This window comes from Anomalospiza imberbis, chromosome 6, assembly GCF_031753505.1.
Source record: "Anomalospiza imberbis isolate Cuckoo-Finch-1a 21T00152 chromosome 6, ASM3175350v1, whole genome shotgun sequence".
In the NCBI taxonomy this organism is placed as follows: domain Eukaryota; kingdom Metazoa; phylum Chordata; class Aves; order Passeriformes; family Viduidae; genus Anomalospiza; species Anomalospiza imberbis.
In genome coordinates this window covers 53553790-53625878 of record NC_089686.1, presented here as the reverse complement: position 1 = coordinate 53625878, position 72089 = coordinate 53553790, and the positions used below count along the sequence as shown (strand labels likewise).

The window sequence follows — 72089 nt, the reverse complement described above, 5'->3', positions numbered from 1 at the left end:
ATCCTTAAGATCCAGACTTGCCTCCTTAAGTGAACAGTTTATCTACATTTCTAAGGCTAGGAATTTAAAAATCCTGTTCATATCTCATGATGGGCACTTACAACAGTTTTCTGTGAATTTAATGTAGACATAAACATATATATATATATTTATATTTAAATGTCCTCATCATTCCTATGGCAGGACAAACTAACTCTCTAGATATGTCTTTCTCCAGGAATTAAAGTTATATTAGGTACCATAGGTAAGTTCCTAACATTCTCTAGACAAAAAAGTTAGACTGAATCTCTTCCACTCCAAAGAACACGAATTTTACTATCTAGGATTCCTGTTTAACTTGCATAGCCCTTTGAATATCCTTACCAGTTACAAAGAACATTTTCATATTTCTCTTATCTAGTTATATTGGCACACACAAAATAATATATTCAGCACACATCAGACTTGACAAGAAAAAATACTTGAATGTTTCAGGTTTTTCAGGATTATTCAATGGATTTTGGATATAATTTGTGTCAATCAAAGGAGGACCTTCCTAGCTTTGGAAGTTGAGAAAACAACCTTCCAAAGCCTGAAGAAATATATATTTTTAAAATTTGAGATCTGAAAGGAAAAGGGTGGGTGGTCTGAGCCCTTCAGAAGGTCTCTGATCCTCTGACCCATTAGACCATTAGTTCACCTAACCCAACCAATAGCTATTGGAGTCTAAGAGTATAAAGAAAAGTGGCAATAAAAATAAATTACTAAACAAAAGGAATAAAAATAAGCAGTTCAAGTTTTTTTTTTTCTCCTATGAAATCTGAAAAGTTTATATGTTGCTCCATTCTATCTATTCACTCGAGATACCTACTTGATCTTGCCAAGAAAAAGTAAGATTAAACTACCATGGGTGCCCAACTACAGAAACAGGGTACATTACTGACATTAAGTCTTGTGCTGCTCCTCAGTTTGATGTTTAGCCACTGCTCCCTGCTCAGACCAAGGGGTTTTGCATACAGAAGCAGCAATTCCTACTTAATAATCATTGAACTTGGCAAACACCAAGACTGTTGCAACAGAGCAGAAGTCACACATGGATGCCCTGGCTGGACTACAGGAGCTTCCCATATACATATCTCCCAGCTCCAGCCCCTCACTGAACAAATTGTAGCTCTCAGAATTTTGGCCAAGGGGCTCTAAGAAGTCAAGATCTCATGTAACTTGTTGCTTCCTTACAATTGAAAACATTGAAGAAAAGCCATACATCGCACTGGGTCTTACTTATCATCAGGTTTAGCCCCCTGTGATGGTTTTTCTTCCTTTATTTTTATTTCAAAGAGCACTCTCTAAACATCTCATAACAGCAAGCAGAGCCAGACAGCATGTGGAAAATGAGAATATCCTCCTGATACAAAAACCACTAGGCAGCACTTGCTCTCTATTTGAAAACCAGAAATCAGATGATTTTTCAGTGAAATAGCAAACATTCACAGTAGAGTCTTTCCTGGGGTTTTGAGGCTGGGGAAAGACTCCCAAGTCTGATTATAAATAAAGCATAGCTGCTAAGGAAAAAATATAATGGCTGAGGCATTGGACTAGAGATTCTGCCCATGTTTTCAGATGTTCTTCATGCTTTTGGGTAGCTCTCTTAATCTCTCTGCTAAACCCTTGGTTCCTCTGTGCAGAATGGATATCATAATTGTCTTTGTTTGCCTTCTAAGCACCCAGTGAGGGAATACGTCTTAATATGTTTTTCTAAAGCAATTTGCACAAGAAACTACTAAAAAGCACAGCCTGAGTATCGCACATTCTCATCAACACTGATTTCTCCCACTTAAAATTCCTCATTTTTAGTAGTTTGTGGCATTTTCCCAGTTGCTAGATAAGAGGCTGATCTCTGGGATCATTGGTGTGAGTAGCTGAATTAATGCCAATGCAGCCCATGAATAGGGAGCCTTCTGCAGAGTCTCCACAGAGATGGCACAACAGACTGTATGTGCCACCAGCTCAGCCACAGAAAAGATGCAGTAGAAACACCCAAGGATGGTGCTGGCTCTGGTGATGCCAGCAATGGGCTGCATTTCACCTACCATGGCACTAAGTACATTTCCAAATTGCCTTTAATTTATGGCCACAGCCACACAGTGGCTGTATTTAGAAGATGGAGACCTGAAATATGAGCCTCCAGCTGTTTTCTTCTCCCCTTTGGATCCAGCATAGATTCAAGCATGGATCCAAGCATGGATCCAGCATGGATCCAAGCACCATAGCATATTTCCCTGAGTGTAGCCATAGAACTCACCACATTTCCTAGGTTGCCTGGTCATTTCTTGGAGAGTTTCATTGCTGTAATTCTTTTTTACAGCTGGATACAGGCCTGGAAAAAAGCCCTGAGCTTTGTGCCAAGATAAAATATTACAAAAATATAAACTAAATGTTGTCTGCCCACTGAATCTATTCCAGTGGTCCTTTACTTAATAAAATGTGCTAAATTGGTGTCAGTGGGTGTTACCTCAGCAAAGAAGGCAGGACTAGGCTTACATAGTCAATAATTGCTTAAAACCTCATTCTTGATGAATAATAATCAGTGCTATGAGGACTGAGATTCCAAAGGTGTGGAAAAAATGTTATCACCTGAGTAAGAGAGTGTAATAAAGGTGTGAACAAAACTGGATTTTAGGACATAGAGAAGATTTGATAAACAGCCATATAGAAACATTCTGGATACAGTGGAAGCACACTTTGATAGGGGTAAAATCAAACTTGAGATGCAGTATTGCTAAATATTGCTAAGCACCAGTACTGCTGTTTCCCAAAGCAGACATTCTTAACAGTTCTCTTATCCAGTGATTCCTTTAGTGAAGTCTGAAGGTAACCAAGCATATCTAAGCATTTAACTGAAGCAACAAAGTCAACTGCACTGTCCACAAGCTTGAACAAAATATTCTGAAATAACATTCTGAACCCTGAGTCCAGGACAGGAGAAGTAGTGAATCCTAAGCCTGAAGTTGAGGTCAGTCCTTCTTCTTTTCCTCTCCAGATACAGCAGGGGGTTCCCTGCCCATCCTTTCCCTGGATAAGTGGCAGTCCCTACACTGACAAGGCACAGTCCATCCAATCTCTTCCCAGTCTGATTTCATGGCAAACTAGTGGAAAACTACATAGGGGATTCCATAAAAACAGAAATACTGAAAAATAAAATCTTCTCATGACTTTCCTCATTTGCAGTTGTTCATTTTTCCCTGTTCCCCTTGTGTAATTTTGAGGGCTGATAAAACTCTGCTTTTGTACCTACAGTAAATGGCTGTGATACTTACAGCAGTAGCAGGTTTTTATTAGCTGAGCTGACATCTGAAGTTAGGAGGAATTCACATTCCCTTTCTCTAAAGAGGAAGTTCTCATTCACCTACTTTTAAAAGACTTTTATTGCATCTTATAATAAATCTACTGAATACCTACACTGGGTTTATCTCTTTCTTGTAGCATGAAAAACTTACATAACACATTCAAAATCTAGAATCAGACATCCTTTTATTGTCTGTATGGAACACAGTCCCCCTTATTTCTCCATACTCAAGGCATCTAAAGCTGACCATGAAACCTTGCTGGAGATCAGTCCAGTCACAGATCACAGATTTCAACTGCTATTTTTAATTTTAGTATTTTAATATATTAAAATATTCCAAAGAGTAGATAACTGATGTATTATAACCCCTTTCATTTATGACCTTTTTTTTTAATCCCTGAAGATTAAATACATCAGATGCCAAAATCAATTAATCCAAATATTAAAGTCACAACATGATAGTTTGCTTTCCCTGTATTGCTATCTTCTTCAAATAAAACTGATCACACCTATCTTCCTGTGTTTGTAGACCAAAGAATAGTGTGTTGAGGCAGGCTTTGACTAATCCATCCCCTGGTCATTAGGAAGGACTGATTGTTTCTAAACATCCACAGAGATGGCACATTCTCTGTACCTGGAGGCTTGTTTGTCTTCAGCCTCAGTGATTACAAAAGTATTGCCCTCGGTTAACTCTGAAGCCTCTGTTAATAACTCTGACTACATCATAATTCACTTTATTCAACCTGGCCCCCTCCTTAGTTTAAGTTGTTCTCTGGGGTATTTCTAGTTCTGCTGTTGCTGGGTAAATAGCTGCAGTGAGGGGGAAAAATGGAGTTTCCATATTTAATTTCATGTCTTTGCTTCAAATTTGTGTACATATTCCATTTATGATGGGGTAGGAGGAATAGCTCAAGTGTTCAGCACCAGTTCAACAGTCGTGACAACTGCAAGAGATGAAATGTGCAGGCAGAGACTGATGTTCTCCACATCACAGGAGATGGAGAACATTCCTTTTCGACAAGGAATTTGAATTCAATATGGTATTTGAAATATTCATTGCTCTGTCATGGAAGACCAAAATGAGGGAGGTGGGAGGCTGAAGGGTGGTTCTGGTACTTTGCCCCACAGGTGTCTGCAGCCAAATTGGTACCCAACCATTCCTTTTTAAAATGGTGTTGTGTTCAGTTTTGTAAAAAACAGATAACACGCTAGAAATTATTGCTTTACGTGAACCCATACCTTGGGAAAATCATATAAGGTTATAACTAATAAACCAACAAAATGCTTGAAATTATTGCAGCAGAGTTCTGTGTGCTGCAAGAGACCAGTTCATGCTGGGTGAAAAGTAAACAGCAGCTCTTTTTTTTTTTTTGTTTTTAGGGGGAGTAAGAAATTGTCTTTAATTACCCAAAGGTGTTCCAGACAGCACTCCCAAAGGACACCTGTGTGTCAAATGCTCATCTCCAGTTGTGGAAATGTGGTCGTTGTACACACCAGCCAAGATGCTGAAAAACAGATTCAGGAAAAAAGCCCCAATCAAACAAAAAAACCTGCAAAATAAGAGAAGCATTTGGATTATTAGTTAACATCACTCTCAAAAGGTAAGCGTTACAGGATATGGTTATTTTTTTCCCCTTTCTATTTTAATTAAAAATAGCACAACCTGAGCACGTCTGTGTTTGGCTGTTTGGGAATTTGGTGGTCCTCCTTCTCTGGCCCCACATAAATTTGATTTGCCTGTAGCAGATCTGGGACAAATTTTGCTCTGATGTAATACTTCATGCCAGACAACTCAGTTTATGTCACATCCTTCCTTACTGCAAACTGGGAAACTCTAGAATCAAGGCACTGGGCAAGGCAGGTGGGTGAGGGCCAAGGTAGCCCAGGACAGCTCTGAGGCCAAGCATGGGACAGACAGAGACACCCTGGGCAGTGGCAGGCTGTGCACAGCCACATTCCCAGGCTCTGGAAAGCAAAACAAACACAGCCCAAATGCTGTGGAACAAACCTGGGCCCGAAAGTCCAGGCTGAATGAAACAGAGCTCAGTGCAAACACAGTCCAAAGGCAGTGGAAAGCAAACTTAGGCAAATAAACTCCAGGCTCTGTGAAACAGAGCACAGATAGACACACTCCAAGCACAAGTAGGAAAGCAAACAGAGACAAATATAGTCTAAACTTAATGAAGCAGATACATGAAACAGTAGCTGTCTCACTCTCCAAGCAAAATCTAAGTAACTTAGCCCAAAATCTCTAAGCTGGAGCATTTGTGGCTCTCTTACAGGCAAGCTAGAGTGCTAACCTTCCCTTCTCATATCCTTCATGCCTTCCACTCACATTCAGCTTGGGACGCTTATTCTCCATCCCTCAATGGCCCACAGTAACCGCTGTGGATCAAAAGCTTTTTAATTTTTGCATGCCTTCAGCAAAATGTGAAGACTTGCAGTGTTTCAAGGCAACACTCAAAGGGAGCAAGGACACCTTACTCAAATATATATATATATATATATATATATATATATATATATATATATATATATGTACAGTTTCTTTTGGACATTTATAATGCAGCTTCCAAGGGAATGAAACAGAGGAAACAGAGATTAGATAGCAATCAAGATATGTATTTTTAAAAATGAAAACCAGAGAAAAAGGGAAGCTAAGAGCATCAGAGACATTTCTTTACCTGAGGGAAATGTGACTAACATGAAAAAGATTCTGAAGTATTTCAGAAACTGAGAAAGTTTCCAATGGTTAATTTTTTTTTTTTTAAGAAGATAACATGGTTAGTGATGGAGAGGAGGTAAACACTTAGTAAATACTGGACTAAAAAAGGCTAAAGTACTTTTCTCACTTGACGATGGCAACTGAAAAGGAGGGTAAAAAACATCAATTACGATAAGTACTTTAAACCTGGCAGGCCATAGATTTTGTCCCAAACAGTCCAAAAGACCTGTCTGAAGAAAATCTCTGGCACATTTTTGATGACTCTTGGAAGACCAGAAAGATTCCCATGAAATACAAGAGCACTATGTTTAAAAAGGGCAGGCAGGATGACACAGGCAGCACCAGGTCAGTGAGCTGACCTCGGTCTTGGGTGAAAGAATGATTCACTTGCTGCAGGAGTCAACTAAGAGGGAAATAAAGAAAGGAAAGAGAATTCTTGTCATTCTGTGTGTTTAACAGAAAACAGGTTGTGTCAGACAAACCTGATTTCATTCTCAAAGTAGATTGCTATAATTCTGCAGATGTGATGTACAGTACAACACTGTGGTTAAAAATAATGCCACATGATGACAATAAAGTACATGTTAAAAGCATTAAGAGTGAGATGAGTGCTTTTTTTTTAAATCCATCAGTGGGGAATCACAATTGGCTTGATGGCATTTTAGGGATTCCCCTAAATCAAAGCTTTTCAGTGTTTTTATCAATGGTTTTAAAGAATTTTAACGTATGTTAGAACGAAAACAAAGCAAATGCAGCCATCTTATATCACCAGTAAAGGCTAATATAATAAAATGAAGGTCATTTGCACTGAAAAACTCCAGGGCAAGGGTTAATTGTGTTCTTTTGATCCATTAAAATATTACATCTCTATGATTCTATAGTAGGCTGAGGTGCAAACCAGTGACCTGTAATAAGGAAAGCAGGGAAGGAAAAGAGAATAAATGGCTGGGACATGAACCCCACTCATGTTCCTCTCTGGGCCAGCCCTCCCAGGAATCAGAGCCATTGGTAGAGAGGTCTAACATCCTGACTTAAGGCTCAGTAGCCCTTGCACGGTCGATACAAGTACTGTGCCAATAAAAACACCCATTGTTTTACATGCAACTCAATTACCAGCTTCATCTACCAGCTTCATCTGCTTTCAGGAGTGTCCTCCCATGCTCATTTTGCCAGTTTCCATTGGATTTAGAATGCTTTAGTTGCTCTGAAGTAGCAAAGTAAATGCAATCTATCCTAAGGGATCTATTCTGCCTTTCACCTACTAGAGCAAAAGAAATGCAAAGCCAAAGCAACTAAAAACCATTAATGTTCCCAAATAATGATGATGATGATAATAATGACAACAACAACAACATTTTAGTGCTCTCTATTATTTTCTAAGTTAGCTAGATACCATTTTCCTTATTCCAGGAAGTGTTTGAGCAGAAATTTGAAGGAAATTTTTTTCTACTTCAACTTTTATTACCTGCAGTCTCTTTTTTGAGTGCAGTTTCTGGCCACCCCTTCTTTTTTCTTTGCCAGTGCTCTGTTCATATTTTGCATTCAAGTTTGTGGCAAAGTAAAAAAAAAAAAAAAATTTTGTTCATTTAAAGTTGTAATTATAATGCAAGTCAAATGTTACTTGATAATGTGTGATAAGACAGGTCCTCAGCTGATACAAATTAGGACAGCATCACTCTTTCACTCTTGAGCTGTGTCATTTATATGTATTGAAGGATGGACCCATCAATGAAAATTAAAAGGCAGTGCTGCTTTTTTTATATTAATAATCAACTAGCTATGGTTTTCTCTTAAAATAATCATTAGCTGACACACAATTTTGTTTCCTCCAAATGAGCAAATACAATAGAAAAAGAAATCTGGTAGCTGGTAGCAGAGCTATTAACACATATATAAAACTCAAGGTTTGTTGACTGAGTATCTTTACATTCACTGATTAATCTTCCATTTTCATCTCCCTGCATAAATACATGATGGCTGAATGATCTAGATAATGGGAAATACATTTAATAATCTCTCATAAAAACTGTGGAAAACATATTTCCTTTCGTATAATCCAAAAGCCTGTGTTTTATTGAAAACAGAGAAAAAGAATTGCTAACTTCCTCCTTATGGAAAAAGGCATCTTAGACATTAATCTTCAAGTTATGGAAAAATCCATGCAATGGATGTACCAGTGACTTTTCCAGGTGTGTTCTTGCCTATGCAGTCAATTGTCATACACAAACAATAATCAACTGAGGCACATATTGCTCCCAGCCTTGTATTCGCAAAAAACAGCAATGAAGGAAAAAATTTCAAAGCTTCTCCATGCTCACTTGTCTCACACCTTTTGTGTTTGATCTTCGTTTCATAATTATGAACTATAATGGTAAATAATCCTTTTATGGACACATTGGAGTTTCATTAGAAAGGGAAGAATAATTGGAAGGATTACCTCTTACGTGTTACAAACAGACCTCAGGGCTCAAACTTATTAAGCAAAAATGCAGAATTTCACAAAAGCAGGTAAAAGATGAGCACTTTTATGGCCTTTCTTGCCATGGGGGCCACCTACCAAGTTTTATGCATCAAAACTCTAGAGCTTTCTGTTGAGACTATTTCATGAGGCCAAAATATGGAGACAGAGTCTCCTGTCCAGGATTAGGACACTGTCTAAGAGAAAAGTGGCCTATAATTCAGGGAATTCCCATCCAACATCTATTTATTATGAGCTGTGGGAACAGTCACCAGTGCAGGAGTGCAGGAGCAGGAACCTGCGTTGGCATTGACCGCCGACAATGCAGGACTCATTTTCACCATTAGTATGCCTTCTCTTGGCTTATCTAGTCCAGAAAATTAATCAGGCTTTTCTGCAAAGCAGAATGGCTTCAACAGAAGGGATAAAAACTGCTCCTTGCTCCAAGTAGGGTTTAGTGGTTAGGGGATCCTCAGGGCACTTCGGCCATATGAGCCTGAAATCCAGCAAAGAGAGCAGGGAATGGCCTGTTTATATTCTGGGGTTGTGAACACGGCATGAAGGGGTTTGGCAGTACTTTCTTGGCTATACTTTAAAAGAAAGGAATGATCTCCATGGTAGTTTCCAAGAAAATGACATAAGTACCTTATTCCCGGAAAGGTTTTAGGGAAATACCTCGCCGCAGCTCCCAGTCAAGCACTTAAACGCAGGAGAAGGAGCTGCAGAGTTGAAGTAATTTCCTGCTGACCAGTAAAGGAGTCTCTCTGCTCAGGGATCTCACCACCATGAGGCCCAGGCTGAGGCAGCTCACTTTCCTCACTTGCTTTACAAGGAGCAGGGACACCTAATTCAAAGTCCTGGATTACAGACTCAAAATTAGATGCATAAAATCTGCCTCAAAATAGAATCAAATAAATCAGAAAGCTCCAAAATCTGAAAGACCTGGCTCTGAGGAGGAAGGCACCCAGATACAAACAAGGGACTATATTCAGGAAATGCACCAGCAAAAGTGTAACTGAGTGCACAATTTGAGATGAGCAAAGGGTGCTGGATTTCGGAGAGCTCAGAAATGCAAAGAACACAGGCAGAAGTGTCAGAGCAAGTCTGTGCTCCATTCCCATGGGGCATATTATCACCATCTGGGAGATGATTGATATTTATTTGTCTAGCTTGTGCACACACACAGGCACTGCATTTTAGATGGAGTCTCTCAAGTTAAATAGCAAAATGAACAATAAGACAACCTGCTGACAACTCCAGTTCAGACTAGAAGAATTCGTCAGGAATCTCATAGTTTAGGAGTAACTCAAAACAGTTATTCCCCCATACATTTTCACTTCAGTGATAAAATGGTGTGTTCCTCTGTTTATAAACTAAACTTGGTAGGGATGTGGTGCACTTTCATTCTGAACACTCCAAGTGTATCAGGCAAAGAGAAAGGCTCCATACATTCTCCAGAAAAAGGAAGGGTCAGACTGAGCCCCTGTTTTGACCTTCATGTTTTTGGTCCCACTTAAACCAAATGAGTTTGTCCCACAAAATTTTGCAGCAGCTGTAAGGTTCTGTAGTTAGTTTATATAAGCTTTGCTGAGTTTATGCTTTGAGAGTGCTGAGTGGTTAGGGGGATACTGCATACTAAACCCTTGCCTCTTTAGGGAAAAAATGTATTAAGCTGTCATTTTTGTGTGCATAAATAGGAAATGTTGAATCAACTTCTGGCTTTCTAGACATCTAATTTGTTTTTCAGCTGTCCATTCTTTTTTCCTTCTTTTTTTTTTTTTTTTTTTGAAGTTCAAGAATTTTCTTGAGAACTTTGGACATTTGTAGGAAGCCACTGAACTGTCATTCTGCACATTTACTTGGGAGCAAATACAGATGGCACCCACATGGCACCCACATGTATAGAAACTGGGAGACACAAAGTTTTGTGGGAACCTACTCCTCTTCTGCTTGTCAAAAGCATGTAAAATGTTACTCATCAGAACTTGAACTGGAATTATTATATAAAATTATGTCTCTTTCCTGTTAACTTCTGCTTCCAAAAGTCACAAAACAAGAAACTATATAATCATGTTTTCTAATGCCTTGTTCATGTTTTTTTCCACTGCTGTCTTTAGACCTGTCTCAATCCTGAATTCCAGATGCTGACCAGGAGAGACATGTTGGAAAGTATCTGGACTTCTCTGAGAAATCCTAGTTCATCTCCATTAATAAATACTTTTAGACAACAGATTACCCTCCAGCAGCTCCAGTACCCAACAGAGATGGTGAGATGAGTTCTCTGCTGCTGACCACACTGAGGAGCCTTTTAAAGTACCACAAACATCTACTGAAATCCCACAATCAAAACCAGACACAAAGCTCTGTGCATCTCCCTGGTGTGCAGCAAATGACTAAGCAGGGCACGAGGCAATGCAGAGATATCTTGGTGGGCAAAATATTCCATTTTATGCTGGTGTAACTGCAACTTTTTTCAGCTGAGTTACACTTGAATAAAGCCAGGCTAATGCAGTGGTGAGGCAGATCTGATACTTTTACTGTGCTTTGTATCTATGATTACAGCCTAAAAGATCTGCTTCAAGTAAAAAAGATGTTTTGATTACGTATGTCAGCACAGGAAGCCACCATTTTTTTTCACATGGGTGGCAATTATTTGATTCTTGGAGGTTGCTGCTCTGCACCTATTCAAATGAATACACAGCATTTAAATATCAGCAGTGACTCACGGACCACTAACAACTACAGAATCCCAGATGATGAAAAGTTGAAACGTATTTTTACAGACCCTTTTTGTGGTTGGTATCTGTAATAATGCCAAATGATTTACCAGTGTCTCTTAAGAGTAAAACAGTAAAGACTCCCATCTGTTAGAGGGTTGATCCAGCTTGTTCTCAACTTTTTTGAGTCAGTTTATTATCATCTGGGAGTAGTTCTGCACCTAGTTGTTCTTCTTTTCCTTTTTTTCTTTTTCTTGTTTTGGGAAGATAGCACAAAAAAAAAAAAAAAAGTCTTAACTGGAATGGGGCCTAAATGCTTGTGGATTTTTTTTTTCATGTAGGAATACTTCTTTCAAGAATGGTTAGGTCCTCAGCAAAGCAAAGGCTTCAGACACTTTCTTCTTTTCCTAACCTAATTTTTTTCCCCTACAATTTTAACAGCTTGGGAAAACTATGAAAATTGGAAACCTGTATGTAGAAGTTTTAAACTAAATCAGAATCTAGCCTTTCTTGCCCAATCATTCACCTTCCACTTTTGTTTTCACAAGGCCATACAATTTTGGTTTTCCAAATGTACAAATCAAACAATTTTGTCAAATTCCACTAGGTAGCATGATTGATCCCCAAGAGGGCTTCATTTTAGCCTTGGAAAGCAGGAATCCACTTTCTCCACCACCAGCAGCCTCTGACAGGTAGGATTTTGGCCTGCACATGCTTCGCACCACCATCAGTAGGTTGTTTTTTCCTGAGACAAACTGCCCCAGCAGTTTAACCCAATATCACCAATGTCTGCAAAGTTGGGATTATTTTCACAGGAGTAGATCTGGGATAGAAAGTAGGTAAAGGAGAATGAAGAGATGAAAGAGTTGGGTAGGGAAGGCAAATGGGAGGATGTGAAAGAATTTTATGTGGTTGACAGAGGGCTCCCAGCAGTGAGAAAAAAATGAGAGATGAGTCAGGTCAACAGATTTTTGCACCAAAAAAAAAAAAAGTAATTTATATAGACGAAGTTTATTGAAATCTTCAATAATAGTTTGGAACAGCACCTGTGAGGAATTTCTGAATAAACATGTAAGTGTTTCTAAAAAAACATCAACCTGTTCATTCCTCTATTCTTTACCTCTGAATTCTTATCAGCCACACCCTTTCTCCACATTTGCCATTTTAAAGTTACAATGGGTTCAAACTAATGTCCTGCCCTGTTAGGCTGCTAAATATCCAACTGCAGAGAGCAAAGCCTTCTCTGCCTGAGCCTGAAAGCCAAGGCAGGTACATGGATGTCTCAGCCACAGCTCTGGTTCACAGCCAGCCAGCTGTTTTAACTGACAGAGAATCAAGCTATCGTTTCCCAAACCACAAACATACTACCTCTTATTCAGAATGAAATAAGAGACGTGTTTCCTTTTGACAGTTTGGGCAACAGGTGGGGAAAATTACAGTGTCACACTAAGCATTTTCCTTTGGGCTGTTACACAGTGTCTGTGCTCTTGCAGCTTTTGTGAACACTATCAACATAGAATTTCTCTTATTAACCATGAAGAAAACAAGCTTTACATGCAAAAACAGTAGCCTTGACTCTCATTGTGTGGAGCAATTGCACGTGCTATCTTAGTACCAATTCCAGATTTTACCCATTTTCCATTTTCCAGCTCCTGGGACACTTTGGAGATGGAAGACTTTAAAACACTGCAGAGTTTAGATGATGGAGAATATCATAGCCTGGCCTTAAAGCAAGTAGGCAGCAAACTGCATCCTGCTGACAGAAGAATATCCATGTGCAACTGGCATGAATGTCTGTCTTGTTCCAAAGTTTATTTCCTTTCTGTAAAAAAATTAAAAATTATTATATTTATCGCAAAAATCTGCAGCTTTAAGAAAACACCAGAAACCACAAATCTTCCTTGATATGGGCCAGGCAATACAGGGTGAGAATCTAGCCAATAAAATTATTCACTTAATCAAGTATTTTCTCATTATTAAAATGACGCTGTCTCATTGCTACTGCTCCATTTCCTTCTGTTCTCATCAAAATCTCACATCATATTTCCACAAGAAAATGCAAAGCATGAAAGTAGAGTGTAAAACATCACTTCTGCACCCAAAACAACCCTTAATTTCAAGACTTGAAACTTTCTTCCTCTGGCACGGAATTTGTTCATCTTCCCAGTGCTCAGCCTGTGCCCTTTTTCCCTGTCTGCTCCAAGTCTCAATCCTCACCCTTAATTGCTTGGTGCTAAAAAGCCCACTCAGTGCCTTGCAGAAGGTGTGTTTGGTAGGCTGCCAGGTCAGGTCTTTACCCTGCAGAGACTTTGGTGTTGGGGCCATATCTCCGTTTATGTTTGTGAATAATCCAACACATGTACAGCACTCCGGGTCTGATCCAGTATATCATAACATCACTGATGTGGGACCAGATGCTATATGAACAAATGGGAATCTGTTGCATTCATGTAGTGCCTTTTTTTTTCCAAGGAACTCAAAGCACTTTACAATCTTTAAGCCTCACCACATGCCTGTGGGGTACAGCAGGGTAAGTAGGCCTGTAGCATTCTTTACAGAGCTAAGTACATTTATTCAAATGTAGCTGAATAATAATAATGCAACCATGACCTCCCATGACACTTACGTTCCTCGGGAACAATGAAACTGTCAGCCACAAGGGTGAGACCCATGAGTCTGGGTGACAAAACTTTTTCGGCAGCTGGCCCACGGCTGCAGGCCTCACTTCCGTAATAGATTAGGATGACCACGAGCTCCCATGCAAAATGCAAAACTTTGCTTCTTCGCACTCGTTTTCCCACCCCATCAACAAATACCAAAACAACCTCGGTGGAAAGCAAGAACCCCTCTATAGGGTTTTGTGAGTCATGCTACAGATTCTAATAGAAAATTACTGCTCCACTAGTAGGTCTGCGTGCTTCAGGAATGACCCCATCTCAATAATTTATTCCTTTAATAGCTTCTGGATATCATTGATTGATTTAAATGAAGCATGATTAGATCCTTAAATTTGCTTTTACAGAATTACTTTTGCAGGGGTGAAGTAGTGACAAATAAAGAAATTAACCTTAATTTAATCAAAATAGGGTTTTATACACTGTTATGAACGTGTGTATACTGAAAAGTATTACACTTTTTTCCTGATTCAGTAATTTGGTTCCAATCCAACAAGGAAAGTAGAAGAGACGTTTAACAAAGGTAATTCTCTTCAGAAAAATGAAAACAAATGAAAGAAAATCTGCAGGAAATATTTGGAAGTTAAGACCCCAGACTCCTCTTCTGGGAGTAGAATGAACTTTGGAAATCTGTGAGTCAGAGGCACAATTATCTACATAAAAAAAAAAAAAACAACAAAAACAAAACAAAACAAAAAAACTATGCACTACTGATTAACCTTGGCACTTCAGACAGCAGTGTCACCTCTTGCATTGGAATGACATGCCACCACGTGACAAACTTCAAACTGGCCATTTCTCAGAGATGGCTGCTAAAATAAAAACTGCATTTAATGTACCTATGCCTGTGTAATGTGCAGCACCTTGCTTTCCAACTGGTTTACTGTCTTCCAGAAACAGCCCAGAATGTTAAACAGAGCAGAAAGTGTTACTTTAAATCACACAAATCTCTTTGTCACCCACTCTGGTTTTGCTAAGATGCCATTTTCCCCCCTTGTTTCTCAGACTCCTTCCTCTTTAGTGGGAGCTCCTCCATCCCCTTCAGTTCCCCCTGTGCAGCGAGTAAGGCTGGAGTTGCCACAGTCTCCTTAATGTCTAATCCTTTAACACTGGGAGAGCATTGTATTGCAGCCCTAATGCAAGGATGAATTCTGGAATGTGCAGCCTGGAGAGAGGCTTATAGAATAAGAAAGAAAGAAAAAGGGAAGAGGAAAAATGAATTGAGAAGAGAAAGAAGTCAAAACCACACATGGGACAGAAGGAAAAAAAGGGGATTAGGTGACAATATCCGACTGCACTGAAGGGTCAGGAGAATTAAGCTTCAGAGCAGCTTGCTCAATGTGTGCTGGGATAAAAAGACTCTGATATGAATGGAGGTGGTTCAAGTGCAGGCACATTGTGGAATGCAATAGGAGTCTGCTAGGGAACATTTAAGAGAGTTGTGCACCACTTTCATGTAGCAAATAATATATATTGTTTGCTGGGCAAAGATCTGAGCCTCCCTGTCACTTTTACAAGGTTGTTACAGAGGAACGAGAAACACAAGAATGGAATGAAATGGAATAGCTTTACACTAAATGAAATTATAAATCAAATAATCTGAGCATGTGCTTCTAAGATTTATTATTGCATATGATGTTTATATTGAATATAAACTTAAAGCAATAGATCCCTGTCCAAAGAAAATCAGTGCATTTGACATCAATGGAGTTAGATCTGCTTTTAACAAATACTTCAGAGCCTGATTTTTAATACCTAGTTGTACTGCATGTACAACTGAATGCATAACCTTTTCATCAGGCCAGCTTTGTGATCTTTCTAATCAATGTGGGTGTTGCATCTTGAAGGACACTGACTCATTATGATTTTCATATATGCTGAGAGTACTTCTACAGAGCTCAACAGTTTAACTGAAAATATTACAGATACTTAAAATTCCCATGCAGTTTATTTTCAATTTCCTATTCACTTCTTGCAGACAAAACCAACCTGCAGACAGCCTCAAAGCGACAGTATGGTTACTTTATGAAAACCAGCTCTCTACATCTTCTTACAAGACAGGCACTGGGAGTTAACATAGCTGGAATCTGAGAAAATGCCCTCTGTCCACCTGACATGCTTTTTTGCCCCAACATGGCTTCCTAATATTAGATGAAATAACAGCCTCATCTCAATCTGGCATGACTACCCGTCTATGAAGCAGAGAGAAAACTGAGAAACATGAGACATGGAAGAAACAAGTAATGAATAATAAAATAAAGTGATTTTTAACTATGCAAAGAGAATTCATTCAAGTCAACCATCCTCTGCTGCAGAGAGCTTCAGTAAAGCTGAAGGTGGCTGTGTATGTGATTCACATGCACTTTGCTTTGTTTTTAGAATAGAACAGAAAACACAACTCATTGCAAAAAAAAAAAAAAAAAAAAAAAAAAAAAAAAAAAAACCAAACCAAAAAAAACCCCAAAAAAACCCCAAAAAACAAAACACCAAGCCAACAAAATAAAACAAAAGAGAACAAAACAAAACAAAAGAAAACCCAATCCCAAAACACTCCACTCCTACACAAAAACTTGCTTGGATTGGAGTGATTAGGACGCGTTTCCTTCCTCCTCCCCAGTGGTAACACCTATGACCTGACCCAGGACTTGACCTGGAAGCTGAGAAAAGAAGAAAAAAGACAGGGCTTTCAGGGTTCACGACAGCATCTTTAGAAAGATATATGCCTGTACGTGGGCATTATGGAAGTACAGTGTCATTTATTCTCTGGGACACAGATGTGAAAGCACCGTTGATGTATATTTTCAACTAATACTTTCCTGTGGCAGAGGACAGGAATTGTTTCCTGTGAATTCAGCAGCAATATTTTTACCGACTTCAGTGAACTGGAGCTTTACTCCAAGGTTCTAAATACATCACAAGAGTTCACAGCCATATCAGCAATTCCTCCCCCATCATCCATATCCTTAAAAATACATATATGTCCTTTATTTCCTTCATCCTCTGAGTTATCTGGGTTTGTTGTTTGTCCCTTTTCAGTCCAAGGCAGCTGAGAGCCAGGCCCCAGAGCCTTGAAATCAAAACAACAGCAACACATTAGGCAGTCTGCTGTCTGCAGGGTATGTCTGACTAAGCTGGGAGTGATGTAGGAGCTGAAGAATCCGCTCTCTCGTGCAAGCAGGCACCGTGGCTGGGCAAGGTCTCAGTGCTGCTACACAATGTGTTCCCCTGATCTGTGTACACACACAGACACAGACTATCCTGCCCAAACAGAGCCAAAGCATTAATCTCAAATCATACAAAAAGCCCCAAGAGAAACAAAGGCATTGTTTTACATGTGTTTTTTAAAACATTTTTCTCACAAGCCCCTCCAAAAAAGATAGCTATCTTAAAGTTGGATTTTTGCATCACACATTCTTCTACCCACATCCCTTCTCCTGCATCTTTTTCCTTAATAACAAGAAGGGAGAAGAGAGGGAAGGAAACAAAAAGGCTCTCTTTAAAGAAAAAAAACCCAAAAAACCAACAGAAATCAAGGACAGTATTACTCATACTCATTCAGAATCATGCTATAGGTAGAGGTTGGGAGGGAAGAACAGAAATCACTTCCTGTCCTACCTTTGGGCTTCCTAGATTGGCCTAGCACAAAATGTTAGGCTTTACAGCTGCAGTGGAAGAGGAACTGTTCCTCCAAACATTCCAGAAGCTTATTCCTCAGAGAGGCTGAGCTGGTCAGCAGAGCTGGTCCAAGACACAAGGAGACTGTGAAGGGATGCAAGAGGTGTAAATCAATCTCTACAAGGGCAAGACCTCTGAAAGGAAATGTCTCTCCTCACCAGTCACCTGCTAGCAGGGTGCAGCTCCTTTCCACCCTGTGTTTCTGGTCTGTGTCTGGAACAAACAATCAAGCCTTAAATAACTTGACTTGCCATTGAACTTGACCCAAATGAAACGTGTAAGAGTTCAAATAAAGTTCATCTAGGATTTTGCTCTCATTTTTGGTATATCACAATGCCATATGGTGCCAAAGGTTGTGGCTCCATTAGAAGGCTAATCTTATATTGCTCTTATCAGTAGGAAAACACTATTGGAATGTCAAGACACAGCTCATCATTAGCTACCTGAGCCCATTCTGCTGGCAAGAGGCTGCCTGAGCAGTCCAAATCAGTTTTGACAATATTCAGACTGTTGTGTTCAAGTCTGAGCCAGAGAAAAATCACATATAGATCTTGTAAATAATTTTCACCAAAAAAGCCTTTCCCCCACCAGAAAAGACCCAATGTAAATTGCAATAACTTCAAATTATTTTGAGTTGCTACAAAACAAAACCTGGTTTCGCATGATCTTTCCCCAAGTGAATCACAACCCATCCCTCAGAATCAAGCTTGTTTATCTGAGAAATGAAAGCATTGGGAAATAGAAGAGAAGAGCTGGTCAAAAACTTGCCTGCTGTCAGGCAGAGGCGGGCAGTGTTTATTTTTGGTGCAGAACCATTGGTTGCTCTTGTCTGCAGCAGATGCTTCCTCTGCATTTTTCCGAAGCAGTTATCTGCAATTCAGGCCTCTTAATCACAGCTGGTAAGTAAAGAAGGCAGCGTGGTGCTCAGGCGGTTTGTGGTGCAACCACCAGCAAGCTGATTACATGTATTTTCTCTGCAGTGGAACCTATCTCTTCCTGTGACAATACTCAGGGTTTGGGGAGTTTTTTTGAGTGCATGAGAGTGCAACATGCACTTCCAGTACTTCAGATGAAATGAAGGCTATCATTTGACAAGAGAACGTGTCATCCTGACGGATGAGTGTTAAGCCTTATCTTGAAAATGATTCAGAGGTAGAAAAATCTATTTCCCTGAAATCTCAGAGGATGAAATTTAGGACAGAGCTTTAACTGCATACTGCTTTCCTATTGGTTCCCAAATGCCCCACAGGTATTCCAGCCACTGGCAGTGGTACCTGTGAGAATCACAAGTCTACACTCACTCCCCAAACAGCCCCTGCCCAGGGGAATGTCTGGATTCAGACCAGCTATTGTTTCCCTCACATTCAGCGCCACTGCTGAAGCATGAAGGAAACTCCCACCTTCATCCTCCCCTCCTCACCCTCCTTGCCCTCCCCCTTGCCCCACACACAGAGATGTCAAAAAGAAGCAGATCATATGAAAGTGGTGAGAAATGGGGTTTCTTCCTCCCACTTTGCACTGCCATCCATCTCCTGTCATGGAGAGCCAGGCCAGGGTTTCTCGCCTGAGAGCTGCTGGTCACCTGCCACAGCCTCTTATCTCTGCATGTTTTCCCACCTTTGAGCATCCAAGAGTTAGAGAAACAAAAGATGAAAGTTGTAGTTGATACATAATCTTGTATCAGCACCTCCTTCAGAGTACAGCACATTTTCCAAAGGTGTTGCTGGACTCAGCCTTTCAAACCTCTGACCACAAGTGAATCTGAAGATCAAGAGCCACTATCACAGGGCAGGAAAAAAGGAGTAATATTTGCTATCAATAAACCTGAAATTCCCAAAGAAAGTTCCTGGTATCTTAAGGATACCAGGTATCTTCCTGGTATCTTAAGGATACCAGGTATTCTTAAAAAAATACAGTTCCTGGTATTTTAGGGATCTTAAAAACAACACTGTTTTTTTGAAAGTGCTGGCCCAATCACTTATTTGTTATAATAACATTCCTTCTGAAGCATCTGTCACTTAATTGGAGTGCATCACCACATGACAACTGCACTCACATTAGAACAATTCAAATAAAAGTGATTTAGGGGGAGAATCCTAATCTGTGTGCTACAGAGCATCATGCAGACAGCCTTGAAAGGTAGCACATATCAGCCATTTCCCAGAGCCTGGCTTTCCTATAAGTTTCATAATCCCTTCACCAAGTGCTTTGTGGTAGAGCTATAAAGAAGAAAAGGCAGAAAGTTGTGTTAGACTAGCAAAACCTGGAAAAGTCAGTGTCTTTTAAACAAAAGAACCGATCAATGGGATATTTAGACAAGATAAAAGAAAATAACTTTGTACCATAAGGGTGGTCAGACACCAGAACCCAGAAAGACTGGCAACTCTCCACTCTTGGAGAGGTTAAAAACTCCACTAGTCCCTGGGCATCTTGCTGTGACTGGACCTGCTCTGAGAAGGAGGTGAGATAAGACAATCAGAGGTGTTTTCCCACAGCATCCTCTGTCCTTCTCAGACTCTGTCACTGAAGGTTTTCATTTGCTGTGGTGCACTGACTGCACGTGAAATGTTGTTCTAGTAACAAATGGTGAAGAAATGAATTAGTAATAAATTAATTAATGAATAATAATATGGACAATTAATAACTAATCTACTAATCTAGTTTATCATACAAATAGTTTATCATAACTAATATAACTACTTTATAATAACTAATCTAGTTTATCATACAAAATAAATAATAATTAATGTGTAATAAATTATTGGAGAATTTGCAAATTACTAGTTTGTTTTCAACTCTTGCAATCATACTACTCATGTGCTTGGAACCCTGCTACTCAGGTTTTACATGTTCCTAGAATCTACTGAGCTATCTGTTCATAAAATTCAATGTGAATTCTTTAGTCATTTTTATCTTTGTAACAGAGCAAGGTTTGTTTGGGGCTTGATGGGTTTTTTTTCCACAGCATAACCCAAAATGAACCCCAGATCAAAGCCATTTTTTTCCTTTCTGAATACTGTGCCCTTTGCTGCAGTGTCTCAGAGCCTTCCAGTGATGTATTACAGAATGTGATTAGCAACTGTCACATGTTGTTTGTTTCTCATCATCTCCACAGGGATAAACTTCATCTAAGTGTTTCACTGGTAGGAGTTTATGCTTGGTTTTGTTTTGAAATATGTGAGAATGGTCTGGCAAAGGAATATTGCCAGGTCATTTTCATGAAGCACAAGAATGATCCTGAACACTCTTCCATGTTGCTGTATCATAGGGAAATAAGGAGATAAGATACACACTATTTAATTAAAAAATTGAGGAAAAACTGCCATGGTGAGGTTTCACTGGCAGCTCACAAAGGAATCAAACCTATAATCCAATATGCCCAGAGGCATTGATACTGCAGTGTGTTGAGGATCTTTTGACTGATACTACTTATGCTCACCTCTTGCTGGCCCAAGAGGTGTCAAGGCCACTGCAGAGCAAATCAGGATCTCCTAGGATTTGACTGACTGGGAGAACAGGTTGGAGTCAACAGGTGGACTTGACTGGAAGATTTCACCATGAATAAAAGACCCCTCCCCAAAAAGGTAACCCCCCCAGAAAATATCATGAGCAAAACCTGCTGCACTCACTTTGCTTATTAGCACCATCCCAAAACAACAAGCAGCTCTCTCTGGACAAGAGATGTGGTGAAAATAACGCCATGGCTTCGTCTCACGGACAATTCAATTCAGCACGAGTTATGTGTGCTTATTAAATCTCAGACAACTCTTGGCAGAACAAATGAAAACATCAATTCAGGCATTTTCAGCACAATTTCAATGTATATTTTTCTCAGTCTTGGTATGTATCCCCTGTTGCCTCCCCACCATCCTCTCTGTGTAGCCGCAAGGGCCATTAATCCAGTTTTGAAGACAGCAATTTCTTTCACAACCCAGACAATTGCCTTGACATGTCTAAATAAATAGTGCTTTTATTTTTTTTAAAGAGGAATATTATATTCCACACTAGGTTAAATCTATCATTCACATTATTTACATGAAATTTATCACTTATAAACCCCCAAAATCCAGGACTACAAAAGATTGGGAGCTCTTCTTGTTTCACATATGGGAAAAACAGGAGCTGATGCCATAGGATAGTTCTTCAGTGTTAATGCAACAAGTCCCAACAGAAAATAACCAGGGCTTGCATACCTGAATGTCTCAGGTGCTTCTGTACAGTGTGACTGAAAGGAAAACTCTCCTGGCTCAGCTAGTTCCTTTAAAATGTAGGACAAAATCTAGTCACAGTAATCTGGAAGTTGCTCTGCTCTACTGAGGTAAATCTGAACCATGAAATCCATAGAGCTTTTATCAGCTTGTGCAGAGCAACTGGGCTTTGAGGCTCCAGCCTGGCACTGCAAGGCAGAAAAGATAATTCAGGGCAGGGTCAGTGTCAGGCCCAAGGTCTCCTGAACGATTTGAGTCATTGCCTAATGCAAATCTGTGAAATAAAATCAATAGGCCTGGATGAAGCTTTACATCTTTACATGGAACCCAGTTTCAAATGTAGAAATTCCGTTTTCAACCTCATATTTAATCAAACTGTGCACTCACCTTTCCTGCAGATTTAAAAGCAGATATCACTGATGAGAAAATCTGGTTTATGAGAGCAAATGTACATAATTTTTTGCCTGATAGTTGCAGCTCAGATATACATCCTCCTCACTTCACCTCATCCAACTCCCAGACTGCTTGGAAATTATGGGAAAACATCCTGATGTAGAAAAACTGACTCTGATGTACAGCTTGGTATGAGAACTAAATTATTCAAAGTACTAATAGTAGGATTAAAAGCCTACTGTCACAACACGAATATTAAAGCCTTCATCCTGTCATGATACAAAGATAAAATTAGGAGTACATGAGGGACTCATTTGTCATGAGGCAGCAACAGTTTGAAACAAACTCAGATTTTCTTTTTTCAATTGTATCAGAATTATTTTTTACCAGATGAGTAAGAAATCAGCATAATAATTTCATTCAGTATTTTGTGGTCCAAACTACACACTTACCTTAAACTTGAGTAGATCTGACTCCAAGCAATTTTTCTGACTTTATAAACAAATGGTTTTTATATAATTTAATTTTTGAATTTTTCTACAGTTCTCTGCATGGTCAACAAACTGTGTTTATACCCTAACAGGAATATTTGATGCTCTGTCAAAGCAAATCAATCTTTCCTCTCTTTAGATCCTAATGATGCCATCAATAAAAGCCCTCATCAGAAATGAATGTTCTGCACAAAATGCTATGCATAATGGTATGACCCCTCAGGATGCAGGGCATGTCATTTTGAATTTATTTAAACTCTGGGGGCCCTGCACAGAGCTAACTTTTGAGTCTTTGGAGTCTCCAGCAAAACAAGATCATAGTGCCCCACACAGAGGCAGAAAGAGAAGAGCTTGTACCTGCAGGAGCCTCTTCTTCACCCTGTTGTTGGATGGGGCTGCTTGTTTCAGCATTTCCTCCCCACAGCCCTGCCCTGAGGTGGCAGATCTCAGTTTTGGAGGTGAGCTGAACATCAGCTCCATCCCTCTCCCCTCGTACTGCCAAAACATGCAGAGCTGTGTTCCTCGTGTTCCCAAGCCTGAGACAACGTGTTCCATGCACACCACAGGGTATCAGGGCTTGTATTTCATAAATCACTTAAATCCCACTAGACTCCTTGCATTTTTCTATACTGATCACCAGGGAACAGAAGAGTTTGGATTTCCATGGATGCTTTTACACTTGAGGGAATCCAAAGTGCTTTAGCATGGATTAATTCACATCCTGGCACACATTAAACAGAATAATCTGCACAAATGCAGCAGTGACTCTCTTTTGACCTGAACTACATGTTGAAGCCTTAACAAAAGATGTGCCACATAGGTAAAAGCCTAAGTAGAAATATAGACAGAAAAAACATATCCATGAAAGCAAAGAGAAGAAATGTCAGTTTGGAGAAGAAACAAACCCTCCAAGCCTCAAGGATTTGTTTGTTGGTTTGTTTAGGTTTTTTCACCATCTGGCCTAGAAAAATTTCATTCTTTGGTTTCTTAGTTTTTCATGTAAAAGATGAAGCCATGCAGATTTCACAACATTTTCTACAAAAAATGTCAGTAGTCGAAAACTTCATTATCCACTGAAAACCAATTCTGACCACCCTTTGTGTGATACTGGGGAATTCAAAGGAAGGTTTGGGCTCCTGGTACATGTTTGCATTCCAGATGAAGCGTCAAGAAAATACAAAAGAGAATGAGTGGGAAGAATCACTTTTATGATAAGTCAAGAGGGAAGATTATCTCCAAGTCATGCAGGGTCTCCAAAGTAAAAGACTAGGTTGAAGGAAGAGCCTCTAAAGGGCTCAAAGGCAGTAGCTGTGGGCAGACTGGGGAGTTAGACTTGTGCATACTATTGAGGGAACAAAGAAATTCAGTACTCAAAGATTAAAGAGAGAGCACGGGCAGATAATAGTTTTAATTTCAAGAGACCTCTGTACAGAGAGGAGGGGGCAAAGATCAGTATTTCAGGTGCATTGTTTAATATCATTCTTGAATTCACTTTTTCCACAGTCAGAAGAAGGAAATGAGGAGTACTCTATTGACGAAGCACAGGAACCTCTTGAAAATGCCAGTGCTATTGAACACTGAATGTACTGATGAGGGTATAACAGAGCATTCTTCCAGCAATTAATTTCTGATGAGAGAACAGTGTATAAAAAATATATGTGGTATGTACCCCCAAAAGAGAAGAACAGAATGACTCCTCAATGCCTTTTCAATTCCAAAGAGACACAGTGTAATATGAGAAACGTGCATTCAAGAGAGATTTCCCACCATTTCAGTATCCTAGTGGTAAACTGAGGTTCACAAGTGCAGTGAGTCCCTCTAACCTCCATCCAGCCCAGCAGCAGAGCCATGGATCAGACCACAGGCATTCTGACTGGTTATCAGCAATTTACAGACCAGAACTCTTCAGGATCATGAGGCCTTTCCTGCATCATGGGCTCTGTTTTCCAGGACCTGGCTCCCAGAGCACAGCTGGTGAGGGTTTAATTGCACAGGCATTTGCAAACACTGCTATTACACAGTGAAACATGAGGACAGTTATAAATAGCACAGAGGGAAATTCAGCTTACAGAAAACTGGTGTCTCACAGGCTTCCACAGACCTTCTCCTGGATGGAGAATTTAGGAACTAAACCAGTTCAGGGTCAAATGTTTCAGGTTGACCCCTGTAGCAATGCCCCTTTTGAACACTTTTCCTTCTGCCTGCTACAAAGGTTATGGAGTAGGAAATGCCCTTTATTGTTTGACCTTGTGTCACAGAGACATTTTAAGGCCCAAATGTGAGGTTATTTTTAGTTGTGCTGTTATTTTAAAGCCAGGCTGGGGAGAGCAAATCAGCAAAACTTCACAAAGAGAAACAATACAAAATGGCAACCAGCATTATCTTCCTTTTCAGCTTGACAGGGATATTTGTCTTGATACTGAGCTGTGCTGGTGCTGTGCTTCCTCAAGGAATGTTGAATAACTTCCGCTCACGTTACACAAGCGCCTGCCCCTGGATCACTTTCCTGTGTTGCCACTTGGCTGCAATGCCTGCAAAGGCTTTGTAATCCCCAGTTCTATTATTGTTTCCTAAGGATGCATCCTGCCTGGAAAACAGCAAAGGAAGGGAAACTGTATTTAACATTACTTCCTAATTAAACTGTTTGCATCACTGAAAGCCTGTGATGAATTCCTTCCTTTTCTCTCCTTCCCCTCTTGTTTACTAAAATCAGGAGATACAAAAAGACAGCAGGAGAGAGACACAGTAAACCAGATCCTAATCTTCAGCACAAAAGGTATTGGAGCTTTTCCAGGTTTCTACCAGCATCCTGAGGATCAAATTCTCTGACAACTTGCCACTGTAACCTTGCAGAGGACAATGTTCTGTGCTGACGTGTAAGCTTTGCCAGAAAAAATTAATTTCTGGAGTTATGTAACTGGAGATATGGGAAACCTATTTATAGTGGTTGGGACAGTTCGGAACATGGTTCAGCTCTGGATTCAAACTTTACCTATATATTATCTCATATATATATATATATATATTTATGATTTTCTCCAAAACCATTTGTTTGTGTTCCTGTCTAGTGTTTAGAGAGATGGGAATGAGCTCACACTCAGATCTGAATTCAGAACTGAGCTTCCCCAGGGTTCAGGAATGTTTGATCCAGTGTCTAGATTTGGGGCCACCTCCAATAAATGGGTCACAGTCTTGATGAGCAACTATCCCTCTTGGCTTTATAATCTGTACCTCTCAGAATATGGGATTTCATATTTTCCAAACACTCAAACAGCATTAACTGCTGAACACTGATATGAACTCTGAATGGTCAGCCCAAAATGCAAAGACTACCACTCCCCAAATCAACAACAGCAATACTGAGAGGAAGAGGCATGAGACAAAACTCTGAGGTTGCAGAGCAGGGAAAAGCCTGGGGCTCCTGGCTTCGCATCCTGACCTCTGACTGTTGGACTGGGCAATCTCTCCAAAAACAAATTAATGCAAAATCAAACCTCTCCACAGACTCCAGGTATGTGTCCTTGAGAGTCAGAAGAGCAGCAAATTCTGTGTATCAACACAGAGGCACTTCTCCAAAAACTTAAGCCTTTGCCCCAGACTGCTTCCAGAAATTAGATCTTGCTTACGAGTTATGTTGATGCATAATTGATTTATCAATTATTCCAGATAAATAGCAAGATAACCTTGGGAGCTACAGGATAGGAAGATTGTTTCCACAGGCCACAGTGCCCCAACAGGAGCTCTGTTAACAGTGTACCACGTGAAACAGTGAAATTCTCTGTGTGGTCAGCTCATGCACCAACAGCTGCCTAGATGTTGCACTGGAGTTAACATTCCTTCCTGCAAGGATGGTGTCACTAATGCAGGCAGCATTTCAAAGAAGGAATGTGCTACAGGTTCCCACAGATCAGCAAACGATGCAGGTCACTAAAAATCACACTGGCAACTGTGGTAAACACTGGTAAATGAGGTGAGTCAGAGGGAGGTGTTCAATCCTTGCCAGGCACCTTGGAGGACTCCCAGCCTCTCCTAATCCAGTGACCTCTCTAGGGGCCTCCATCTGCCTTCAGCCAGAATAGTCCTCCTGAGCTGCTCCTGATTCACATTCACCCAGCTGAGTGCAGCATCAGGCATTCATCCCTGCAAGCATCATTCATAACCCACAGCCTAGCGGTGATTGCCTGAAGAAGGAAACAATGGACACCTCCATAGAGGTGTCTCTATGGAGAGAGAGAGAGAGAGAGGCAAGAGGCCATAGTCAGCTTCTGCTCTGTTTGTCCCTGGGTGTGACATAATCCAGCCTTACTCCTACAGATACAACCAGATTTGCAGCTGCATATTCTCCTTCTCTCTGGTGTACCTGCTGACTTGGAGCTCCTTACAACAATAAAACCAAGATGTGCTCTGAACAAACGTGCTGTTCTATGAAGCACAAATAGCTCATCTATGTGAATTTACACAAATAATCACCACTGACTGGGAAAATGGATCACCTTTTCATCAGGGCCAAAAACCACTTGGTTATGCGACTGCTGCTTTTATTAAGCTGTGCTTCAGACATCCTTCAGACCTATCAATATGTAGGTTGGGACAGAACATGAAATTTCTGTAGCCTCAGTGTATGGAAGTTGTTATTTGTGGGTAGAAGCCTTCTGGGAAGAAACGTGCTATTATATGAAATGATGAACTCTAAAATCTAGAGGACTGTATTGCAAAGATGCGCAACCATGATTCTCACATAGTTCACAACAGCATGGAAAAAATATGTCTGTTTTTCCATATTCCGAGGATTCTCTGACAGCTTGGGAGTCTACAGCTGTTGTTTGCATTTTAAAAGAAGGTCAAGTTTCTCTGCTGCAATACATGCAAGCAAAAGACAAACATTGGCATTGTCCCTGCATTCACCCATGTGGGCATTTCAAAGGATCACCTATAAACTGTTCCTTCTGCTCCAGTGAATGTTGTTGAAAAAACGTACACTGAGGTTATGTCCATAAAAGAACCTAAAATGAATGTAGAAAAAAGAAATCAGAAATGTAAAGAAGTCACTAAGTGTCCTAGTGGAAAGACAGAGTTGAATGAATAGAAATTAATAACTACAAACTCTCTTCCATCATGAAAAATACATTATTATTGTTACTCTCTGTACTATACTTAGTAGCAGTAACTTTCCACAGACTTGGCCAAATGCCAGTGGAATGGGAGATCTGTCTCATTCAGGTACAATGTACCAACAAGATGTAAAACAAAGATCCTGATGATCACCAGAGTTTTAGGGATATTTTTGGTAAAGTAACCCTCATTGAGAGCTAAATAATGTTCACCTAATTACATTGTACATTTCCTCATGCATACATTGAGCATCACGTATGATGCTCATACGTGCATCATATGTATGAGCACTATAGAGATATAGTGCTATATCTCTACAGAAACAAATGCATTTCAGTAATAGATCACTTCCTTGTCAGATTACTGTTGAAAAATATTGTCTTTGAAATATCTGAGTGTCTGCATGGTTTCCAAAGGTTAGAACCATGTGGCCTATTTCTCTGCTGAAAGAATAGCACCACTGCAATAATCAATTATCATCAAATTAGGGCAAGATCCGAAAACGGATACAATTAAAACAATGAAGGAAAATAAATAGTCTGTGCAACGCTACTGAAAAATCTGCAAAGGGATGTCCAGAAAGCTGCCCTAAGTACTCTCCTCACAGACCCCCTCAGCAAACAGCTCCTCACAGCTTGGGTGGGCACCTCCACACTGCCAGTCTGTGGCTACAGGCAGGAACTGAGTCTGCACAAAGGCACGGAATCACTTCCAGCATCTATGTGGAAATACTTACCCCGTAGCTTTACAAGCAGCTTCACATAGGAGTGGAGGAGTTGCCTTCATCTGCCATCTGGAAGTGGTTTGTGTCCCACCGGCGGTGTGCACATGACAGTTTGGAAAGCCCTGCTTTGGACCACGAGCCTTGCTCAGGGCTCCTCTGGCTGCCACACAGCTGCTGTGGAGACTTCTCACCCTACTCTGTACCCAGAGAGGATGAAGACCCTTCAGAGCAGCTGTATAACTGTCTGTGAAACCTCATATCTCATGAGCAACAATTTAAACCTGCCTTAAACTCCACTGGCTTGAAGGCTGATCTGGCTGATTTATATCTTGGTAAGAGAAAAGACAAACAGATTTTCCCAGCCTTTCTGAGTCTCTTCTCATCTCACTAAAGCAAAGAAAATAATTTTCTCCAAGGCATGCTGGAGAAGAAATCCATTAGCAGTTACAAAGCAGGGCTCAATGTTATTGTTACATCCAAATAGCTGCAACAGCCTTTGATTCCACTCCTATTACTTTGAGAGAGAGAAAAACATGGGTTTTTATGTGCATGCAACTAGCGTGTCTCCTAATAGCTACCTCCTTACCACAACTCTATTGCATTAGATTTAAAACTAATAAAGCAAACATTTTGTTTCTTTTTTAATAACAATCACAAAGCAGTCCACTTATATCAGTTACTCTGTAGTGCATCCATTTGTTGCCCACTCACAAACATAACATTAAGCAACTATCAGGTCTGTAATTTGGAGCAAATTTATTCCTTTTGGGATTACCTTGAGTGTAACTAGGGTGGGTAAAGAAGTACTTGAAGCATTTGAGCTGAAAGAAGAGCTATAGGAAACAGGTGGTTTGTGCAGGAAACTGCACATCAAGGACTGTTGCCATGACTGCATGACTTGGGTACACTGTGACACCCCAGGCTCAAGGCAAGGGGTCCCCAGCCACCCAGGGGCTGGCCTGCAGTGGTCCTCAGGACAAATATTTGTCTATCTGGGTATTTTTGAAGGAAAAATACATTAAAAACAAGTACTTGTTCTTGCATTCAATTTTTATTGAATATTTCCTCTCATTTGGGATTTAAGATTTTTTTTTGCCCCATTTGACATGTAAGTTTCTCTACTCATTTAGAGGACGGCAAAAAATGGATTAAGGGAGGGCTTTAGGGCTTTCCACGGTAGGCAAAGTTATAAAATAAAATAACGGTAACTAACAAATTTGCATTTGAAGACTGATCCATTCAAGAATTATATGCAAAGGTGAGAAGGAAGAGAAAAGAATTCTTGTCAATCAGACAAAAAGGGCCCAGTAATTTACTACCATTTCTCTTGTTGGTGAGGAAAAACACACACATACATGAAGCAAAAGGAAGGAGAAATAAATGAATTAAGGTTCATTAATCATGGACCTGCAGCTATAAAAGTCTTACAGAATGAGGAGGGATAGAGCTTGGGTTATATTAAAATGAGCTGGAGCTCTGCATGAGTCATAGAATCTTTAGAAAGATTTTATTAAAAATCTATATATTTAGCAAAGCATCAGGAAAGAAAGCACATGGCTTGTGAACAGAAATTTGAGGCTCATGACTGTAAATATAAACAGTTTTTGAATATCTGCAACTGTTATTAGACAAGGTCTGTTTCTTTACATGGCCTGCTCTGACAGGTGAAGAAATGAAGAGGGTATTTTTAGTGTCAGCAGGTTTTAAATATGAGGACTTTGGGACTTAGGTGATTTTGATTAACCTGTTCAGTTACTGGGCTTTTTTGATGACATGCATATGAGGGTGGCACACTCAATTTTTACACAAATTCAGATTAGCTACAATAAGCATATTTTTAATGTCTTATTATTTTGCAACTATTTCTATCATCCCAGCTTCCAGCTCGGGTGTGAAAATCTTTGTTGCCCGTATTCAAAACCATGAAAGTTATGTTGCATGGGAGAAAAGCCATGCAGGTATTTTGCATGAAGATTAATGATAATAATGATAATGATGATAATAATAGAGAAACATCTTCTTTTAAATAGATTTTTCATCGGGGTTTTTCAACTTGACAGAAGATTTTGGGAATTCTTGATTTCCTGCTCCTTTTTCTCCCCCTTTTGCAGTCTTGAGCAGGTCACTTCAATGTTCATTTATCTGAGAGAGATGTACAGACACTGCCTGTTTTAGGGGTTTTAACTTAATGGTAAGAAGAGTGACAGTGACAGTGCAAATGAAACAGTGAGAAAAGCAAAATAATTGCTGAGATTAAGAGTTTGAAGTGCCAAAACATCACCTTTTCAAGTCACCTTTTGAATTATATTTAATCCACAGAGTTATAACTTCATGTATTCACTATATACACTTTCCTAAAAATATTAACAAGACAAGAAAAGTCCACCAAACCCAACAAAAAGCAAAGGCATTTGGTTTTGGGGTTTTTTTAGTCTATGGAAGTTTGGTATTTCTCATTGTGTCCTGTTCTGGGTTCTCTCTAGAAGGAGCAGTGCCAAGACACTCTGAGAAAGGCTATTCTTGTTCCACTCACAGCCCAGCGAGAAGCAGGAAGCTCCATAAATCTCACAAGAAAGTCTGTTTTGCCAGCAGGGCTGATTCTGAAGTTAACCCAAGTTGTGTCATAGCCTTCAACAAGGATCCAGCCAGGCTGAATCATCACATTTACAGAAATCAAAGAGCTTCAGAAGGGCTTGGACAGAGATCAGGAAAGTATTTTAACACCAAGCATCTAAGTAGGTCCCAAAATCAGATTCACCAAGCAGCTGCACAACAAGGGCAAGAGAAGCACCAGCAACACTGAAATCCAGCTCCTGATCAGGCTCAAGGACGGTGTCAGAGGCACAGCACTAGGGATTACAGAGAGAAATGACACAAGCTGAATGCAGGTCTGAGCCTCATTTTCTGGTAGATTTGTTTAGGATAGATTTTTGGGTAGTTTTTTTTCTTTGCTGAATTAAAAAAAAAAAATCTCCCCTCCTGTAGAGATCAATTATGCCATATGCAAGATTGCCTTGCTGCATTTGCAGAGTTTTACATGTTGTTCCCCACTCCATAGCTTGTTTCCCATGTGTTGGCCTACCAAGGATTGAATTAAAGAGCAATCAGACCCTCAGTGGTGAAAGAAAGTTTTGTTTCCAGAAACGTATGCTCCTTTTGGACAAGGCAGCCTGCTCCTTGTGGCTCTGTTCTTATTACACATATTAACTGTGGTCCATTTGATGTGCTATGTGAGTGCATGGGCTTGGAAGGATATTCCCAGTCAATGCAATGAAAATTTCCAGTATGTTAACACAGAAGGAACAATTGAGGTATCATATACACAGTTTTGAATTCAGGCTAAATGCAAATGAAAGAAAATCAATGCAGCTTTTGGCTGGAAATGAACATGAGGTCCCACTGGCAGGGCCTCGGGGTAGAAATAAGCAGCAAATTGTTCCTCTGCCCTTGAAAACATCATCAAAACCCCATTAAGGAAAAACTCAGTAATCTCTTGATGCATTTTTTCCCAGAACGAAAAAATTACCACCTCTGTCACGTCTACCCCCCAAACAACATCACAAAACAAGAGAAATAACCATAAAGCAAGTGATTCCAAGGCTGGGTGTTATCCTAAACTGTAAGAGATTCAGGTTCAAGTAGCTACTTCCTGACCCTCCTTCCCTCTCTGAAATTTAAAGCCCAGCAGTATTCCAGAAAGAGAATTATATATCTATCGAAGCTTAATGTTGCAAAATTTCTCCTGGATAAAACATCAGAATTGGAACATTCCCACAACTCCACCAAAGGCCATTAGGTTAGCTGCCATTACATCACAGGATGTACATAATCCAGACTCTCTAAACTACGCAGAGGTACAACAATGAAACGCACCAGATCCTAAAGATTCCCCCACATTCCCTGTGACAAGTTCTCAGGGAAAGCTAAACACCCTGCCGGGGCCCTGTCTATATTGATAAATGATACGGACCAGAGCTCAAGCCTGGTCAGTGCTGCCCACACCATTGTTAGCCTGCCCACAAACGTGGCTTGGCTCTTGCCAGCTTCTCTCTCAGATTTGCTTTAGCATGATCTGAGAGATAGAAAAGGTCAATTGTTTCCACCAGGCAGCATGGCCAAGGTGTCTTGGCTCTTTGGGAGGGGAGGAGGATGAGCTCAGCCCCATGGCTGAGTCATGCCATGCTCTTTGATCTCCTGGTCAAAGAACCATCTCTGGCTCATCGTGTTCTGCTACAGACACAATCCTGACAGTCTGAGTTGAGAAGAAAACTGCTTGCTTCACTATCTCTCCATAAATCACTCAGGACTTCTCCAGAACATGTTGGTGGGATTTCTGGGGTGATTTGGAAGAACACTGGAAGTAGCCCATTTTTCTTGTGTTAAAAAATGGATCACCAAGAGTTCTTCTGTAAATCTAATTCAGGCAGTGGGACAAGGGAATATTTCCACAACTTTGACCTTCAGTTTTGGATGAAGAAGCAATACATTGTCTTTCCCATAACTAAGACTCCAAAGGACTTATAAACACTGGAGCCAGAGAACACCTCTGTGAGACAGTTTGGCCCATGCCATTATTCCCTTTCTATGGGGAGGAAAATTGGGTCACAACTTTGGTGAAATACTTTTCCAGGGCTTTTCCAGCACGTAAGTGGCACTGCTGAAAACAGGATGCATGAGTCACAAACCCTAGACTCCCGTTAAACTCTGCAGGGAAAGGAGATGATTATTTGGATTCTGGGAGGCAGCAGGTTGCAGCCACAGAAAGGGATGTGCTTCCTGGAGTCACCTGAGCTAGGGGTGGCTCAGGATGGCACCGTGGAGCCAGGCTGGAGAGCTGGCCCCACTCTGCACAGCTGCAACAGCACACCTGGGCCATAAACTCTACCTCTCAACACCAGACAGCAGGGGGCTGAGAAGTCAGATCCTTCAGCACACAAGGTCACCAGGCCAAAGCCTTTTTATGGATTTAGCCCTCAAAACAGTATTTAATAGCACGCAGTAAATAAGGCCTTTGGGCCACACATGGAACAATGAAGATGAAACAAACTGCCGAATAGCTGCTCATTAAGAGGCCTCTGAACATCCTGTGCACAGAGGTAAGAGGCGTCTGCGGAAAAAATAGTATGGGATCAGATAATTAGAAAATGAATCATAATGAATTACACAGGCAGCTTTAATTAGGGCATTTCCTAACTTTTCAGTGCTTTTCTTTGTGACATCAAAATGTCCTCCCAAAACCATTTTTTTGTGTGCACAGCATAGAGCTCTGTTCAGTTGTGCTCTGAAGGCCACAGGAATACTGATGTTGCAAAGGCACCTTAGGTTTTCCTCACAGGTATATTATCTCCAAGTCACTTGGATCTGTTCCCATCCACACCAGCTTGGCATGGAGGAGATCCTGCCACCTTTACAAAGAAGTGCTTCAATAACTCAAGAGCAAGAACAGATTCAAGCTCTGTGTCTTTAAGAAGTGTCAGAAGGAAAAGACAGAGCAGTAGAAATACTCGTTGTACAACTCAGCTCTTCCAGCTACATCAGCTTACAACCATACCGGATTCCAGGGCATTCGTGGGAAAGTATTTATTTTACCTGTAGGTATAATTGTAAGCAATAAAAACAGCTCAAACCTTGCCAAAAAGGGTGTGAATTTCTAAAAAGAAGGAAAAACTCCAAATTCCAATACCTGAGCAAACAAGTTAGTATAACAGAAAAAAAAAAAGTAAATGAAACAGAGTTGCCAAAACAATGAGCTTATGGTTTGCCAACAGCTGGATTGCACTTTCACTTACAAATGCTACAAAAAAGGCTCTGACTTCTTAGCACATTTTCTTTTGAATCCAATCGTTTTGTTTCTGAGTGCAAAAGATGCATAGAGAAGGAAAAAATAATATTAGCAGAAACTTTGAAAACCAAAATAACCCCCCCCATATCTCTTTCCTTGGAAAAAAATTTCACCAGTTTGGCAAGAAAGAAAAACCACGTCTTGCCAGCTTAAAAAATATTGGCAACACAAATATTACTGTGGCCTTTGGGAGGTAGGAAGAGAGAACAGAGCTCCCCAAAAAGCACATGCACAGAGTTAAAAATATGATCTGTGATGTTTTGATCTGCCTTGCCAACTAAAAGCTCCACAGTTTGTTGTCAAACCAGGGATGCAAAAGTTGGAAGCGCTGCTTGCCTCCCATCGTGCTCATGACAATGCAGTCTGATTGCAATCTCACCCTGTGTCATGTCCAGGTTGTCCTGTCACGTACAGCTTCACTGGTGTCTCACAAAATGAATTAGGAATTTGATTTGCCCAGCCCATCACTTGGATTTGCATGGACATGCTTTTTTGAACAAAATCTCACTAGACAAAGGTTTCCATTGGCAAGTTCTTGCATTTCCTCGTGCACCACAAAATTCCCATTGCCTTCCTGACAAGTCTCATTTCCAGCCCTGAGTGAAACCAGAACATTCATGAAAAGCAAACTAGGTGGGAGAACAAAGTTAATCAACTTCAGAAGCCCTTCCAGAAGCTTGTTTTATAGGATGGCTTAAGACAGGAGTTATTTCAACTAAGCCCCAGCATCATGTCTTGATAGGGAATTAGAATACCTAAAAATGTTAGTAATTTTCACCTGCCAAATCTTTGGCCTTCAAGCTGACAATGACACCTTCTTGATCAGGTCTTTACACCTCTGTACTCACCTCCACCTTCCTTTAGCTGCTGAGCCCTGCTGAGTTTTTCACACAGAGTTGACTTCTCCTTTTTGGTCTCTGATAATCTGCTACTCCTTATCACAATCTAGTTTGCAGCTATTTTGCAGCTCTGCTTGGAGGGCTTTTTAGACAATATTGAAAATCCTAGAGAAGCTGCACCTCTCCTATACAGAGATTTTGCATTGTTGTGTGTGCACCTGCTTCTTTCTGCTGTGCACAAATGCAAGATTTCTCTTTTATGCCAGTCAGCCCCTTATATATGAAGGCAGAAAATTGTGCTGTTTTAGCCCAGGTCTTGCAATGGTGGAACTCACAATGGCAGCAACAATAACGTCTGGCCAAAATGCTCCTTATGCTAGATTTGGCAGAGTTGGCCATATTTGAAAGGTATCATGCAGCAGCCTCTGTGTAAAACTCATCATATAAGGAAAAAAACCCCAGCTGAACTTTAAAAATTAGATTCATTTGTACTTGGCAACACTGGTTTTCTGATTGTTTTCTAATGGCAAAGACTAAACAAGATGGCTGTGGCAAAGCAAAGGAGACAACTGAAAATGAAGGCAAAAACAAAAAACGTATAGACAACTCCACAATAAAGACAATTTCCATGCAAACTGCAACTGTTGAATTTCAGGCCTTTCAGCTGTCTGTCTGCTTAAAAGCTTTTTATTCAGCAAACAATTTACTTTGTAACAAACCTAGGCCTGGAAAATTTCTGCCCAAAACATTCTTCTTTCACAGAATCAGAAATTAGCTGATGACTTAATAGCAACACTTACTACTAAGCATTATAATAAGGAAGTATTTTAGGTACTTGCCTTGCATTCTACCAAAGACAAAGTTGAGAGACTTGCACTGTTTTTGTACCACACATACTGTGGATCAAAAATTTGCCAGTAAGGGTCCCAGTGGTGGTGTTCTCTGGCTTTTGTGGAAGGCTGAAACATCCCCGAAAAACCAACAACCAAAACTAGTGGTTAGCACTTGTGATAAAATAACTAAATGAAATTTGGCTTGGAAACTGCAGCTTGTACATTCAGAGAAAGATAGTTGAAGAGATATGTTTGGGGATGAGTGGCAGAGCAATGTGTGGGGATAATAGCCAATACAGCAAATCCACAGTTCTTTACAGCATATTTGGGAACTTACTGCCACAGAAATAACAGATGGAAGCAAAGGAAGATACAGTCATTTCTATAATAATACTTGGAGGGTGGAAAATAGACTGAAGCCCTCAGAATTTCTGTTTCAAAAGTCTTGTTCCAATCACACTAAAATCCATGGCATTAATTCTCCAGATACCATGAGGAAGATGACCTGAATGATGTCTGGACTGAATCTGGGACCTGAAAGTCTGACCAAGTAAGAAAAAAACCCCTAACCATCAATATCTTGTATACCAAGTGTTAAAATATCTTGGCAAGACCAATCTATAGCAGATATAGGAGCTGCAGAATGGCCATCTGGCCCAGCATCCTGTCTTCAACAATGGCCATGAGCAAACCTCATGTCTAAGTTAGGAACAGGGGCAAACGTATATGACACTTTTTTTGAACACATTCCCAGTCCTGGAATTATTTTAAGCTCAAATGTTTCCTGAGCTTGGTGTGGCCTCTTAGGAACACCCAACAGAGCTGTCCCTTCCAGGTATTTGCCTTGTCTCCCCTTAGAGCTACGCAGGCATGTTTTGCATCCAAAGCATCTGTTGGCAAGAAGTCTATTTCTAGAAGTTACTCTTTGTTTTGAACATGATTCCTGCCAAGATCATTTGAGAACCCTTATTTCTTGCACCCTAAGAGACGGCAACCAGTATCCACTCACCCACGCCACTAGAGGTTTGTAGACTTTTATCAGATCCCACCTTACTCCTTTATTTTCTGAACTGAAGCATCCCTGGAGGTCCAGTCACTCCTTGCTCAGACCTTTGGTCATTCTTTCTGCCCTTTCCAGGGCCTTTTGTAGTTTTGGGGTTTGTTTCTTTTGCAGCAGAGGGGTCAGCACTGCACATGGGTGGAGTATGGGCTTGCAGAATGACATGGTGGCCACTCTCCAACACTCCAGGGCCACAGCCCATGCAGTTTGGGACAAGTGATGGGAAAACTTTCAAACTGCAGGAGAAAGAGAACAGTACAATTATAATGATGATTGTAGCTGCAGAAGTATCTGCCTATTCATACTCCAAAGATCTGAACCTCAGATGAGCAACAGCCTGAATATTTACCAGTTACCAATCTTATGTACCAATAATATTACAAAATATCTTTTGGAACTTGGTGAGCAAAATCAGATCTATTCAGAGGTATTATCTACCCATGGGTAGCACATTATTCACCTCACAGAAAGTGACCATTTCTATACAAATATTTTGCAGTGGCAGTACTTACACTTTTTTGTTACTTAAAAACATTCAGAAGCTGACTGGATTGCCAATATGTGCACAGAACATATTCTAGAACACAGTTCTACCTGTCATGGTCATCCTTGGAAGGTTCTCTGGATTTTAGGTCAGGTTTTGTGCTTGTGCGGTCTTACACACAAAAGTACCTAAAATCTGAAATTTCCCTTGACCTTTCTCACCCCCTCACTACAATTTCATTTTCTGCTTGGCACTTTTTCGATTGAGGTGTTGTGGTCTGAAGGACTGACCAACAGCAAGCACAAAGAAGAACTCAGTAACAAGAATTAAGTTTGTGAAAGGCTTTTTATGCATTTGAAAGTGTCCCCCTAAAGAACCAATATTTCTGTGAGCTTTCTGCAGCATGGTTGCTTGCAATTATTTGTCTCATCTTTAAGTGCATTTATGTAAAGGCTGCAGCAACAATTGGCACATATGAACAGCAGATTGTCTGTGTTTTTCATTAGTGTGGCAGCAACATATCCTTTGTTTTTCAGTCCTGGGCTGAACGAAACATCTTCCACAGAGACAAATCTCCATGATGATTAATCATGAAGCATTCCATATGAATACTGATATCCCACATGCTTTAAATGAGGCTGGCTCGGAAATCTGCTTCACTTACCTCTCAACCCAGAAAAATGCTGAAAGGCACCCACAGGTCCATTCCACTGTGATTTTTAACATCACCGAAGAGTTGATTGAGACCAGGTTAACTGTGTGAACCTTTGGTGCTACAGTACTGATCATTTAGTGGTGCTATTTATTAGTTTAGTTTTTCCATAAGGACAAAAAGAGGGTTATGCTCACACAAAACTATTTGTGCTGAAGTGACTTATTTCACTGACAGACCTGATGTAAAGCCACACCACTCAAAACTGTTTTCCAACAGTATAAAATTCACTTTCACTGTGAGAGCTTAGCATGGGACAGAAGGCTTTGGCTGCAGAGGTGCTGCCTGCAGACCCATTTGGCATTCCATGGAGTACTGCAGTGTGGAACCTTCCTGGGATGCAACTAAACCACAGGTGGGTTTATACTTCTAATGTTTTAATATATTTATATATTAATAGCTTTCCCACATACTTCAGAGCAGTAATCTAAAGCACAGTCAAACTGTTCCATAATGCAATATATTCAGCACAATACGCTAGCCAAAATCAGCTCTAAAATAAATAGCCACAACTTAATTGACGTAATAGAGGTCTATTTGCTAGCTTGGCACTCTTCACTTATTTGACTTCAACTGAGAAAGTGCATTAAGAGTCTAATGTCTATTTTCCAAGTGGAAACAGAAGCAACTTCTTCCTATCTACACACATAAATTAAAACACCAGAAGTACAGCACAGTATTCTTTGCTTTATGAGTGTACCTCAGTCTGAAGTATGGGTTCAGTTCTGGCTTAATTTTTCCTTCTCCCAGACATATTTACTGTCCCACTTCCTCAAAATCCATTATTGATGACAGACTGCTTAATCAGTCACAACATATCTTTCATCTTTTGACCTGCAGTGGTTTCAGTGTTGTTCTAAAAATGGGTCTCTGCCCTCACAGCATATGATAAAATCCCCAGGATTCTGAGCTTCAGCAGGCAGAGAATACAAGCTACATCTTTAAAACACTTTGTACCCCTTCCTGAAGCCCCCTGGAACAAAGCTGGCTCCTGGGATGGCTTCTTTTGCTGTTGTTTTCTGCCATTCAGATAGAGGTTCAACAAATGAAGGTCTAACAATTGGATATCCAGATGCAAATTTTGGTAAAAATGAATCCACATCTTGATGTCCCTCCAGAATCAGGGATCATTTGCTCATAGTATTACAATGTTGGCCTTTGCTGGGACATTTCAGTCATGATCCTCTTAATCCAAGCAGCTTCTGATACACCCATGCTTTCCAGGTGCCAGAATCACTAACAAACAAGAAAACCCTGAACCATAATCTTTTCCTTTCTCTGTAAGATTCCCATTGCAGCATGTTCTCCATCTGAAAAGCCCAAAGGGCTTGGTAGAAAGATAGGTAAGATTGTTTTAACAAAAAGCTTTGAAGGACCAGCTCTTGCAGTGATTAATCTCTGAAGAAAAAGGCTCCTACCAACTCAAAGCAGCTTGAGTGGAGGTGTATGTAAAATGAAACATATTTATGCTGATATTCAATTTTCATTTACAAATAAATATATAGAAGGTATAAAACTGTCAGCTTAAATCTTTGAAATTGGTGAAGACATTTTATTTGCTCTTTACCAGCATTCAGAAATGTTAATTTTTTCTAGTTATATTTTAAAAAGATAACTGGCTTCCTACCTAGCTTGTAGGCTAGGTTTTAAGCTGCATGAGTATAATTCAAGAAATACTCTACTGAGCTGAAATATGTTAAATGAGGGGATGAGAAAAGCAGCAACGTGCATTAATACGTTATTCAGAGGCTTCACAGAGCTCCTGATGTAAAGAATCAGTCAAATCCTCACCAAGTCAGTCCTCTGAAGAGCCAAGTGGCCTGCATTTCTTTATACAGTGTTCTCCATGCCATCCCAATTATTAGTCTTGAGCTAATGGTGCTTTACTATGAATAAATATGCAAAGTGGAACCGATTGAATGAAATCCAAAAACCCAAGACACAAAGCTCCTCTGCTCTGTGCCAGTACCTCGCAGCTGCCGAGGCATGAGCTAGAAGACAGCTATATTTGCCTGGCTCACTACAAGGCTCTGGTGTGGGCTCCATTATAAGCCAATATAAGATTAAAGAAAAGGAAAATCAAACCTTTCCATAAATCCATCTGAAAGCAAATGCAGCAATGCTGCAGAGACAGTGATTTACACTAGCATTCAATTTTAGGGACTAAAACATCCCATCTGAGCAACAAACAAAAAATTAACCTATTGTTAACAATTTTCTTATTCATAATTTAAAACAGACGCATTCACATAACTCAAAAGCATATCAAACGTGCTATTTTTCTAATCACTGAGAACAGCAAAAATAGGACTTTTAACCATGCTGAAACCACAGCAGGGGCTTTACCACTGCTCATTGAAAACAACAGTCTGGCCCACACAGCAAAATTTTAACATATCTGTGATTTGTTTTGCATTTAACTAGAGCTCTGAAAAGTGATACCAGTAAACAGCATTAAAATCTTCTGTCTTACGTGGAAGTCTGCCTCGATCAGTGGCTTTATTTTCAATTTATCACTCTCCTTTGGTCCACATTTGAACTCCCCTCTCTTCTTGGCCCCACAGTGTATTCCAGCAATTTCTCTGGAGCTGTGCAAAGGTAGCAGCTTCTGGCAGACAAAGGTCCATCTAAGACAAGAATCAAAGTCACCACCAAGCATTTCAAAGTGAATTCTACTTTCATCTGAAGAGGAAACTGTGCCTTTTAATCTTAATTATTTTGCCATGATTCTTCCCACTGTGTAAAGGCTAACAGGAAAAGTAAGAAGTCTTATGAATTATTAAACAAACAGAATTTCTGAATCACTGCATTCCTTCAGACACCACAAGAGTCCCAAGAAAGGCGACCTTCCCACTTCTGGACTTTCTAGAGTATAGCTAGAAGGCATCAGGCAATTTTGCCAGGGGAGTTAAAATCTAGAAATTTGATGAGCATTGAAGGGAAATTCCTAGGACAGTGATCAGTTAGATCCTCATCTGCAGTTGGTGTCCTGGCACTCAAATTTTTGCCAGGACATTGACAAAAAGTTGTCGGCCATGGTGTTCCTGGAGATCCATTTGCCACACACATCCTGACCCTCATATATTCTGAAAGCGTGAGCCACAAAACCAAACAGGTGTATGAAGGGTAAAGTGCTGAAAGACACTCCCAGACCAGAGGGGTGATCTTTCATCCGGATGTCCTAGATAAGAAAAACTGTGGACCTTAATCCACTTAATTTTGAAGTGTAAAGAATCGCTTTTCCCTAGGAAAGTATAATCAGGCCTTGTTTAAGTAGTAATCATATTCTTATTTACTAATGCTACTGATTAGCCAACTGAAGGCAGCTTTATATGTCTGCACCGACAAAAAATTCAGTTGATTTTATTTTCTTTCAAAACAACAACTTCACCTTCATGTCACTGGAGCACTGGGGCCTTAGGACAGAGCTGTAATTACTGGTAGCACCACACCAGTGGAGATCAGGGCAGTGGATTTGGCAGCCTTTTGGGAGCTATCAGTTTCCATGGCTCCGGCACAGACCAGACCACCGAGGAAGTGTAGATAAACATGGCAGGAGGCTGAGGACTGTGCTGGAAGCTTTGCATCCAAGTGTTCCAAATAAGATGTTGTTTAGGTACAACAAGACACAGTTGTGCACAGAAAATACTCTTTGCAATGGCTGCAAATGGGACCTGAAGGACAGCAAAACCCATTAAACACAAAGAGAGATCCCATAGATCCTAACAAATAAACCATGGTACAAATTCAGATGTAGGGCTAACTTCAGATCTCACTGTGAACTCGTAAGGCTTTATGTAACCTTGCACTTTCAGTGGCACTTACTTTAGGTTTGCTCTTTTGTTAAAACCACCACTGGCTGCAAAATTCACTATAAATTTGGTCCAGCCAAATAATGGTAGAAGAATTCTTTCCCACTCCCTGTCCTTATTTCCCAGTTTCTCTCTGCCACCCCTCTTTATCCTGATGTCCCTCAGGTACTTTCCTGATGTTGCCAGTCTGAATGTTCAGCCTCCCTGTTATGGATGTCATGAAAACCTTTTGCATTTAATAGAATCAGAGATGGATTTAGGCAATTTTTGTAACAGCATTAAATATACTCAATATGTCAATGTATTTACACATGTCTCAACAGCACAAATTGAAAAGGATGGAGAGATAGAGCAGGAAGCAACTGAGAAAACCACATGTCAAACAAGCTCTGTTCATTTGCTTAGATGACACTGACCTGCTCACAATTACCCTAAATACCCAGCTTGACCTGCTGTGAGTTTGTGACAGGAAAAAAAACAACAAAAACCCTGACCTCTGAGCTTTGTAGCAGCTACAAATAACAAGGATGAGCCACAGCATAATTTCATTTTGTCCAGATAATTATATATGTTCCTCTTCACATCAAGTCCTACCTTATTCTGGAAAGGAAAATTGAGGTCTGGTGGTTGTAATTTAAGGAGAAATGGAGCACCATTGTCTGGGAGTTCCAGAGATCACTTTGCTGGAAATACAGAAACAGTATCAATCACACTATTCCAAATGCCACTGACCCTTCCTTCCAGTGCACAGCTAAAACCAGAAGAAAGCGAGAGAGAGACCAAAGAAAGCAAGGGTGTTGATACACTGAAGAAAATTTCTTAAGTGTTTACAGGTCTTTCATTATTTGAATCAAAGGTTCTGTCTTGTCAAGAGGTGATTCCAGGGAGAGGAGAGGGTTTATTACAGAAGTATGCCTACACGTGGGATTTTCTTCCTCTTCTTTAAACTCAATCTCCTAAAAGTAATTTGCAAGACTAGCCAAGTTCCTTAACACACAGTCTCTATAAACACTGGGTTTGCTCCTGAATTCCTGGAGGATATTTACATGTTTCCCCCACCTACTGCCACCTTTTGCACCCTGACAAAAGGTAAAGTTGAGGGGAGGATCTGCAGAATCTTCCCCCCTTTGGTCTTCAGAGCCTGTAGATTAACAATTGGCTCAAGTGGGCAGCACAAATTAAAACCAGATATGGTATGGGAGAAGAGCAAATCAAAGAGATCACTATCCCAGGGAGGATCTGGCTGAAAGAAGACAAAGGGCCATGCTAAGAACTAGAACCACTAAATTAATGTGAGAATTCAGTCATACCTAAGAAATATGAATATATCTCCCTGGGAAAGGTATAATGCACAAACAGGGGCCATCAGCCTCAGGGGACCTGACAATTCCCAGCACCCAAATGTTTGCTTTTAGCAAAGCCTGCAGAAGGAGCTGGATAGTGAATGCTACCTACCTCTTGGCAAGGAGCTAGCCCACCACTGCCTCTCTCTCACTGGTGTGTTAAAAGGCAAATCTGTGTTCTCACACATCATAAGTCTATTTTTCCATTGGAGCCATCTTTAAAAATAATAGCGGGAATAGTGGGAACAAACACCAACAAAAGGCAGGGGAAGGATTTACTCCTCATGGCATTAATTCCTTCACTAATAAACCATAACTGCAAATTCAGTTACTCTTAATAGCAAAATTAGGTTCTTACCTGTTACTTTCTGCCATTCACATGACCTTTAGTCATTGGAACTGGAATTGACTTGTGTGGGTGTAGATTGGTATGAGAATTGAAGGCTCTCATAATTCTCAAACACACCTACATTGATGTAAGAGCTGCTTAGTGTTTCAATGGAAAAAAAGAAAAGATAAGTAAATCTTGATAATGTAAATAGTGTTTAAGCTTTAGAGATCATTTCCTGAATAAGCAGAGTAGGCTGGGTCAGGGGGGTGGGAGGGAAGACTCAGAACAGATTTGCTATCAGGATTTCACAAAGCAGTTGAAAAATATGAACAGATTGACAAAAATTGTTGTTTAATATAAACTGAGGATGCTGTCGTGATGAAAATGGAGATCAGCTGATCCATCCTGTCAGGACCTGTGACAGTGCTTGGAGCTGATCATGGAAACAGTCCAACTCATGCTGTCGGTTTCAACATAATACAAACTGGATTATAATATGATATTTTTTTCCTGAACATTCTCAAAAGTCTCACAACCTCTGCTTACTCCCAAACCAACAAGATTTTGCATCAGAGACTGATTTTTTTTTTTTTAAGCTTTCCTCTGTGAGGCTTCTTTGTTATCACAGTCACAGCACACTTAGATTGCTCCGAAGCCTCCCCGGCAGACCTGAGTTAGTACAGGAGCTCTGGAGCACTTCTCCATCCATATAATTTCCCCATTATGAGGGATAGTTTAAAATGTGCCTTTAAATCAGGTGCAGAACAGCTTATTGTTGTTGATGTTGTTGGTTTTGGTTGTTTTTTTTTTGTTAAAACTAGCCTCATTTGTGGATATTCTCAGTTCAGTCAGAGAGAAAAAGAGAAAAAATTTTCCCAGGCTTAGCCTGGCAGAAATCTTTCTCTTTTTCTCTTTGACTGAACTGAGAATATTCACACTCATTAAAGATAATGCTACATCAGTAGGCTCATCAGTAGGATGATAATTGCAATGAAGTGAACCTTACTAACTTTTCACATGTAACATTTCTTAATATGTTTTGGGCTTTTTTGGCACTGAAAAATGAAGGGAAAAAAAAAGTCAACAATCAACTTGATCTAAATCTCATTTTCTTCCTGTTCCTGTTACTGAAATGAGAAAGGATCTCCCCATCCTACCCATATACAAACTTAAAACTGAAAATAAAAAGAACACATTTTTACTCTTCCCTTGAGTGCCCATGTATGATAAAAGATTTTGGAGGTGATGTGGATGACCCTCAAAAAAGGTGTTATTCATTCAGCAGGCAACCAGCACATATTCAAGTCCCTGATCTGTGTGAAGATTTGACTCCACAATTCCCACCTGAACATCTAAAGCTACATGAGCCACTTTTTTTCTTAGGACAGTAAACCACAATACCACTGAAGGGTTCAAACTCCTGATCTGAATTTGAGTCTGTGGTCTACTCATTGCTTCATTCAGCTCAAGCTCTGGCTCAGAGCAAGACTCACAGGGAGGGATTAGAAAACCACAGCTGATTTCTTTATGAGATTTCATCTCCCTGATGCCATGGCTTGTTTTAATCCCACCAGTTCCCCAACCTTGCAAAAAGTCTCCAGAAGAAAACAAGCCAGGACAAGGTAAAAAGGACAAATAATAACATAGACATCTGAATGATTTGGGCATCTACATGTCATTTTCAAAAGCCAGTTGGACCGTAAGTGAAGTGAGCAGTATGAAAAAGGAACTTCTCAGATTGAAAAAGGAACTGTAGATGCCAGCAGGAAGGAGGACACCACATGTCTAACGCTACCCTATGTTGATACCTCTTTCCATAGTTCCTTTACAGTCAATGGAGAGAGGATGACTTTTCCTAAGTTTCCCACTTTTCCCAATGCAGAGCACCTTGGTGAGGTGGTCAAAAGACACTTCTCTTCTGTATTTTTGAAAACTACTTCTTTTTTACTTTAAAACCTAAACCTCTTAAAATGCTCACTACATCACCCCAAATGTGCTCATTCATTAGCAAAATACACCTTTTTATTTACACTTTGCTTATCCTCTTCAATGTTTGAGCATCCCCTTTAAGACTTTTACATCCAGTAACAAACGTGTGAAGCAAAACACTAAAGTCTTTGAGTTTGGCCTGTGTAGACTTCAAATGTCCTCAGCTTTAAGGATGAATCTGTCATAATAATGCACACAAGTGGCAAATAAAATTTATCAGCAATGATTAGATATTTCTGGAATGCTGTAATACTTTTCCATGTTAGTGCTCCTTCTAAGGTGCAGTATATTATCTATAGAGAGTTTACATAATCTCTTTGAGATGAGAAATGTGCTCACAAATCAGTGTGTTGGCTGCACTTCCTGCCACTGACACCGGATTTTGAAAAAGAGATCTTGGTAACAGAGTAAATACACAGTAGTTTTCTCCCAGAGACTCAGGTTCAAGTTCTTACTCAACAACAAGGAAAACCAACTGTGATAGCCTCCATCCCAGTCAGCACAAGTTATTTATCATCACCGACCCATCACAGACGCAGTGCAGCAGCCAGCAGTAGTCTAGCAGAAAAAGCTTTAGTCTGGAGTAATTGGAGACTTGCCTGTCAGCAAGAGAATCACAAACCCTGCCTATTACACCAGCATGGTCTCTTTTTCAGAGCATCAGTGCCATTGATGACTTTAATAAAATGATATGAAACTGGTAGAAGTTGAAATTATCAAAATAGAGCTGCCTGGAAAACAGGAAGGGTTGTTGTTTTGTTTTTTTTTTTTTTTTTTTGTTTTTTTGCTTTTTTTTTTTTTTCTTTTTTCTTTTTTTCCATTACAAACAATGCATTTTTACTAACAAAGAAAAACTGACATTTCAGACACTGTGGAAATAGTCCTTGGAGCAGAGGTCTGGGACAGATCTTCGCACGCTGTGATCTCCATGCCTGGTCAGGGAAGATGAAGCAGGGATCCAAGGAGCACTGTGTGTCTTTAGAAATTACAGTCTTGGGCAGTCTCACCCCTAAGGGGGTAATGAGATGAGACTCAGCAGAACCTTTAACTCTTTTACAGCACTTACAGTGCTTGAATGCAGGGCTCCCAATAGTTCCATTTTCAGAATTCTGTTCTTCAACAGAATTGAAAATGCATTTCTCTTTGAAAAAAATCCTTTTTCCAAAGCCTAACAAAGAAAAAGAGTTCCAACAACAAAAAAGTTCAGTTTTATTTAATTGCTTCACCAACTCGGGAGAGTTGCAAGTTCCATTTCAACCCTGTCGCTGGTGCTGCAAAGGCATATCCCAAAGAGAAACACCTTTATAAATCAATGGTGAAATGCTGCCATGAGATTTATTCCCCAGCCTTATCTTAAAGGGGTAATGTGTGACTGGCAAGACTAAGGAAAGAATTCTAGCTATTGTCCTCAGGCAGGCACTCTTCTGGTAGCCACAAAAAAAATTTAGCTTAACCATAAACTCCAGTAACTATCAGGAATATGCATTATCTCTGCTGAAAATGTACTGTTGCTCTGCAAGTCTATTAATGAGCAGACACTTTCAATCCTAACTGTCCAGGCTTCAGAGAAATGAAAGGGAGTTTACAGGCATAAAAAGCAGGAAAAAATCCAATCTGACTTCATCTGCTGGGCTTTTATCAAATGCATATAGTCAAAGAGCTTTAGAAAAGCTGGAAATTACTGTTTTCACCTTCTTTGCTTGGATAGCTATCAAACATTTTTTATTTTTAGCATCAAAGTATCTGAAAGGGCATTGTTAGAAAGAATGGTCTCCCTCTCTTGGCTCATGCAATAAACTTCAGGGAGGGGGCTTAACTTCAGAGTCTGCTTGAAAAAATGGGTTTTTTAATTCCTAATCTAGCTGAGCAAAGAAAGTGTCTGTTTGGTTCCTCAAAGCTCATGAACCTATTTACTTGTAGGATATGTTTTCATATCTATGATTTTGTTCCTGTGGGTGAAATCAGAGGAGGATAGTGACAGTATCTTCTAAGAACATAAACATCACTCTGTGTCAGACCAAAGCCATAAGCAGCCCCGTATCCAGTTGTCACTGGAGGATGCTTGACCAAGGAGCACCAGAACCAGGGCATGGTATTTTTTATTTGGCCCCTGGTTTCCTCTCAGTTTCTGGAAATTAAGGATGCAGAGACTTCCTGACTCAAATGTTGCTCTGGATTACTGTGCTCAATAGCTCTTTCATGGCATTGTGTTGCTGATAAGGAGGCTGTGATTGATGCTCATTTGGTGCTCTGTGAGGCCTCTTTGGTCCTGCCCTTCTTGCCACCTCCAGCTCCTTCCTTGAATCCTGGATTGGTATCTGAAGCAATAAAGCAGCATTTTCCAGAGATATTGATTTGTGAAGAGCAGATCAACAGTCTGGCTGTTACAAAGCTGTTTGCAGAAACCCATTACAAGTGATTTATTCTTTTACAGCGCTGGCTAGAAATCGCATATGCATAAACTTCTTAAGGCACTCAGTGATCTGGGCTGAGACCTCAAAACTAGGGGCAAAACTCATGCTCTTCACTCTCTACATGGGCTGGGCAGATCCTACAGAATTTTCTGCCCAAATAAATTCTTGCATCTGCCAGCAATGAAATCTAATGACTCAGGCCACTGTGTGCTTGTACCCCAACACAGTGGTGCCTCTGGTGTAGCCTCATTTGTAACTGGTTGGGGAACTCCTCTGCCTTCTTTTGCCACAGGATTTCCTGAAGTTATCCCCTGTGATCAGCTGAAACTAGGAGGGTGATAGTGCCTAGTGACAAATGCACTTCTGTGTGTTGCCCTTCTCTGCCTTCTCACAACCAACTTGTTAAAAAGAGTAATCCAGCTTTGAGCTAGTTTCACAAACTTCAAACAAAAGACAATATTGGAAGCAGAAGCCTCAATAGTACTGAACAATTACATTGTTAATCTTCATATAACACAAACATTAAATAATTAAACTCAATGGCTGAAATTCGGCCCCAAAAAAACTCTTATGACTTCTGTGGGTGTTTGCCAGGGAGAAATTTAGCCTGCAATTTTTCTCATCTCTCCTTCTGGCAATCCTGGGAGCATTTTTTAGTTCCCACCCCGTCAGTGGCACACCTTTTGGCAGAAGCAAACTCGGTGATGTTCCTGATGGTGCACTGCCCTTCACAGCAGCCGTGTAGCCCCAGGAATTTCCTGGGTAGAACCAGTGGCACCTATTTGGCTCTCTGTGTACCCAAGGGAAGAATGAACCTACTTACTGGGCAAACAAGAATAAACCTCTTCCAGCTTTCTCAGTTCTACCTCACAGTTTAGAAACTTCTGAAATTCTTAATTCACATTTCTCTGAGAGTGAAATACAAAGAACTATTTTGCCTCATTTCTTCCATTTCAGCAGCTCCCTCTTTTTAAATATCACAGAATTAATGCCACTCATATAAGGAATTTTAAAGCAGAACATAGAAAATGCTTTCTTTTAATGCCCAAACCTGCAGCAAATATAAACCTTTGTAAATGCAACCTAATTTGCTAACATGCAGTGCTAATTTGATTACTCCAGATAAAGGTTTTAGTGGGACCAATTGGCGCTTGGTGCAGTGTAAAACTAGAAGGATAATTTGTTAAGAGAAAAGTGCAAGCTCTCTTTGGCACCCTGAAATGTGTTAGGTTGGTTTTGTGCTTTTGCATTTGAGTGAGTACTCCAGCACAAATTGGGCACAATTAGCAGTACATTTAAAAAAATACAGCTCAGTTCTGGTGCTAATTTGTCCCGGCAATAACACCAATTTCCCCTGTATTTACACTCAGTAAGCGTACAGAGGCTAACACAGAGGAAAGCTTTGCACAATTCCCATTTGTATAGCTCAGAGCAAATAATTCTTTGTGCCCTATGTGAAATGAGTCGAATATCTCAGCCCACTTTCCAGAGAACATGTGTCTACATCACAAAATCTGCCACCACAAGTTGGCACTAATTGGCAGTCTCAGCAAAGTCGCAAAGGAATGAATGGCCCCTGGATACCGAACTAACATTTTTCCCCTACAGGTGGTCTTTTCAAGTCGGAATTGAGACGTACATTGTTTAGGCAAGGTGAAGTTTGTACTGCTGGTACATGTTTTGTTGATTCATATAAGATTTCAGAGTATAGCGAGCATTTTCATAAGCGTTACATTGACGGTATTAAAAAAAAAAAAACCCAAAACCTTAAATTGTATTAAAAAAACACAAAAAACAACAAAACAAATTCCAGCTGTCCCTGTTTTCCCCTACTTTGTCCTCTCAAAATCCTCAGTATGTTCAAAGGCACGGCCAAATCTTTTCAGTTCTCGTCAGCGTGTATTGATGAAACAGCTCCGTTAGATCTGATACCAAACCAGGAGATTAGGATGCCAGCTGCTTTCATCAGGGCCCTGACTCTGCAGACTTCATTCACATATTGCCCTGTTTGGGCCATTTTCTAGTCCAAAACTCACTGATATCAGTGGGAAGTCCCTAAAACTCCAGCAAGCTATAGAAAAAGTCCTTTGGTGAGAGGGGTGTTAAGGAGTTCAGTCTGCATGGTCCTGTGTCACAGAAAGAAATACCATAGATGCTTTGATTATGGAGTATAATTACATTTACATGGAAATAAATCAGCTATTACAGAGGCTCTTCAGAGTGCCTGAAAATTGCATCCAGATAGAGCAAAAGCAGAAATAAGTTACGTTTTTCTTTTTTCAGCTAAGGAAAAGGCTTCCAAAGTAAACTTAGAAGTCGCTCTGTGTTGTCATTATCAGGTCAAGATAAAATATTTGTTCAGAAGATGTGCTTCAATTATACTTGAGGACTCAGTGATATTTCCTATATTTTTTTTATATAAGCTCAAACCAGGTGATCTACTTTAATTATCTATACTATAATTATTTTACATATTATTTTACATATTATTTTACATATGTTTCCAAAAATCACCCCATTGTGCTCAATATGATGAATTGATTTGTTTAGCATCACTTCCTATTTGAGGGAAGGGAGGGTTCCTTCTCCCCTTCTGATTCAGCCACTGGCCTCTCGTAACAGGACAGGTAACAAGCAAAAATCTGAGGCTGTGGGTTTCAGTCTGTGAACTGGTTGTCAGGAACTGGACTGAAACTCTCTGCCTCATCTCACAGGCTGGCACACAGCACATGGACACAGTCTTTCAGTACTAACAACTCAGCTACAGGTAGGAATAAGTCAACTCTTATCTTACACTGGTGGCAGAGGAAAATGGAGTGTTACTCGTGTGGGAAGGGGTCTTTTTCTGCCACTATTCATAAGCACATAAAGTCCCCTGGGCTCTGCCAGTCCTCCCCCATTCATGCATTCAAAGCGAGCAGGAGTCAGGATTAGCAACCTGTAAATAACAGTAGACAAAATCCTGCAGGGTGCTGGCTCTGAAGCTTCTGAACTGTGAGGCTCAAGTGCTGCATCTTGGTCTCTGCTTGCAGCTTGTCCACTCAATTTGCTGAATACATCTGTCCTTTTGCTGATGTAACCTCCAGGCTAGTTTAAAAAGCTGCCAAAGAGAAGTTATCGTAACTTTGTGAATAATCATCCAACAAACAAAAGGGTATTTCTATGCTTCTCTTGAGAACAGCTTTTCACATTATCCAGAAAGTTTTTTTAAGCTTTTATAGGATGTAAAAGGGAAATTCTTTATAGGGTTCTTGTATTTTGTGCTTATCTTACTGGGGTACAATTTGACATTATCAAAAATTGTCCCAGAAAAACTTTGACCTGTAACTCTCACAGAGCTTGACTCAAGTTTTTTCTTATCCAGGTTAGGTAGAGAGATTGGAAGAAACCAAGAGTTGGTTGTTTTCATTCCACTTTATCCTGTAGGTACAGAAATGGAAGAATCCCCTCTGGAAAGGCAACAGTGATCCTAGTGAAACAACACATTTGGCACACTCGCCTTTTGCACCACAATTTGAAGAAGGACAGAGTTACCTGCTGCGGGTGCTACATATTTCTGCTATTATTGGTTTTGGGCCCAAGTCCCAGGGAGCCCTGCTTGGCAATTAATTGGACTGGTTATCCTCAGGCTGGTATGAAAGGAGCAGCAAAAGGAGGAATGAAAACAAATACCACTTTGGAGAGAGAACAGAACCTAAGAAAGGTGTGGGAAATTCAGTGATGTGAAGCCAGAGAGGTCCAGCTTTGTGGCCTTGCAGGGCTGCTCCAGCTGCCACCATGCACTGACTTCTCCAGCCTGCCAAACAAACTTCCCTCCTTTTTAACATTTCATTCCAAAGATCTGCACAGGACTGAAAGAATGTCGTGTTTTGTCATGAGTCAGTCCAGCCTGTGTTTTTCCCCTACGCCCTACCTACCTTCTAAACAAGCCAGATACTAGACATGGTAGCAGGCTCTGCTGACTGATTTGAGTGTTGAAATTAGAGCTTTGCTTGCTGCTATGCTTGTATTTGTTTTACACAATTTGGAAGAAAATTCACTAAGTACTTTTGGACAGCAGGTCAGGCTGGCTAGCAGCATTTCTTTATTTCTGTCGTGTGAGAAGATCTGGCTGAACAAGAAACTCACAGTAGGGATCAGTTGGCTGATCTGGGCAACCAAGTTACATTTGCTGCTTTCACTTAATTTGTCCCAAGCTATTTAGAGACTAATTCAGCCCCAGGAGTTTTATATTTTACAGCATGCCAGGAAAGCTGTCTACAGTTTGTTGATGATCAAGGACATTTCTTATTTCAAATAAAAAATACGAATAAAACAATGCTAAACTAAAATCAAAGCCAGATTTTAAGATGACAGGTGGTACCTGCTCTCATAGCTATGACTGAATTCCATTAGAAAGAAAGAAAACTACAGTAAGGGCTGAAAAGCAAGCCTGAGGAAGCCTCCCTTATTTCACATTAAAACCCTAGGTGTTGGGCATGGTGAAGATATATTACCATAAATCAAAGCTAATGCCATGAGCCAGATGGTTCAAATTTGTGTACTAAGTGTTAGGCACTAACAGAGCACAACAGTCTGTTGTCTTTCCACAGGAGGGTTCTCAGTTTTGAGCAGCTAATTAGCCTAAAATTAATTAGGACCAATCTGAATTTTTACACATACAAAAAAAAAAAAAAAAAAAAAAATAGAATTTGAACACATGCAAAAACAGGCCAAAACCCCTGACTGACAAGAGCAGCAACGGCACTGAGCACAGGCAGGAGGGAATTGTATGAGGGAACAGAACAGAAAAGAGCCTACACAGACAACTGCCACAGGCAGGTTAAAGGAAAGAAAGAAGAAAGAAAACAAATCTTTGGAGAAGAGAAACAGTCCATCTCAAAGTTTACTTGGGAAGCTGCTGCACCGAGGGTCAACTTGTCACAAACTTGGTCCAGATGGTTGGGATAAATATTTTACAGGTGCCACACTTTACATGATGCTTGTGCTTAACCTGGTCTGCTGTTGTGCAGAGACTTAGAGAGAGTGACAGCCAATTCCTGAATCCCAAAGAGATGGCAAAGCTAAAAGCCCTGCTGGGAAGCTGCAGTCCTGCCCCAGAGCAGCAATCCCCTGGGAAATTTTCTGTAAAAATGCTGACACCTACCCCGTTAGCCAGCAGACTTCTGGATGACACAGATACCAAATCCCACCCCATTTCCACTTCCTTCAGGCACATAAGATTTTTTTTTCCCAGATTGGAGCCTCAGCTCTTAAATAGCACACAGGCCAAAAAAGTCCTGTAAATGATGAATTATACTTTGGTTCTTTTTTCTCTCAGTGAGCAAGCTTCATACACTCAGATGTGCTAGGCACTTTGGCAGGGCTGAGATCCAGGGCACTGCAATAATGTTTAATCCCATTACTAATGCTTATTTTAGAATCTGCTTGTCCTTAAAGACATGATAGTGATCTTAATTATTGTCTCCAACATGTATTTGCCTGAAATAATTATTATACTTCATTCCTATAGAGACAATGAGATAAAACTCTAATTTCATTTTATTGGCCCTTCTATCCATCAAGAAATTAGTTTCTTGTGAGAGCTTTGAAGTAGTCCCCTTCATGGATTAAACTCCTTGAAAATACAAGAACAGAAGGGTGGGTGTGGGGGAATTGAAATAATTTACATACCAGCAGACATGTAATGGGAATCAAGAATGCAACCAGACCTACATGATGGTTGAGAGGAAAACGTTGAGACATGTCATTCAACATGAAAAAAAAAAAAATCTGGTTAGCTGCAAATTCTAGCTCAGGTAGAGGAAGCAAGCAGCAGAGAGGAGCAGAGAAAGCACTCAGGCAGAGGAAGCAAGCAGCAGAGAGGAGCTTCCCTGATCATATTAAGAAAAACAAAAACAAAAACAAACAACAACAACAAAAACCCAAACCCATCAACCCCCCAAAACACCCATTACAGGATAAAAGGACATCAGATGCTCAACTGTCACTTGGCTGTCTGCCAGGCAGGCTCCCAGCACCACTGTCAATATTCTACAATGCGTAGGAATAAATAGCAAAAGCTCTGTCAGAAAAGCACCTGAGATATGGTGTGAGATCTATGCAAGATGCTGGCTCCCCAAAATATGAACATTTTTGTGCTCTGAATTTCATTACAAACAAAATTTCAGCCATGATTTTTTTCAGAAGACAAAGTTGCAGATTTGACTGCTGAGATTTTCCCTGTATTTACTTCCAAACAAATACAGGCCAACTCTTATTTTTGGTAAATTTCAAACAAGATAAAAAAGAAAACCTATCTATTACAGGGAAAACTTTGAGCACAAGAATTATTATTGTATGCAAGGATGAATTCCACGCAATCCTCTGAGCTGTCTCCTGGGATTGAAGGAACAGTTTGGGCTGGTCCTGTAACACCTTCTTGAGAGCCAGTGCTTTCCTACAGAAAGCAATGGTGTCCTAAGTTTTTAGAAACTTGATTGCAATGGGTGCTCAGCATTCTGGCCTGGACAGAGCAATTACACATGCTCTGAAATTCAAGTTTATGGGTTAGTCAACTGATCTAAATTTTATCATGCCTTTAACTCTTGAGTCTGACTGGAACCAGGAGTGCTGAGGGCCCTGCTGATCAGAAGCTATATGGTTAGGATGCTTTTAAATGTAGATTAGCACACCTTTAAGCAAAGAAATGTGAGCATGTAAGGAACCTGCCCCAAACCTTAGCACGCTCAGGATAAAGGCTGTGCAGTGCTGGTCTGTATGTAGCACATGTGATACACAAAGCAACCCTTCCTAGCCACCTGCCCATCGTGGATGTAGTAACAAAACACTTATTTTCTTTTCCATATGCTGCATATTTAAATTTCTGTTTAATATCCACACAAGCAGATGTCATTTTTTTCCAGGCACAGAGGTGGACACACAAGGACTGTGCAATACCTCTTCTTCCACACACACTTTTGCTCTTTCTGCCTTCTGGCCTTAATGATTCCAAAATAAAAATCTCTCTGTCTGACAGCTAGTGGCTACTCTTTTTAGTGAGCCTTCCCACTGTACTGCAGCCCTGATACCACTGTGCTGCAAGAAAAGTATATTCACTTCTTCTCAACACAACCTCGAAAGACAAAACAGTGGGAAACTTCTTATTTGGTATCATGCCAAAGAAAGTTTTTGAAGAGAAAAATGGTGGTGTACAGACAATGGTACAGACAGTGTTGGTCAGAAAAAATCCTATATATGATTAGATTATCTCCAGAAATGCAATGCAAATGGTAATCACATGTATGTCACAAGGGCTAAATATAAATGTGTCAGAGGCCTCCCGTATGGAGAAAGTCCAGCTGATATTGATAAGATTTTATGCTTCAGTTGATGATTGAAAGGTTTCAGTCCAGCTTAAAGGTATGTGCTGACACCTTCACTGCAGATTTTGTAAGGAAAGGTTCATATCCTTCATGAAAAGAATCTTAACCATGCAGACAGCAGAAGCTTAGGGTTCCATGCCCCACAGGTTTTACAGCCTTGGGAATGTTGTACAGCAACTTTCTAAGCTGCCATTTTGCAGATCCTAAAGCTGCATGCACAAGAGGAACATAAAGTCCTCTGAAACCATCCAGTTCTTCAAAGTAGAGCATATGATAGTAGAACTTCCTCTTTGCTGATTAATGTTCTTTAAAGCTCTCAGCACTGTTTAATCATGTGATTAAAAAGCACCCTTTCTGTTGCTGTGGGAAGAGCAAAAGGCCAACTTCTCTGTCAGCTCTGTGCCATTGATGGCTTTTATAACATCAACACAGAAAAAAAGTCACATCACTGCATTTAGGAAAAACCCAAGCAATGCTGCTCAGGTGGCACAGGAGCCACGCGGGCTGCCAGCCAGGGCTCTGCCAGGATCCACCATGGGCTGTGACTTCCTAGAGAAGCAGCTGTGTCATCTTGTTAGGAAGTAACAAGTCAGGCAGAATCCCATTCTTTATAATGTGGTTTCAGAAGAAGTGCCAAAATTGTTAAATTGATCGAACAATAGACAGAAAGAAGCAGAATTACATCAGGCACATTTCAAATCCCTCTGCAATTGCTGTTGGCAGCAGGCTTGCAGCTACAAGAGACTTTTGCCCTTAACATTCAGGGGTTTCAAATTTTACAAAAAAAGGGCAGAACCAGGGAGTAAAACTTAGAAGGAGCCATGGGACCAGAGCTGGTCTCTTCCCTCCCTCAAATGATTGTCTTCACCTCTAATTTATGAAGCAAGGTCTCTGAGAGATGTCAGCCACAAAAAGAAGCCTGGCTCTGTAGTATGAGAACACTATTCCACCTATGCTGTTGGCTCTCCACCTGTGCCATGTTCCCAAGAGAACTAAACCTCCCCCAGCATTTCAGCCACTGCCCATCACATCTGGGCACCTGTGCCCAAATTGTTGCTCATGTCTGCAGGTGCACCCCTGATCTGCTGTTCTGGATGGATGATGAACCTCTGCCATGGTTTAGAAATAATGGATGTGAGGAAAAACAGATACCTTAAACATCCCACTAAAATTAACACAGGACTTTCTTGGTACCTGCCACCTCTCTTTTTTTTTTTTTTTTTTTTTTTTTCTTTTTTTTTTCTTTTTTGTGCAAATATCTCAAGGGGCTAAATGAACGTTCTTTCTCACAGACAGACATATAGATAGCAAATGCAAAAGCCAGTCGTCCTCCCCATTCATTACCAGGAAAATACCTGTGCTGGTATGAACAACATCTGGTGTTGCTGTACTGGCTTTACAGCAGTTCAGTCCCAGCCAAGCAAGTACGATAAGAAAAACTGTTGGAAACTGGTAATTTTGAAACTTAGGAAACCCCCATCTAAGCCAAAGCATTGTCAATGATTTCCTTCACAGCCCATCTGGTACAGCCTGGGGAAATCCTATACAGTACCCACAGAAATATTTAAGGAGTTAACAGGAACGTTTGAGTGATTTCTTCCCTCCCCCATCCCACAGGAGCAGAAAAGGGAGTGGAAGTTCAGCACAGGCTTTTTATTTCTGTGCTGTTACATAACTGCGCCTCTGCAGAATTCCTCCGGCTTCCAACAGGATCAAGCCCACGGCAGGCTGGGAAGGAGACAGGGAAAAGGTATGTGACTTGCTCAGGGCTACGCAGCAAACCCAAGGCAGAGGTGGGAGGAGAACTTGCAGGTCCCGGCAGAGCCCCTGCCGAACCCCGACGAGGCTCCGCATTCCTGCCATTCCTTGCACATACTCCTCCAGAGGTGAAGCTGCTGCATCACAGGCTGACCATCCAACTCAACGCGCACCACCTGCTTCCTAATCATCCCTCCCCCTTCCAGCATGCACAGACACACACTGGAGCTATTCCTTGCCTTAGTCTCAAGAGGATTTAAGATCTCTGGAAATCATGCCCATCACGCCCAGCACATTCACTGACCAGTGGTTTTTCTCATTGGTGGCCTTCCCTAACCACAGGCCTCATTTAAGCACCACTGACTGAGTCTCCTATTCTTTTAAAATTCTGCAGTAGATTCCATTTGTTAATACTAACAGGAAATCCCATGAATCTGCCTCATGCCCTTTCACTGACTTCACAAATCCAATTGATACAGATAGAGCCAATTTCTGAAACTGCAGCTGTCCACACTTACAAAGCTCTGACTGTTAGATAAGAAAGTGCCAGCTGGAACAAGAAGTTTCTCCTACTACTGGATGCCACACTCCCAGCCAAGCGGGCAGCTGTCAGCTTGGGTGGTAGCAGAGCTGCTTAAATGGGAAACCCTTAGATCCAGTCCCTCATGTTCACCCTAAAGCAATTGAACAGCCCCACAACAGGAAAAGGGAGTAAAGCTCAGTCCCAGAAGAATGCAGTTGCACTTGTTTTCAATCCCCTCTCCATATTACTGCATCTCTCATGGGCCATAGTAGCTGGAGGCCGAGGAAGGTGCAGCTTTTAGGGACAAAAGGCTCTGTTGGTCCCTCTTTGGATCTAAGCAAGGCCATGGTCTCAGCCTCACTGAAAGAGAAGCTCAAGTTCTCCTCAAGTCTGAGCAGCAGTCTGCACTTCACAAAGTTAATGCCTGGTCTTGTGATGATTTTCACTGCTGGTTTTAAACCATGTGCAAGTTTCAATCTGCATACCATTACAGCTCCAAAGATGTTTTAATGAACAGGCACTGGACTGGGAGGTGAGGGGATGGGCAAAGTGGCTGGCTCCACCATCCTCAGCCTGGATGTGTCCCAGGGGGAGCATGGATCATCTCCCATCAGAGTATAACTGGATATGCACTCACCCCTGATACCAAGAGTGCCCTGTACCTGGGAAGGGATTTCAGAGGATTGAAAGGCTGAAAGGCTGAAAGTTTGCTTCCAGCAGAGGTGAGTCTAATCCTCTGTCCTACACCATCACTCCATGAGGTAGCTCTGCTGGGTGCCCCCAAGCCTTTCTGTAGGCTATGGCTATTGGCCACCTGCCTGAGTGTCAGGAAAACTATTTAACAATCCCTTCATGGATTCCCTACTTCACCTATCCTTGGTCCAGTAGGGGAATAAGCATAAGCAGAACAAAAAAAATCCATGTTATTAATGACACTCAACAGATTCCATCAGTGCCTTCCTAAAAGATTCCTGTCTTAGAACCAAAGGCACCTCATGGCTTACTTCACATCTTCAGTGAACCCTTAGAAGTTACCAGAAACTTTTTAGTTCTTCTCTAAAATAACACAGCTGCCCACTGGAAAATGCCCATATGCCCATCCATTCTCTTTTGCAATTTCCTTATTTCTTAATCATTAACCTACTTTTCTGGAGATATTTCAGAGCCAATCCCTCTCCTTCCTCATCCCCCCACATCAGCCACTGAGTGGGAATTTTTAAAGGGGTTTGTAAGTCTTACCATTTACACACAGACTTCCATGAGATTTTTCATCTTTTTAACCTTCCTCCTAAATAAGGGCATTTCAAAAGCTTTTTTTTCCTATTTGGTAAATCATATCAGTTGAGTACTTTCACAAAAATGAACATAAATTCTTCTTATAAGTTGGGAAGAACATTAAATCAGAAGCCTTTAATAACTTTGAATACTCCATGGGAAGCTCTAGTATGAGCATGAGATAACTGATTTGATTGAATACAACACACAGACAGACAAACAAGTATACATGCATCATTGTATTTCAGAGATCTTAAGCCATAAGAAGAAAGGGGAAGCACATCAATTCTTCAGCCCAGAATTCATAAAAATTTAAAAATCCATATATATATATATGCACACACACACACACACATTTAAGCAAAGAAAATTTGTTTTTAAAAAGTGAAATACTGCTTGTGTAGATACTTTGGCACCCATAACTGCATATTCCTTTTGCTCTTTATCCTTACAGTCATCTTTATGGTGATTCCTGAATGGGAAAAGGGTCTTCAGGAAAGAAAACCTAACAGAGAAAGAAACAAATATCTAAGTAGAAATTGAAGCCCAAGCAGTAAATACAGCAGTCGGTGCTGCATTTTTATGGAAACTTTCTATATGGATCTATGCAAGTTACATGTATGGAAAGTTGACGATGGCTTTGTGGGCTTCTTAATATAAATATCCTGACATAAAAATTACTATTCTAGAAAGCTTTGTGGAAATATTGGAAAAAATCTCCTCATACACAGACCTATGTAAACTGTTCAGTAACTAGGGAGAGTTTTCAGATGGAAGCTGCCTTCCCCACCCCCATTTGCAGACTCCTGTCTCAGTTTGTGAAACTGCTTTGCTGTCTTTCAGAGGGGGCAGCTGACCAATCTGTTTCAGTGCCTCTCTTTCCCATGGAACAAACCCCCCCAGCCCTCCTGCTGCATACTGACAGAGATGGCAGGCCTTTCTGTGCCGAATTCTTTCAATAACACTGAGACAGCAACATTAGGAGAAACAATTAGGACTAAAGGGAATTGTCTCTGTATGCCAGATCTGCTTAATAACTTAATTAAATAAACAGAAATATAATTATAATGTAAATATTTCCTTTCTTTAATTCCAAGGCATCCTTAGAGAGAGAACACTGCTGAAATGATATAAGGTTATTGAAAACCTTTTTCAGTTCCTCCACACTTAAAAACAATTTTGCTGTCTTCCCATGCCTTCCCACTTGTAGTATTTCACTTATGAAATTTCAGAACCAGCTATCAGACAGAGAAAAATGCATCCTTGTAAATTAATACCCCAGATAGTCAAAAGTGTTTCTAAGCGCAAAGGAACTATGAAGGAGTAAATTGCTCAGTAATTTATAACTGCAGATTTCCTTCCTCAAATTATTTTCATTCAGCAGTTTTCTCTGAGAACTTTTACAGTTTCAGATGTTTTTTTGAAAAAGTGCAAGACACACTCAGATCATGTTGTCTTTTGGCATGTACTCAGCCACTCAGAGACGATGACCTTACCTTATGGCTTTACATTGAATGAACTCTGATGGCTTCAGTACATTTACTCATTATTTACATCAGTTCAGGCTTAAATTTAACATCAAAAAGGTTGTTCCCCATGTACTTACAAAGGAGAATTTTCTTTGGCTTCACCACCACCAAATTCTGAAAGCAACTTGTTCCATTTAGCTATTTAGAAATAGCAATAAAAATCTAAGCAGTGGTAGTGACACCATCCTGAAACAACACATTTGACAACACCCCAGGTCAAGTATTATGAAAAATCCCTCTAAAATAGCAAGCAGAGCAATATAGAAAAATTTCACTGAGTTAGGAATAAACTCCTACTGCTAGCTAGATCTGACTCCAAATTAAAGTGATCTTAGCTTTTTCCTTTCTTTCTCAGAACTGCTAAAATTATAAGTCAGTGTGTAAATGTGTAAGCTCACTGAATGCTGACCCCAGACCAGCACAAGTTGAGCATCTTGAGGATTCTTCATGCACAAGCATCCAAGAGCACCTGGACCTAGGCAAGACACTCAAATCTTTGCAGGCAACCCAGAAACCTGCAAGTCCCAGCTGCAATAATTATGGCCAAACCAGATTTTCTGGCAACGGCTTCCTTCATAGCACAGTCTGGACCCAGACCATTTGCCATTGACAGTCCCACACTTTTCTGTGGATGCACATGAGTTAACTCCTTATGCCACAAAACCTGGGGTCATTTTCTACCTCCTGTGACTGCCCCAGGTTTGGCCTCGTGGCCTCCTGCAGAAGCTCTGCACATGTGCTGTGGATGCTGTGCCTGGGAATGGTTCTGGCATTAATAAATCTCTGCAGAACGCAAGGCACAGGTGTGTGCTGTGAGTTTGGGAAGGAGAGCTGAAGATGACCTCATGCTGTACTTTGGAAGGAGGATGTTAAAGAGCTCAGGCAGCCAGTGCTGACAGAGAGACATGCACCTGTACAACAGGGACTCTGCCTTCTTGCTTCCTCTGTGCTCCCACATGGAGAAACTTCAGCCTCAGCTGAAGTTTGGAGGGCCCCACATGAAACCAAGCTGCAGGTTCAGGGGTTAATTAGAGATTATACCCACACCAAAAAGGGGTATGGAAGAGAAGAAACAAAACTGGTTTAACTGTATGAACTCCACTGTTAATACAGGCCAGTAGTACACTTGACTTTATGCTTGCAAATTGGTTTAAGATTCAAAAAAAAAAAACTTACAGAAAATGCACTTCTTCACAATTCCCTGTTCCCAGTCATCTCATTGTCTTCAAAAAGTGACCCTGGGCTTGCTGCCATTGTTACTTATATCTTCTCCCTCATCAGACCTATTCTTGTTTCTGCTTGGTGCTCTTAATTCCTTAAATATAAAAGTTTATATTTATCTATATAATTATACACACATATTCCACTCAATTTCCTAAGGATATGACTTTTCCATGCTGCATAAACTTCCTTCCCTGGCCTTCCAGCTCTATCATTCTTTTTGCTACTGTCCAGGGTGCAGCTGTCAGGGGCAGGAAGCCCCAGACCCTGCTTCTCACATACAGATTGTTCAAGGTCAGGAAAAGGGTAGCCACTACCTGCTGCCTCTCACCCTCCCAAACCCTCCACACCAGAATAAATGAGTCCCCAGATAGCCCCATGAGCTCTTAAACACAGAAACAGGCTAAGAAGTTGGTGTAGGGAGGTAAAAGCCATCTCAGACAAGGACATGAGGTTATGGCCCTCCCAGAGATGGCCAAAGGCTGAGAAAGAGGCAGGGGAAACTCCAGTGAGCACCCCAGAACATAAAAACTGCAGTGGATAATCATGGCGATGAGGTTTCCTGTGTAAGGAAGCTTCAAGGGATAAAATGGATATGCCTGAATATTGCAGTTGCAATGTTATTTCAAATAATTAATTAAAAAATGTAATTAGATAAGTAAGTCATCTACATTATTTATACAACCTGTTCAGCACTCCTAATTTCCAAGGATTTGCAGACTCATATTAGAAACCGGATTTAATTTTTTTTCTTAATAAATTTTGCTTTCATTTGGGATACAGAACTAGAGAATGTATAAAAGTGTCGCAGAAGACTAAAGCAGATGAAATAACATGAGTTCCCACTTAACTCTGTCAGCATGCAGATGAGAAAAAAAATCATGGTGTTTTTCCTTAATTCTCTAAAATGTCACTTTTGGAGCCCTCTTATAGTGAGATTAGGAGAAACTGATGCTGAAACTATAACTGAAAAGAAAATTTTGTGAGCAGATTTGGAGGAAAAGGATAGCATGGCTATGTCAAGTGCAGAGAGACTGAGCCACAGAGAGCTCCACGAAATCCAAGAGAGTCACCTTAAATCTAAGTGCTCATCAAAATGTTTCACATAAATGAACCACCATGGTTTCTGAAGGGCAAAAAATCACCATTCAGTAGGACTGGGTTTGCACTGTGAAAGGTGAACTGGAACTGAAGTGAACTTTCCCACGCTGAAGAGAATGCTTTCATCCTGCCTGGCTAGTTTTAGAGAAAGAAGTCAGCTACAACATTTGGATGTAAAATCAAAATTCTTGAGTCAGGGCTTCTCTAATCCAAGGCCTTTATTGAAACCCATTTCTGCAGCTTACGTGGCAAACCAACCTCTGCAAGGATCACCAAGAACAGATTCTGCAAGGTGTCTTCAACTCCCCATCAATCTGAGGTGCAACCAGTGGGAGTTAGAGACTTAGCACCCTGCAGGATTTGACCCATCTTCAGAAAATAGAGAACCAAAGGTATAAAACTACACTTAGCTGGATTCCCTTTTGCAGTTTCAAAACTCTCAGGAACGTGTCATTGGAGAAATGGGATAATTATTACAGCACAGAACTGTTTATAAAAATGTCCTCTATTCCCCTTTGATGTTGAAAGAAGAATCATTAATTCAAAGGCATGCAAAAATTAATGGAATTTAAAACACCAAGCAAATGTAGTCTAGTCTTGTCAGATACAGGGTGGCTTTTGTAAGACATTTCCTAGCTTGCCCAACTACAGTGGAGCCCCCACAGCTTCTTCAGATCTCCTCTATGGGGTAGCTAGATTGCCCTCAAATACAGCAAAATAATTAAACCACACTAATTCAAATGGATGTGACTTCAAGGGCTCTTCTCTAAAGCATTGCTCTCTATCAATTAACTCATTCCAAGCCATGCAGAACCTAAAAGTAATATATCCCAGAAAGCCGTGTCTTGGGCTGCACCAAAAAAAACCACGGTTGGCAGGCCTAGGGAGTGGTACCTCCCTTTCACTTTGCTCTCGTGAGACCCCAACTGGAGACAGCTCTGGGGCTTCCAGCATAAGAAGGCATGGACCTGTTGGAGCAAGTCCAGGGGAGGCCCCAGAGATGATCAGAGGGATGGAGCACCTCTCCTATGAAGACAGGCTGAGACAGTGCAGTCCAGCCTGGAGAAAACAATATTCCAGGAAGACCTCATAGCCTCTTCTAGTGCCTAAAGGACTACAAGAGAGTTGGAGAGGGACTTTTTGCAAGGGCATGGAGTGACAGGACAAGATAGGATGACTTTAAACTGAGAGAGGGTGGGTTTATATAACATACTAAGAAGAAATTCTTTACTATGAGGGTGGTGAGGCATTATGACAGGTTGCCCAGGAGGAGCTGTGAATGCATTCCTGGAAATGTCCAAAGCCAAGTTGATGAGCTTTGAGCAATCTGGTCTAGTGGAAGATGCCTCTACCCACAGCAACGGGGGGGAGTGGAATTTTAGATCTTTAAGACCCCTTCCAAACCACACCATTCTAGAAAATGTGTATTTTTCCTTTGGAAATAAGGTCAGACATACAGTTATGAGACTGTTCCCCTGTAATTAGCAAAGCTTTCAGCAAACTAACCTAGTTTTCAAGATTTCACCCACCCACTGAACTGGTACCTCTTCAGCAGCATCTCAATGGGACAACAGTCATTTTTGGTCATACCAGACTTTTCCCTTCAGCCTTATGGATACCCATCTCACAAATGCTACTGTAATTTATAATTTTTAATGTCATTTATGATTTTTATTAAGTGCATGATTGGCATGAATAGAATGAGAACTGTTGAAACAGGACTCTTTCTTTCCTAGAACATGCCGAATTCAGTAAATAATAATATTACAAATACTCCATTTCCATTGGGACAACCATTTTTGCAATTTGAGTTACAAGTTTAGTGCTTGCCTCATGATGATGGTTTAGGCCCGTTAATAATGCCTTGGACTCCAATTGGCTGTTAAGTTAATCTATTTCTCACCCTGTGTGTCTGTCTAACTTCAGCCTTGCAAGGACAGCTGGTGAAAGGACGAGGTCTGAATGAGCTGCCTCAGCCACTGTTTAGCAGTGGGGCGTGAAGCTTAGCCCAGGCTGCCCCTCCAAATATTTGTACTTCTCAGGAAGGATTTACAGCTGCTGTTGTGCTCCACAGGCTTTTGTGACTCTAGCTTGGACTTGCCTCATTTGCACACCTCTCATCAGCGTAAGCTGTGCCCTGAGCTCACAGAAATTCAGGAGTTTAACCCAGCTTTGGTCTTGGTTTCAGAAGGCAGGGTTGGAAGAGGTCAGTGAATTGTGGGGTTGGCACATAAAAAACAGCAGACAATTTTTGACTTCCATTTCTTAAAGACCAAGTTCATTGGCACAGATGTCCTTCCTGTTAATATTATGGACAAGACTGATATTCTGTACCTTTTGGTTGGTTTTTTTTAAGCTGTCCCTTCAAAGTTTCCTTTCTTGTCAGTTCAGGCCCACAGGTGCTATGGTTGCACTTGGACATCAGCCCACTGACCAAAGTCATGCAAGCACCATTTACCACAGTGGAGGCTTGTCACTGGAGACCAGCCATGATTCTGAGGACCACCTGATTCCCTCTAAGAGGCTTCTCCACTATTTTGTAATTAAATTTTCCTCTACACCTCACTAAATTTCCACTAGGCCTCGCTAAATTTCCGTTAGGCCTTGCTTAACAGGACAACCCGACAAGAATGAAGATAACATACTGTGAAAGCATAAAACAACAGCAGAGTTCTCTCTAAGAGATAGCCATATAATAGACATGAATCATATTAGTAATTAATTTGCTCTTACAATATTTTTTTCTAGGAACTTTCATTCTCATGTCTCTTTGGTTAACTCTTTGTAACTCTCTGGCTTGTTGAGGAATCACATAGAGCACAAGTTGGCCCAAACCATTCCAACACTTTGAGACCACAAAAGAACATAAAAACTGATCAGTGCTGTGCTGTTTCCTGGTAAATAGAAGCCCTGTGGCATGTTTTCCCCCTTAGAAAATGCCTATCCTTTATTCACCCAGGTTGCTCCATTAAGGAAAACACACAGTTAAAAGGTCACTGGTAAAAATCAGCTTTTTCAGGAGCATTAGCGTTCATGTTGGAAGCCTGTTTGTGAGGGAACCTCTTCCTTCAAGTATCTCCAATTACCACATTTTGATTCCCATCACACATCAGATTAAGAGCAGGAGCCCAGTTCCTTTCAGCCAAACAAAACTGGAGGGGCACTAATGCTGTCCAACCAACAGTGGTCATTGAGCCCTCAAATGAGATTCCTGTGGCCAGTCCCAAGTCCAAAGCCTGCAGAGTGGACAGCACGGACCTTGGCACCAGCTGGCTGGTTCTGTAGATCTGTTCCTTTAATGTTGCACTACTCACAAACTTAGATGAAGCTTCCCTGTGCAGGACTCTCCCATTAAACCCTTTTAAAGGGATTTAAGGCACTCAGGCCCCTGGGACTGGTGTCACCCAGTGAGAGCGCTGTAACTGCACGAATAACCATATCAGACTCTAAGAGCTGGAAGCCATTTAGTCTCTCCAAGCAAGTGAAGGACCACTCTGGATGAAGTCTGTAGTGCCCTCTAGTCTGACTTTCTCTTCAGAACTGAGTGGGTTCAATTCCTTTGTGGCTACAGCTGGTTCCACACTAAACCAAAAGGTTACTGCTGGTCTTCAGCAGAACTTCCCTGACTGTAAGTGAGCAAGTTCCCCTGTTACCAGAGACAACTGCAGCCCAGGCTGCAAACTCTGCACTTGGCTGGTTATAACTTGCTCCAGCACTTTGTCTTGCAAAGTAAAGACAGATGACTTGCTAGTGGTCACTTATAAATAAGCTCAGGACTGGACTGCAACAATTCACATGATCAGTGTTGTTAGTGTATTGTATATAATGGACAGTGTTTTGTGGGGGGTGAGGTGAGGGAGAGTTGCAAATACACACAGCACTTTCAAGTTTGTATGCCTTAAATTGACTTTAGATTCCTTCAGTTCTATAGTACATATTTTCAGAATGCTTGGATCTGATTCAGCTTGTCCTGCTGAACAAAATAGTTTCACTGCTCTGAGACCAGGAACACAGTGGTGAATCAGGTCCTTTATTTGCCTCCAATGGCTCACTATCAGGCCTACTGCAAACTACCTATTGAAAGCATGACAGCCAGCACTATGCTCTATAGTGAGCGTTTGGAGTATCATGCCCTAAGTATAGGCCATATGAAGAGGTCTTTTGTTCAGGAAAGCAAACTGTACAGTGTTTAGTAAGCCACACTCCAAATATAGGATCGATAAAGCGCGGCTAAAATCAACTATTGCCTCAACAGGCATTCACAGATTTTCTCTGAATTAAGCACGCTTGAATCTTAGGGCCACAATGCCTTCACTCAACTCTTTCACAAACAGTTCATGCAGAAATAGAGTAGGCTAGGACCTGGTGTCAGGCAATGTGCAAGAACTTGAGGCTCCAAGTGGGGAAGGGAAAAAAATGAGGAAAAGAAAACAAAATAAAAATAAACCATATGGAATCCACACTCAGATGCCTTTAAAACAACCACAAACATTCTTGCTGCCTCAAGCTGCAAATGTCGTGAAACAATTACTGGGCTGGGGGACTTCAAAGGTTCACTGAAAGCAGCAGTTTTATTTTTCAATCAAACACAGGAATAGGGCTTTTTTCCCTCCCTCCCTCTCTCGCTCTCCCCTTTTTTTTTCTGAATGAAACAGCGCCCAGGCTTCCTGATTTCAAAAACCCTGTTCCGCTTCACTTGACCACTCCATAACCTTAGGAGAAGCTCAAAAACTTCAAAATGAAACTGTGAATCATACTGAATGAAGAAGACATTCTTATATTTCATTAAGATTGAAAACTGCTGCATTCCTTGTTTGTAAAATTTACATGAATGATCTTTAAGAGCTTGCAGCTGAATGCTGTGTAAAGTTTGAACTTCCATAAATTCCTGTTTACTTAATCATTGATTCTAGAAGGTAACTGACAGTCATTTGCAAGGGTTTGGAGATTCATAATTCACTGTGCACAGAAACAATTGGACTCCTTCTTGCCACTGCCTAACCTATTTATACTTCTCCCCCCGCAACTTTTTGAAGCATCTATGCGCTTTTATTTCATGTTTTCATTTCAGAAAAGCAACAGTTTAAACCTCAGTTTCCTTTGCAGGAGCTTTTGCAAAGGCTGCACTGTTGCTTACCTCAAGCATTGGCTCACTGGTAGAAGGAGCTGTGCTTAACATGGTGTTTTCAGATGGCTGAAAGCACAGGGCATGTTTGGCAGAACAGATGTATGGCCGGCAGCCCCAGCTCTACAGTGTTTAAGGAGCACACCTCCCGCCACCAGGAGAATCCAGGCTGCTCCAAGAGGCCGGATCCCAAGGGGTTCAAGTTGGCACTGACCCCTCTGCAGAGAGTCATGCACACAAAAATCATGCAGAAATAACATGCTGCCCCCTTTGAAGAGAACTGAGTCAAATTGTTAAAAATGAAACTGACTCATTGTAGAAACAGTGGTCACTGGAATGGCATCTCCACAACTGCTGTGGTAAGAGAGGAAGCTGCCTGACCACAACTGCCTTTGTGCTTATTCTAGCTGTTTAAGTTCTAAAAACCACAAAACCCCATTTGAAATTCCACTGTATAGCAAGGTTCGTGTAATGAGGTTACAATTCATAATAGGATCATTGAAAACTGAAACAAGCAGCATTAATATGTGGACTGCCTGCAACGAGCTGGCAGCAGTGTGATGATGTCATTTTTAATTAAAAGTCTGTCCCTGTTTGATATGCTGAAAAAAGAGTGCAAATCAGGGAATATGTGCTGATCCCATCCATAGGGAAAGACTGTCAAGCAGCACAGTGGTATCACAGAGCACCCTGCAAGCCATATGGCATGGCTTTAATGGAACTAATTCCCACGTACTCTGCTTGTGTCACGCGTATCAGGATTCTGCTCCCACACGGAAAAGACATTAGTCAGGAACAGGGGGAGGGGAGGCCCAGTGATACCCAGCATCGTGCCCTTTGTTATGTGCCATGCTGTAAATGCTATTGCAGCAGTGCTGAGACCAAGAGGAAATGGGCTGCAGGTTCATGGAAGTGGACAGACCCTTCACTCCCTTAAGTCAGCAACTAACGCAATTTACAGCAATTGAAGTCCAGGCCTTTTAGCAGAGCCCTATGCCTTTTAGCAGAGACCAACCAGCCCTATGAAATATCAATTTTAAATGGCTGGTGCTTGTAGAGCCATTTATTAATCCAGTATTAATCCACATTCACCCAAGACTGAGTGACACAGAAGCTAAGAGATGCTCATCCACAAAACCCTTCCCTACCCAGCACTGTTGATTCCTTTTCAGCCTCTTGTGCTTTCCTTAAGGCAATTAAACCAACTCTGGACTTCAGTATAAGTAGGATACACTCCTGTGAATGTCATTGTCTGCTGAACACATTGACCACCTCCCAAACATTGGCACCAAGGACCCAGTCAGCCCATCCTCAGTTCTCTGAACAGTCTTTTTGGCTAGAGAGAGGCCCATCTTACTCAGCTGGGCAAGATCTATAAGATGTTGGTAGTAATGAAGCTGATCACGACTTGTGAAAAAGTAGCAGGAGAAAGATGACCAACTTTTACACTTCACTTAACTGCCATTTTCATGTCCTACAAATATTTCGGAGGTAATTTTGCCATTTATTTAAAATTTCACTGTTGGTTTTCTCCACCCTAAACGACTGGGTTTGGGTCCAAGTTATGAAGACTATTACATGCACATCCTTACACCAAGCTGGTCTACAGACCTCCACTAAGCCAGTAACATTTACTTTTCCTTTTTAAGATTTCTGTGTAAAGTTTGATGTAAGGATATATGTGGATCTTTGATAAACATTGAGTTGATCATGAGTGTAAAAGAAATTTGGGGATCTTTAGCATAAAGTTTTGGCATTAGGTCTTAGTTCCATAGAATGCTGCCCTCACTTAGGATTGCCATTATTATCAGGGATGTTAAGGTGGGAAATTAATTTGGACTAGTACTTTTATTTCACCCAATATTTTAGCTGCCCAGATAGCTCTATACAAAAGGAAAGAATTGAGAATTCTATGTCCTGTCCCAGGTATCTGCAGGCTTGCAAAAACCTTCCTCAATTTATATTAAAAACTAGAGAGATGTTAAAAATGTTTCAGGTTTATCCTAGCCAGAGAATGCTCAGCGTAAAACACCTGGAACCATTGTGCTCTCTGAGCACAATCCTACAGGATTCCTTCTTGGGAGACAGAAACAGACAGGACCTGTCTCTGACTGCAGCAGCTCCTCTCCTAAAGCTCTGTGTGTGGGTGTGTGTGGCTGCAAGCACACACATGTGTGTGAAAGGGAGAGAGTGCTCCCAACCAACTTTCTAAGCCAGTGGGAGGGAAGGATTACCACAGCATTGGACCCCACATGTTTCATTTTCACACAGACTTAACATGAGATATGCTACAGCAGACCCAAGATAGTGGTGTTCCTATTCTTATTGACCCCAATCACTTTAAGCCTTTAGAGAGCTGAACTCCAGAGAGAATATTTAAATTACACTTGGAGAATGTTTCTTGTAGTACTGAGTGCAGTGTGCTTTTTGAGGAAATAGTATTTCCTTCTTGGACCACAATGAGCAAATACAAGGTCAGCAAAATCATGTGTGGTAGAACAGGTTGTAATGTGAAGGGCTCATAAGGTCACACAGATTTTTGTTTTTTAGCTCAATGAACTTGGCTATTTGTCAAGGAATACAGAACCTATCTTCTCATGTTAATAATTGATGCAATTCCACACACTCATTACTGTGAAGCCAAAATTCATCAGCTAAAAAAATTATAACCTACCTATCCTATAAAAGACAGATCATTACTCATACAAACTTTACAAACTGAATTACAGCAAGATGAACAACAAAGAAGAATATTCAAATTTGTTCTCTTGTGTGGAAAAAACATTGGAGATTGGAAAAGTAAATGTAAAGCTGTTCTCAGTGAATGCTAACCTATAAATAAAGCACTGAAGATCTCCAACATCAGTATAAATTTTCCAACCCTGTTCATTCTTGCCTTACCTTGGAGGCATATTAAGAAGTGAGACTGCTGGGATGTTTCTGCCCGATACCCTTTTTGTGTGTTTCACGGCTAGAAAGTGAAAGGCTCAGCAGGTTAAATACCAGCAGAGTAAAGTATTTTATTCAGATATCAGTTGCAAAGATCGGGGGAGGAAGGGGAATGCAGTGAGGCCTTTCAGCCTGCAGTGCCATGGGAGAAGAAAAACGAGACAGCAGAAGTGTGTGGTAACACAAAAAGAATGTTATCTCAGCGGAGGGGAAAATACTTTCAAATGCATAATTGCAAACACATACCCTCAGCAGCTAACCCAGAGCCCTCTCAGACTGCACAGCTAAGAGTTTGGAAAGTGGCCAAAGTATCAGTTTTATTTGAGAGATCAAAGTGATGAAAGAGAGAGAAAGAATAGCATCAAATATGATTGATAAAAAGTATTGCTTTCTTTGATTGGTTTCTGCTCCCCCTCCCTTTTCCACCTCATTCTTCTCCCAAGTTCACTAAGAAAAATGTCAGATCTGTGGTCCATCCAGCAACACATGCTTGCATGTGAGATATGCCTGTAGGAAAACACCTGCCCACTGCACATACCTGCCTAAACCCTTAATGGCCATGAGGTTCCTACAGATTCACTGCAGGTAGGGGCTGTTTGCTGCAGTACAATTATCTCTGACCCTGCATGGATTGCACACGCAGGCATTGTCCCATATGATGATATTTGGTTACTTTGCACAGCCTCCCTCGTGCTGCTGAGCATCTATGCAATCCCCACGTGGATTTCCAGGGACTCTGACCTGAGAGTGTCGGTGCTGCTGCTGTTTCTGATTCATAATTGTTCTCCCTCCCCTCTTTATTGTGCACACTGTCTTTATATAAACACACCAAGGAAGATAAAAGGTTTATGATGGCAACACAGTTGAGTTTATGGTTCCTTTCATACACATAGATGCCACCTCAAGCACAGAGCAGCCAAGATGAAGACCTTGGAACTAAAGGGCACTTTCACATGTGATGAGTTCAAACCCTTACTAAATCATCACAGGAATTGTGGCTGACAGGCAGGGACTAGGCCATGCTTAGGCCCATGAATTTAACAATATTATACGGGCCAGGACCTGCCAACAATGTACACAGT

General features: G+C 40.8%; 1 long non-coding RNA gene across 2 annotated transcripts; it reads right to left on the bottom strand.

The window, feature by feature from the left end:
* Positions 1-19724: 19724 nt before the first annotated feature.
* On the bottom strand, positions 19725-26562 carry LOC137476135 (uncharacterized). 2 transcript variants are annotated; one of them, XR_011000264.1, is made up of 6 exons: positions 26425-26562; positions 25142-25254; positions 21769-21971; positions 21205-21342; positions 19918-20025; positions 19725-19794 (listed from the first exon to the last, which is right to left on the bottom strand). It is a non-coding gene; the product is annotated as an uncharacterized lncRNA (long non-coding RNA). The 2 variants fall into 2 exon arrangements; XR_011000265.1 differs by lacking the exons at positions 25142-25254; positions 26425-26562 and adding an exon at positions 22629-24535.
* Between the last annotated feature and the right edge of the window lie 45527 nt (positions 26563-72089).